At 48.7% G+C, this 70,385-nt stretch overlaps 2 protein-coding genes and 1 long non-coding RNA gene across 3 annotated transcripts; 2 read left to right on the top strand and 1 right to left on the bottom strand.

The window, feature by feature from the left end:
* Window positions 1-21,080: 21,080 nt before the first annotated feature.
* Window positions 21,081-34,933, bottom strand: GLRX3 (glutaredoxin 3). The gene is made up of 11 exons (XM_039554198.1): window positions 34,799-34,933; window positions 31,530-31,638; window positions 29,315-29,389; window positions 28,532-28,733; window positions 26,265-26,437; window positions 26,103-26,164; window positions 24,430-24,487; window positions 23,901-23,953; window positions 23,083-23,122; window positions 22,897-22,989; window positions 21,081-21,333 (listed from the first exon to the last, which is right to left on the bottom strand). The coding sequence occupies exons 1-11, from the start codon at window positions 34,864-34,866 to the stop codon at window positions 21,283-21,285; spliced, it is 984 nt and encodes a 327-aa protein (XP_039410132.1). The 5' UTR covers window positions 34,867-34,933; the 3' UTR covers window positions 21,081-21,282.
* Window positions 34,934-34,979: 46 nt separating this feature from the next.
* On the top strand, window positions 34,980-36,773 carry LOC120410222. The gene is made up of 2 exons (XR_005602208.1): window positions 34,980-35,696; window positions 36,284-36,773. It is a non-coding gene; the product is annotated as an uncharacterized LOC120410222 (long non-coding RNA).
* A 3,840-nt stretch (window positions 36,774-40,613) lies between these two features.
* C6H10orf143 (chromosome 6 C10orf143 homolog) lies at window positions 40,614-46,995 on the top strand. The gene is made up of 4 exons (XM_039554357.1): window positions 40,614-40,688; window positions 43,515-43,655; window positions 43,780-43,845; window positions 45,795-46,995. The coding sequence occupies exons 1-4, from the start codon at window positions 40,620-40,622 to the stop codon at window positions 45,822-45,824; spliced, it is 306 nt and encodes a 101-aa protein (XP_039410291.1). The 5' UTR covers window positions 40,614-40,619; the 3' UTR covers window positions 45,825-46,995.
* Window positions 46,996-70,385: the final 23,390 nt, after the last annotated feature.

Below are 70,385 nucleotides of genomic sequence, written 5' to 3' on the forward strand. Positions count from 1 at the left end.
GAAGATGAGGTCTTTGCTAATGTGCTCAGATGTTGCAGATTTCAAGAGATTTTGGGCCATGTGGCACCTCCGGGCCCCTAAAAAGAGTTTCTCTCATTAAACCTCTGCCTGCAGTGAGCTCTTCCCCTCTTCCCTCTTTTCCACACTGACTTCCAAGAGCTCTTCTGTGCTTTTCCATTCCCATCACTGCCCCAACGGCTTATCCTGGACCAGGGAACCCTTTCCCTAAGCTCCTGCTCCATCTTTTCCAGACAGCAGTTTTATTTTTCACTTGTGCCTCCTGATTTTCCTCTGTATCCCCTTGAAGTCCAGTTGTGCTGCATCCATGGCCTCTGATTTTAAATAATCCCTTCTCCAACTCAATCTAGAGAGGAAGCTCCTGGGAGCAGCCGTTTCCATAGCAGCTCCAGAGCAGAGGGGCTGAAGACAGAGACAAAACTGCTGCTGGAACTTCTTTGGTGTCAATACTCCAGCTCCCACTTTTTTTTCCAGTTCTAAAAAAGGAGAAATTCTGTTGTGATCCCAACACCGATTCCTTCCATGGTCCTTTTCTGAGGGAGATGAATGTGGATGCTCAGCCAGCTCTGCTGCTGTCAGAAAGTCAGGATTAATTACTCCTCTCAGGCAAAACCATGGAGAAGTCCGTCAGCATCGACGCTCCAGCGGCTGCGACACTTGGGTGGGGAGACACTGATGGATGTCCCTGGATATTCTCTGTTTAATGGCTTAAGGAGCAGCAAACACTCAGAATTATGTAGATTTATGATGGATTTTGCCACAAATCCAGGCTGGGTAAAGCAGCTCTGAAATCCCCGAGCCTCCTGGTGCTGCCTGCTCAGCAGCAGCAGCCACTGGGGTGGGACAGGTGAATGGAAATAAACCTCACGCCTGAAAACTGGGTTAAAAGTTAATCAATAGTTACAGGAGAGGGATAAAAATAGAATTAAACCGATCAGTTCAGTGCTTTTGATGATATTGGATCACTCACAGCCCACGGTGCCTCCGAACTGCTCTTCAGCACATCCAAGGATGAGGCTCCTCTGGTGAGGGAATTCCAGCTCTGGGCATCCTTCAGCTCTCCTGGAACTTCCAGGGACACACCTGCATGAGGTTTGAGGATCTCTGATCCCACAAAAATTCCTGATGCTCCCGGAGCAGCACAGGCTCATCCCAGGTGTGGGTGTTACAGGGGGATACCAGCCAGAGTTTGAACAGCCAGATGGGTTTGAACTGCTGCTATTGGAAATTTATTTCCATCGATTTTCCTGAAATTAGAAAATTTAGGAAATTAGGGGAAAAAAAGACTCTGTCCCAGGAAATAAATCTCTTATAGAAAAAAGAAGCAAAAAAAAGTTATCTCTTAATGAAGAGGGAAGTCTTATTATTGCAGCATGTTATGACTTGCAGGTCTCCAGCAGAAACTTCTCCAAGGGAGATAAATATCCCATTAAACCAGCTCTGCATCCCAGAGCTCCTGCATTTTAAAAGCACCCCGAAGGCCAGAACTTGCACAGTTCTCTCTGCAACTCCTGCTCTCCTCTGAAGCTCTGTCTCAAAATGAAAGAGTCTTTCTAGTCAGGGTTGCTGTGGCTTCAACACAGGCTCCAAATTTTGGCAGAAAGGGCCCTGCAAAGGAAATTCTGAGGGGTGGGGGTGGGGGTTTGCGGAGAAAGGGAACATTGGATTTTTTAATGTGAATCCTGTTGTAGTTTCATGTTTATCCTAAAATCACAGAATCCCAGACTGGTTTGGGTGGGAAGGGACCTTAAAGCTCATCCAGTGCCACCCCTGCCATGGGCTGGGACAGCTCCCACCATCCTGGGGTGCTCCAAGCCCTGTCCAGCCTGGCCTGGGACACTCCAGGGACACTTGGACACTTCCCTGCAGTCCTGGACAGCTGCCCTGGACTCGATGCCCCATCAGCATCCCAGAGAAGATAAATGGGACAGCCCAGCCAGGGATGGGCAGTGACACCACAAAAACTCTGCTGTTACCGTCAGAACTCCTTGGATTCTGCAGGAACCCAGATTTTCATCTGCTTTTATCAACCAGGATCCCAGAAGTGCCTCTTGTTTACAGACACTGCTCTTCTTCAAAGAGCTGCAGAGCTTAATTTTGCTTTTCATCCCAAGGCACACAGACAGGGTCCCCAGACATTCATTAGTGGCACCGAGGAGGCTCTTCCAGCACCCAGTGCTGCTGAAGGAGGGTGGGGAATTTATTTTCCAGTCCTTCCCAGGATCCAGGATCACTGGCACCACCTCAGAGATGCTGAGCTGCAGTTCTAAGGATTAAATTCTGGAGATTTGACTCTGCTTTGTTTACTCGTACTTTATAAATTCCACAAGTCATTTGAAATCTTAACATGGTTCACTATTAATCCCTGTTTAAGTTTTTCTGCCACCAGGTGGGAAATTTCTTATCACCAGATGACACCTTTCCCTGCTTTTAAAAAAAAAAAATTCTAGTGTGTTTCCAGGATTAGTTTCTCATGGAGTTTACAGAGGCAGTGTCACACCACACATTTTTGGGAGCACCATGGGTGCCTCTGGCACCGGTGCTGGCCACACACAGAGCAAAGCTTTCCCACCTCATCCTTGTTCAGCCCCAAATCCCAGAATCCCAGACTGGTTTGGGTTGGAGGGACCTCAAAGCCCACCCAGTGCCACCCCTGCCATGGCAGGGACACCTCCCACTGTCCCAGGCTGCTCCCAGCCCCAATGTCCAGCCTGGCCTTGGGCACTGCCAGGGATCCAGGGGCAGCCCCAGCTGCTCTGAGCACCCTGTGCCAGGGCCTGCCCACTTTCCCTAAGTGCCTCTGGGTTTGGGGTGAGGAGCATTTAGACCCCACATCAGCAGCAGAAAAGCTGAGTAACAGAACATCTCAGCCATAATTAACCTTTTAATTAACACATCCACAGCAAATCTGCTGCAAACTTGAAGGCATCTAAAGCACAGCTGCGCTGGTTGGGAGCTGGATGTGATTAGTTTGGAGAACAGAGAGCTCAGCTTCCACTCAACAGATTTGCAGCAATTAAATCTCCACCACTGGCACTTATTTTACATTTCTTATCTCAGGAAATGGTTTTTTTGACCAATCGAGCACCTGCTGCTTCTCTGCTGGCCCTGGAATGAAAGTGCAGAAATGCTGTTTGAGTCATAAAGTTAGAAACCATGATCTGGGTTGAGTATTTCGTGAGAGATTGAGTTCCCCAGATCCCCAGAGCTCAGGGATATTCTAGGGGGCTGGAGCAACTGCAAGGATGGAGACCCCACAAGCTCTCAGTGTCCATCCCTGGATTTGTGAGCCAAAGATCCTTAGAGAAATCCCAGGTGGCTCCAAGCACTGAATGGATTCATCCTCAACAGCAAATTCTGGGATGTGGCAGCTCCCCACAACATCCCAGCCCCACAACAGCTCCACTCCCAACAGATGCTAATCTCCAGTTTTGCATGAAATACCCCAAAGTAGTGAAATCCTGACATTTCTGTGCCTCCATCCTGACTTTTTCCCATCCCTGGAAGCAGGCTCTGCCTTTCCAACCTAAATTAAACCAAGATCTGACAAGTTTTCTTGTTTAAGTAGATGTTTACCCCAAATTTCCTGTCCTCCCTTCACCTCTTCCCCATGACCACCACTGAGCATCCCCTCCATGCACAGACTCTGATGTTCCTCTTTTCCTTCCCTTTTCACTCTAAATCATTCCCTCTGTACTTCCACAACTCAGAAATGACAGGAACCAGATGCTGCTTTCTGGTTTTCCCTTCAATTTTCAAATTACTTCTAAATTGTGACCTTGCCTACCAAGCTTTTGCCTAAAGCAAGGTTTTACTGCTGTGTTATCAACTGCGGAAAATAAACCCCTCACATTAGAAAAAAGAAACAGACCTTTAATTAACTGTAATGATGGTTCTGGGGGCCATTATCACACATTCCAGCTACAATAAAAAGCTTTTAAGAGAGTTGACAGCAAGTTCAGCCCTTATTCCTCCCTCCGTCCCAGCACCCAGACTGAAGGAAGGAGGAAAACTCCCAGCTCTCTCTAAAAGGGAAATTTGGAATAGCTCAGACACTTGAGCAGTTGGTTGTACCACAGAAATGTCCTCCAAGTTCTTCCTGCAGCTTTTATCCACTTTAAAAGGAAAGAATACCCAATTATTATTAATTTAGGTTACATCCCAGAGTTTGGTACCATCTACCTATTCCCACCTCCATTGCTTTTCCAGGCACTGAGCAGCAGGAGTTAAGCACAGGAAAATCCAAATTTCCTCCTGGTGGCAAAGCATTCTCTGAATTTTCTATTCCATCCTCAAGTATGGAAATCAGAATTGGTGCCAGTATTTTTCCAGGCTACAATTCCATGGTAGGAAATGGATTTAAATGCTGCATCTGGGAATTTGGTTTTTGCGCATTTAAAGAATCTGTGGCTTGGAATATTGATGTATTTCTACAGTTTCCCTTGGTTTTCCCAAGTAATAACTGTTCCTCATGTACTTTTCTAATCAACTGATCAAATAATCGCCACAGTCATTCCAGGTGGGAATGGTGGGATCGATCCTGAATTGCCCTGGTGAGCCCCAGATGTCCCAGCAACACCTTCCAGCACAGGGCAGGACGTGTGACATTATTGCTGCCATCCCAGTAAAAAATTCCAGTCTCAACTCTTCTTAATTTGCATCCAAGCCTTCCAAAACAGAGGGAAAGAAATGAGATTTTTAGCACTGCAATTGGGCTCTGACGTCGATAAGGAGCAAACCCCTGCTACTCTGGAAATTAATGTTTTCATTCTCCAGCAGCCCCGGCAGCCCAGCTGGGAAAAATAACAGAGAATGAATCTAAACCACACTGCTTGACCAGAAGGAAAGCCTCTCAGCGTTCTGCAGGAAAGGGCACCCAGGGATAGAGCAGAGAAATGGGTACAGAGGAATTGTGCTTTAATGTGTTAACCAGCGCCACAAAAATCAATGGCAGCAATTGCAGCTCGCAGCCAGCGGAGAGGGGCTGGGCTGGGAGAGGGGCCCGGGTGCCCACGGAGCTCAGCAGGGATCCTTGTGGGCTGGATCTGAGGGGATCCAACAAGATCCAGGATTTCAAAAGAGGGGGAGAAGCCAGAGCTGTGCTGGCTCTTTGATCAACCTCGCTTTTCCAGCAGCTGCTCCACGGCATTTTAAAGGTAAGCACCACACCAGGCCACAAAGGCTTTTTTTGTCAACTTTTCAGCTTCATGCCACCTCGTTTCACCTCTTCTCACAACTGGACATGTCAAGACATTATTTTTCACCTCTTGAACTCAATGATCTCAGAGGTCTTTCCCAACCTAAACCATTCTGTGATTACCTTTTCTTGATTATCCAGTTAGAGGGTTTATAAATATTTCTGTTTGAAATTCAGAAGGGCAAAAGATTTTCTTTCTCTCGGGCGCATTTCATTGGGACACGGAAATTATCATTTGCCTTCGATCATTTCGAGATGTTCTCCACGGGAACCACTGATTGTCCTCCTGCTGGCATAAAATCAGACAATCCCAGACTGGGTTGGGTTGGGAGGGGCCTTAAACCCATCCAGTGCCACGGGCAGGGACACCTTCCACTATTTCAGGGTGCTCCAAGCCCCATCCAGCCTGGCCTTGGGCACTGCCAGGGATGGGGCAGCCACAGAAACAAAGAACAAAACCAAAAAGATGAACTTCCAAAGCAAGAGGTGCCACAGCTCCTGTGCTTTTCACCAGCATCACTCACCAGAGGTTTTCGCTGCACACATCTGGGTACTAAAGCCATGAATCAAATCTAATCAGCTTTATTTCAAAATGAAACAGGTGCTTCCCAGTTTATCCCTTCCTGGCCTCCCACACGATGGACTCTGAGCAGGAGCAGTTGGATTTATTCCATGCTCAGGAATTATTGCCCTGCAAGAACCCCCAGTGTGGAGTGATCCTGTTGGAGCCCACATCCCCAGGCAGCCCCTCCAGCATCTGCCCGGTGCAACACAGCCAGGAGAGGTAAATAACTGGTCGAAAGAGCTCATTTGTCATCCTCACAGCTCCCTTAAAGCCTTTCTAATGTGCAGCAGAGCATTCCTGGGACACCACAGTGCAAAGGAGGGGAGTTTTGTTCAGGCAACTCAATAATCAGTGATTAAAAAGTGGATGTTTGAGGGCACTTAGCAACGTGGGCAAAGCTTTGTGTTAATACAGGATCTGGGCAAAGCTTTGTGGCATTTTCCAGAATTACCGTGGGTTTAACAAGCAGGAAGTTGGACCTTGGATCCATGTGCCAAATCAGGAAATTCCTTGCCAAGCTCTTTGTTGAGGGGAAGTTCACTCTCAGCTGGGGCACAGCACGAGGAGCAAGACACAAATACAGCAAAAGCAGTTCCTCTGCTCGGGGGCAAGATTTGGGCTCTGGGAGACACTTGAAAACTTGTGGATAGTGGGAAAAAAAATAAGAACATGGTAAAATATTCTTTTGCTGCTTTTCTATTCCCTTTCTCCTTTGCTGCTTCGATCTCTGGTTAGTGTGTAGTATTACAAAAAGCCACGAAAACCCCCCATCGACAGCAAAAACAATGAAAAATAGGTTAGAAAGGTAAAAGAGGTGAGGGAAGCGTGAAGGCCACACAGAGAGAATCAGGAAGAAGTGACTCAGCAGTGGCAGTTTCAGGAGGGAAAAGAAAAAGGATCAGCCAGACTCTCTGCACCTCTGATCAGCCTCCCCTTCAGAGAGACTCTGGAACAGCTCCTGCATCAGGAATTCCCTCTGCTCTGGAAGGGAGGGGGCTTCGTCCTTCTGAGCAGGAATGAAAACTAAGTACAGCTGAAATGAAATCTCTGAGACTTTTAGACAAGTGAGCTTTCTCTCCCTGCTCCAGCTTTCCTGGCCTGGCAATGCCAGCAGCGTTCCCTGCATGCCTGAGGTGAATGCCTCCTGCTCCAAGCAAACCATGGAGAGGTCTAGTGTGCAGTATTCCCGGGATTTCTACACTCCTCCATGAGGTCACATGTTTGCCCCCAAACTGAGAAATTCCACCTTTATCAGCTCTGTGAATCAGAGCTCCCATGGATAATCTATTTTGTGCCCACCACACATCTTCCTTCTAAATGAGAAACTGCTCATCAGCCGAGCTCCAAAATCAGATCTGCTGCTCCCAGGGCTGAGGGAAGGAGACAGATCACTCCTAATGGTGCCTTGGATCCTGTTACGAGAGCCCTGGAGATGGGAAATGGATGGAGAGATGTGTAACCAAAGAACACATGGAGGAGTTCACGGAGTTGGAAAGAATTACAGAGAGACTTCAGGATTTATGAGTGTGGGGAGGAGGAGGAAGTCTAAGCCATGAAGCAAAGACACATCAAGTTCAGAGAAATTTAATTTCATTTTCCTGTCTTTGAATGATTGGGAATACCTAAAGAGCCTTTATATGGGTCCCTCCAGCTAAAAACAAAGGATGGGAAGGAAATAGAAAAGAGTTGAAATCTAAACACAGGGGGGGTCAAGCACTGGGGGACAAGAGATCACCTGCCCCACAGGGAGCACCAGTTAAACCAGTGGTACCAGTTACAGGCACAGAGCAAGGCTGGCGCTGACATTTCCAGATTTACTCACCTGCTTATATAAGTGTGAATCCAAGCAAAGAAGATGAACTCAGGCCTCCAAAAGCCAGAAGTAAAACTACTCAGTTTAGTGACAATTCCAACATTCCTGTTGGGTTCAGAACTGACGAGATTGGGATTATTTCCTGATATTTTCCTTTTCAGATACAGCTTGTCCTTTGTTCCAGCGTTTTGCCTGCAGTTGAAACCATCCTCTTGCCTTTGGCTGCTCCTGCAAGGTGAAAAACAAAGGTGAAAAATCCTTTGGATCTCACCTTTGGATCCCAGCTGAGCCTGGAACTGGGAACAGCAGCAGGGGCAGTGCTCAGGGAAGGGTCCCTGCCCAGGGGGGGCCCGGTGGGACCTCGTGGCCAAGGGAGAGCTGCACTTGAAGGCAGCCAGAACTGAGAGCAGAAACAAAGGGAAACACAAAGCTGCCCCTCAAGAATCAGGCCTGGAAAAAAATAGGTGCTTTCAAGCCTGACTAAAAATAGCTTGCTCAAATTTCTTTGTAATGCCTTCAAAGATAGGAAATGACAGGAGAAATGAGAAATCAGCCTGGCTGTGCTCAAACCACAGCCTGGGAGGTCGAGGGGACCGTGGAGATCACCCCAAACAAATCACCAGCACAGCAATATTTCCTGCCACACCTCGGGTGCACAGGTAGTTACTCTTTCCCTTACAATAACACCTCCAGATCTGGACTATAACCACAAACTGATTATTCCCCTCCTCAATCCCCAATCCAGGCACAAGCTGACTCTTTTTTCATGTTCCCCATGGATGATGGGAGCTCTGTTTGCTGTGGCAATTTAACTTCTGCAGTTCTATTTAGAGTTTTAAAACCTGTGCACTTCTTTGAAGCCTCTCCTTTCTTTTATTCACTGTGCTTTGTTGTCCGTTTATTATTGCAGGTTCAGCCTTGGCATATACACCTCTTATTCCTCTATTTCATAAAGTTTGGATTGTATCACTGTATCTAAGAACTTTTCTTCCCTCATGCTTTAGAAAACTGCATTTCAGAGAGCTTACTCAGTATAGGATGTGATACAATCACTCCTGCCAAGACCCCCACTAACCCATGTCCCCAGGGCCACACCTACATGGCTTTTAAATCCCTCCAGGGATGGGGACATCCAACCCTTCCCATGAAGGAATTTGCCCTAATGTCCAACCTAAACCTGCTGTGATAGAAGAATTTCTCTGTGGAAAGGGTGGTGAGGTATTGGAAGGGGATGTTTGGAGTGCCCACCCCTGGCGGTGTCCACGAAATTCGTGGAGGTGGCACTCAGGGCTCTGGGCTGGGGACAAGGTGGGGATGGGGCACAGCTCGGACCTGGTGATCCTGGAATTGTTTTCCAACCTCGATAATTCCATGATTCTGTGATTCTGACACCTCCTGTGTCCTTCCCAGTGAATATTCCCTCACAGCAGCCGTGAATGCTCAGTGACACAAACCCCCTGAGGTCACTGCATCTCCCAGGGCACTCTCACTGAGTCACTGCCCATCCTCCCTCCTCCAAACATCTCCCCATTGTCACTCTGGCACCCCCTCATCCCTGCAGCCCTGTCTCACCCTCCTGCCTTGTGCTCCTCTGCACATTTGCATCCCTGCTAATCAGCGCAGCCTGTTCTCCTCGAGGCTGGCGGGAGATGTACGACATTAATCAGTTGATTGTTATTAACCCAGTTGCATTGTAGCTGTGCATTAATGCTGCTCCAGCCCTAAATTCATGCTCTAATCAGGCATTACAACACACAGCTCATTATGCTGCTTGTGTACTTGGCAATAATCCTGTTATTAAGGGATCGGGGCCTCGGCGTCGGAGCTTTGTGGGATTTCAGCAAACCAGGGGTGGGGAGAGGGGTCTGGGTCAGGATTGGGTATCTAATGGGAAAGGCTGCTCAGGATTTAACACCTCCCCAAAAAATCCCCCCAAACCCCCAACAAACCTCATACAGCACATTCCCAGAGGACAGAAAATCACCGTTCCCTGAGCACTTCCATATCCAGGCCACAGCCAGCACATCCCAGACTGGGTCAGGTTGGAAGGGACCCCAGTGGGTCCAGCCTCCCTCAGAGCACTGGCACAGCATTGTGTCCAGATCCTCTGGAATATTCCCACTGAGGGAGGCTCCGCAGCCTCTCATGGAAGGTGTCCCAGGGCTGTCCCAGGGCTGCAGGATGAGGTGGTCTTGGAGGTTCCTTCCAACCCAAACCCTTCTGGGGTTCTGTGCTGACTGTGGCCTGCAGGACAAAAAAAAAGGAGTTTAAAGGGTGGGGAAACCCACCTCTCCCTGTGCTCTTTCCTTATTCACAGCAGAATTTACGTCTCTATTTATCCATCATTTTAGTGACTTCCCTGAGTTCCTTCACCCTGCAGCAGTCCAGGTCTAGCAGGAATCCCACAGGGAAATATTTCACTTTCCATGCTCACCTGCCCAGGTATTTGTGTGGAATCCCCTCACTTTCCAGGCACTGGAATGCTGCAAACGTGGGACATGAAGCTCACCAATAATTTAAAGCTGGGATGAACCACTGGACCATCAGTTAAAATTAAATCCACTCAATCCTGGCAGAAAATCAATAGTCCACAAAAATAAACAGCACCGTGGGAAGCAGAGCCTTGGACACGGCATTTTCCAGGATTGCCTGGGAGCACAGCCCTGCTCTGAGCATGCCCAGCTGGAAAATACATAATTGTGGTGATTAGCCCATTATTTGCAAAATTTTCGTAAACATGTAAATAATTAATCAGTATCTACAGCATGCCCACATCAGTGTGGTGGTTATTAACATCCATTAATGATTCCAAGACATTCATGGGGATATTTTGCAAATCCTTTTTCCAAGTGCACCAGTTGTTTTTTGTATTTTCGTGGCTTCACAACAACTGTATTTTTTACCAAAAAAAAAAAAAAAAGAAGAAGACAAAGCATATAAAGATAATTTCTCTGTAAAATGCATTTTAATGCATCACTGCACATTTTCTTAAAGTCGTTTTTTTGGGACTAAAGATGTGTGGTAGCAAAGTTATTTGTGATCAGACTCAGCACGGTGCAAAGCCTGATTAGACCTGCAGGTAATAAAACAGAAACGAAAATATTTAAAGCAGACGCTCCCAAACCAGGCTGCTCCCAGAAATGAGCTTTGTGGGATGTCTACAGGAAAGAAAAAAAAATAAAAAACAAATTAAAACTTGGGATGACAGTTTAAATGTATTCTCCCTTCACCCTGTGGTACGAGGGATGAAATCCAACAATACATCCCTGTGCTACAGCTGGAGGTGCCCAAATCTGCCCCCAGCTGTGCAGGCTTGGACCAGGCCCTGCTGAACCACTGAACACGCTCAAATTTCATTTGGGCTGGGCACAAGGATGAACACAAAGTTAATTTGGGCTGAACACCCTGGAAAGGGGCAGGGAATCGCCAGGAGGCCAAACCGGGCAGCGGGAAGAGAGGGATGCCCAGGAAAAACCCACCTGAGCATGAGGAAAAACTTCTTTATTTGTGGGCAGCCTGTGCCAGGGCCTGCCCACCCTCCCAGGGAACAATTCCTTCCCAAAATCCCATCCAGCCCTGCCCTCTGACCTGGCAGCCCTGCACCAATTCATCCCCAAGGCCCTGGGAAAGACAAGTGTCCTGACCTGGGAGAACACAAAGAAAGCCTCCCATGGAAAACTGAGATTTTCCTCTCAGCACTGAGCCCAGCCCAGCCTGACAACTCTATCAGATCCAATTCCTGCTGGAAATCTTATTCCAGAGGTAGAAATCGGGATTTTGCAAAGCTCTTGGGAAGGAAAAATTGGGAGATGCTGGAACTTAAAATGCTGCCCATAAAAGGGGGGAAAATAAGTTTGGAGCTGGGAGATGCTCTAAGCCCAGCCTGGCTTTCTGAGGGAAGCAAGGAAATAAAAAGCTGGATGGAATAAACAGCTTCTGGGCTTGGAACAGGGAATTATTTTGAGGAAAAGCATGGGTAAGGCTGGAAGTTATGTTTTCCTCTGGAAACATCAGGCAGCAGCTGCTGCTGTGGAAGGATGAAGGGTCCAGGAGTGGAGCAGCCTCAGCTTCCCATGGTGGGACTTGTGTGTCACTGCTGTGGAACAGGAGTCTGGGAAAATGGGAAAAGGGAAAATGTGGGGAACTGGGAGAAAGTGGGGGAAAAGGGGATGGAAATAGGGAAATAAAGGTGGGGGAATAAAGGAAGTAAATAATGAGAGAGAAAAGGGGAAAAGGGGGAGGAATGGGGAAATAAAGGAGGGGGAAGGGAGATAAAGGGAGGAAGGGAAAAAGGGGGGGAAGGGGGAAAAAGAAAGGAAAAGAGGAGGGAAAGAGGAAGGAAAGAGGAGGGAAATAATTTCGTATTGATCCAAGGAATTAATAGAAAAGTAGATCTTAAAAATTTGGGAGGGAAAAAATACATCAGTGGTGACTCATCAAATTCAGGGATTAAATTAAAAGGGGACAGGGGCTCTGGTCTGTGTCACTCAGCTCCTGTCCCCAGGGCTGGGTGCCAGAGGTATGGAATTTTTGGTGAAACAGGACTTCAGCCTCCCTGGGGAAATCCAGGCTCCACAGGAACATTTTGTGAAGGGGCTGCAGCCCAGGGGGAGTTGTCAGCACCATGAGGTGAGGTAGGAAAAGGTTGGGATCTGAGCATGAGCAATATCCCGACACACAACTGAGGGTAATGACCCCAAACTCCAGCCCCAGGAAGCGCCTTTATTTCCCAAGGAATTTTTGTATTGTTTTTGTTGTTATTATGAAGCTGCAGCAGGGAAAATAGAGTTCCATCCAAAGCAGGATTTTCATTAAATTCACTGGTGCAATTCCTTTGTAGTGCTTGGAGCTAAACCCAGCAAATAGCCAGGGAGGGAAGGACTTTAAAGACATTAAAGGCATTTCCATGAATTCCAGAATCCTACAATTGCTGGGGTTGGAACACCCCTCCAAAATCATCGAGCCCAACCCTTCCAGAGCACTGCCAAGGCCACATCCAAAGGCTTTTGAATCCCCCAGGGATGGGGATCCCAGCACTGCCCTGGGCAGCTGTGCCAGGGCTGGAAGAGCCTTTCCAGGAGGAAGTTTTCCAGGCTGATCCATGGGCAGGAGGTGGAAGGTCTGCACCCGGATTCTGACAGAATCCCTGGGAATACTGAGGCCTGCGCTGGGTGTCACCGAGCACTCCGCAAGCCCCACGTTTATTACAAGCCCTGTAATTTCCCGGGATATTGTGTTTTCCTCTGGCTACATCCAGGCCTGCTACATGAACCAATTTGTCCCTTGGAGCATTAATTGTTTAACATCAGATCTTAACGAGCTTTCAGCATCAAACCCAGCAGAGTTCTGCCCCCAGCAGAAATATCCTATTTACAGGAAATGCTCAGTGCCAGGAGCCAACTCTGAGGACTGAAATTGTGTTTCCTTCAGCCAGTAATTTCCTGAGCTCTCTGAACACGGGGCACGAGGGGATTTTTGTCATTTTCTGCTGCTTTTTGCTGTGCTTGGCCAAAGCCCTGACATCTCCCGCCTGGGCAGAGACGTGGCCCTGCTCCCTGCACCAACAGCACCTCCAAGCTGGAATTACATCCCAACTGCTCCTCTGCACATGCACCAAAACTCTTTCAGGCATTTCAAGTCATCTAAAATCTGAATTAAACCCTCTGCTTCACCTGGAAGTTCTCCTGGCTGGGCAAGGGCAGGTCACCGCACAGGATTGCAGCCAAGTGTTGGATTGGTGAAACACAGCTCCACATTCCTTAGAGGGGAAAACCAAACAATGCACAGCAACATTTTAAAGGTCTTTTCCAACCCTAAAGACTCCGTGATTCTAACACCTTTTGAGGTGTCAAGCTACTGAAACAGCAGCTTTCATAGAATTCCAAATGGTTTGGGTAGAAGGGACCTCAAAGCCCACCCAGTGCCAGCCCTGCCATGGCAGGGACACCTCCCACTGTCCCAGGCTGCTCCCAGCCCCAATGTCCAGCCTGGCCTTGGGCACTGCCAGGGATCCAGGGGCAGCCCCAGCTGCTCTGGGCACCCTGTGCCAGGGCCTGCCCACCCTCCCAGGGTGGAATTTCTTCCCAATATCCCATCTAAACTTACTCAGTTTGAAGCTCTCCCCCTTTCCATCCAAAAGCCCTGGAAAGCCCAAGGTGACCCAGGAATGGCCACGGCATTGGAGGTCTGGCATAAACCCTGATTTAATCCCAGAGGGAATCAGGATCCTGGTGTCACACGACAGGATGTCCCTGTGTTCCAGCCTCATGCTCCTATTCCACATTTTGCTGCCCCCAAAGGCCTGTTGTGGCTTATTTACACTTTCAAAATGAAGGTGGAGGTTTCACTAATAGAAACCACATCCTTCCCTCCCATCTTGATGTTTCTCTTTCCCTGTTCTCCCTCAGCATTCCAGCTGCTTCCACATGCAGACCCAGATCTTCCCTGGAGCTGGGAAAAACTTTTCAGGTGCAGCTCTTTCATTTGGCAAAAACCATTTGGGGCAGGCAAAGCTGTTTAAAAATTCAAATGAGGTTTTCAAATGGTTTTTAGCTCAGGAATTCAGAAACATTTCCTGAAACACAGAAGTTGGTTCTCAGAGAGACTGGAAATGAATTCCAGATGAAAGTAAAACGAGGAGAAAAAAGACCCCTTTTAACACAAAACATGTTTTGAAAATTACCATTTCAGGGCATGAATTTGTGTTGTATTTGATCTGAAGTTAATGAGGTCGGCTCGGGTATCCAGCTGTCACAGAGTCATGGAATCCCAGGATCATTCAGGCTGGAAAACAATTCCAGGGTCACCGAGTCCAAGCTGTGCCCCATCCCCACCTTGTCCCCAGCCCAGAGCCCTGAGTGCCACCTCCAGGAATTCCCTGGACACCTCCAGGGATGGGCACTCCAAACCTCCCTGGGCAGCTCGGCCAGGCCTGGACAGCCCTTTTTGGATAGAAATTTGCCCCAATATCCACCCTGAGCCTGCCCTGGCCCAGCCTGAGGCCGTTCCCTCTCCTCCTGTCCCTGTTCCCTGGCAGCAGAGCCCGACCCCCCCGGCTGCCCCCTCCTGTCAGGGAGTTTGTGCAGAGCCACAAGGTCCCCCCTGAGCCTCCTTGCTCCAGCCTGAGCCCCTTTCCAGCTCCCTCAGCCGCTCCTGGGGCTCCAGCCCCTCCCCAGCTCCGTTCCCTGCCCTGGACACGCTCCAGCCCCTCCAGGGCTCTCTGGCCATGAGGGGCCAGAGCTGGACACAGCCCTGGGGGCCTCAGCACAGGGACGGGCCCCTGCCCCTGCTCCTGGCACCAGGGGATTTTTGATACAAACCAAAACACTCCTGAACAAAGCCCCCAGTTCTGTCTCTGCACCATCCCCACTGAGCAGCTGCTTTATCACGGCAAGGTGGGGACAGAAGAGATGTCAAGGAGCTGGTGGAGGTTTCTCACCCAGATTTTCACCCTGTCAGCACATCAGCCACAGGGAGCCCAGAATAGCTCAGGGAGCTGCTCTCCCTCAGGAACAGCCACCCCTGCACATGGGCTCCTGCTGTGTTTTCCAGCAGCACCTTTGAAAGATTCCAAAGACCCCAAAAATGCATTCCATGCTCATGCTGCCAGCCTCTGCAGTGCCCATACACCAGCTAAAGACACGGATCTGTTTTAGACAATTCCTGCACTGTTCAGCATCAGGAATATTGCCCAAATCTCTGTTCAATTCTTTCAGGCATCATCCACATTTCACAGAATCCCAGAATGGTTTGGGGTGGAAGGGACCTTAGAGATCATCCCACTCCAGCCCTTGCCATGGCAGGGACACCTCCCACTGCCCCAGGGTTCCAGCATTTGGAGCTCCTGGCACCATCCCCTGGATCTGCATTGGTGGTGTCACTGTAAATAAAGGCAGAATGTTCTTCATGGGCAGAGAAAGTGCAAAGAATATTCCATGACAGAGCATTCCCTGCTGCTCCCCGAGCCTTGGATCCAGGGAAGGAGCCCCTCCCAGGAACAAACAGCGGGAACAAAGCCATCCCACGGAGCCGAGAATGGGCATTCGCTGCTGGGATCACCCCATGCCATACACGTCCCTGTGCCTAAATCACAGAATCCCAGGATCACTGGGGTTGGAAAGGCCCTCCCAGCCCATGGAGTCCAGGCTGTGCCCCATGCCCACCTTGTCCCCAGCCCAGAGCCCTGAGTGCCACCTCCAGGAATTCCCTGGACCCCTCCAGGGATGGGCACTCCACCAGCTGGACAGCAGGGACAGCAAACACGGCTGCAAACACAGCCCAGCCCCGGCAGCGGGAAAAGATCCCAAAAAAGATGCCGAAGGGAGATGGCTCAAGGAGCTCCCTCCCTGCTGGAGGCTGGGGCTGGTTCAGCGCTGCTCCAGCTCCAGCCCATTCCCTGCTCTCCCTGTGCATGGACAGCATTCCCAGCGTCGGGAACACGCCCCGTGTCCCGGCAGAACCGCGGCTGACGCGGCTTTTGGAACAAGGACAATGCCAATTCCCGGAGCTGCCTGTGCCACCCCTGTGCCAGCACCGGGAGCGGTTTAGGGCACAGGGGATCAGTGCCAGCCCTGAGGGACCGCTCTGCCAGCCTGGACATCCTTTACGAGGCCCCTGACAAGCCCTGAGCAGCCCGGACGCGCAGGCAGAGCCACTCGAGGCAAGGAGCGGCAGAGCTCAGGGCCGATCCCATCCCAAACACCCAATCCCAAGGAAAGGCGGAGGTGAGCTCCGGTGCTTTGGGAGAAGTGTCACTGGTCTAAAGTGCCGGAATTCTCCGGGAGCTCAACACCCTCTGGGCAGCCGGAGGGATTTAGAAGACAAAGCGTTTCAGCGTGGCCGATCCTGTCGTTTTCAGCTCGTTTCGATGGAATCCATCAAGCCAAAGCTTCTGAAGCGGTCGGGGCTGCCTGGTGAGCAGGGGCTGCGGGCTGGGGTTGTTCCTCCCTGCAGAGACCATCGGCCCATTCCAGGGACAGATCGGCGGCTTCTCCTGCTCCATCCCTTGCCACAATAACGCGTTTGAACCGCACACAAGCAAAGCACTGAAGGTAGAAAAAAAAACTTTTAAGACGAAAATGTCAATTTTTTTTTCTTCTTCTTAACAGTGAATCTTAAATCTCATCATTTTACAATCCGTCCTGACACGCTGGAGGGTGAAGGATTGAATTCACTTTCAGTTCTCCCACTGAAGAGACCAGAATAAAGGGATTCTATCAAACCCACCCCTCTCCCACCTTCCACTGCCCCAGGCTGCCACAAGCCCCTCCAGCCTGGCCTTGGACACTGCCAGGGATGGGGCAGATCCCTTTCTGCACAGTTTGAAAACCCTGGCAGCCCCTTGGGGCAGAGGATCTCCCTTCCATGGGCCCCCTGCATCCCTCTCCTGGAGTTTCCTGCAAGAACTCCCCTCTCAGTTCTCATCCTCAGTAAAAACAGAGATATTATTCCCCAAAGTTGTTTGATAATTGCATTTTCTCATTATCCTCCCATCATCCTGGATGCCAGCACAGTGTCCAAGTTGTTTACACTCGGTGTAAAATTGGCAGAGAATAATCGAGATGCCGTGGCTCATCCCAGAACGAAGCTGCAATTCCATCTCCTGTGACACCGGTATTCCATAATCTGCTTTTTTGGGTGCTCTCAGAGGCTGAGGATGTGCTCAGAATGGTGACACCACTCTGCTGCTGCAAGGATAACACTGGCAAGGGCTTCCCACCACAGCAGCACCACCACAGCACTGCCAGCACAGCCACAGTATCGCATAATTATCGTATTTTGAACAGTCTTCCCAAGAAAGACGGCTACAAACAGCCAGACATTTGACGGACAGGAAATCCTGTGCATCCCTGCATGTTCCCAAAGCCACGAGCACAACTCTTCCTCTACACATCCTTCATAATCATGGAATGCCAGACTGGCTTGGGTTGGAAGGAACCTTCCAGCTCATCACATTCCACCCCCTGCCACAGGCAGGGAGTCTTAAAAAACCACTTTAAAAATGATGTGTACAATCGAATCTCTCCGTTCAGATGTGGAAGGGAAACCCCAGGTGACTTTTGCCCTCTGCAGGTGTAAGAAATCCTTCCCCACCGTGTTCTCCCACACTGTCTCCGGTGGTGATGGCATTAACACGATTTACACGGCGCTGCTGGAAGCTCCCGGACTCCTCTGCTCCTGCCGTGCACAGAAGGCTCCATCTAGCGTCACGCAGGCACATTCCCGGGGAAAGGGAGGAAAGGGGAGGAAAAGGCAGTTGCTAATAATTGCTATGGGTTTTTAAGCTGCCCTGGAAAAACACCTGGATTTTCCTGCCGTGCTTTGCTGTCCACAGCAAGTCCAAAGCTGGTGAAGACCAGATCTTCTATCCTGGCTTGAGACAAGGGATGGAGGGACAGGACCCAGGGAATGGCTTCCCAGTGCCAGAGGGCAGGGCTGGATGGGAGATAGGGCAGGAATTGTTCCCTGGGAGGGTGGGCAGGCCCTGGCACAGGGTGCCCAGAGCAGCTGGGGCTGCCCTGGATCCCTGGCAGTGCCCAAGGTCAGGCTGGACATTGGGGCTGGGAGCAGCCTGGGACAGTGGGAGGTGTCCCTGCCATGGCAGGGCTGGCACTGGATGGGCTTTGAGGTCCCTCCCACCCAGACCAGTCTGGGATCTTGGGATGGCTCACACACGATCCATGAATTCTGCTGCCATCATTTAATTACCCCAAGATCTGTCACCAACAGTGAACCCAAATGGGAGAGGATTCTGTGCCAGCCTCGGGGTGCAGAGCTGGGCAGCCAGACTGGCACCCCGGCAGTGCCGGGCTCAGCACCCAGCGGAGGGATCGGCCCAGACGCTGAGCAGGCAGAAGTGCCAGGCTGCTTCTGCCAGGGCCCCGAACATCCCCGAGAGCTTGAGTCTTCCTGACAGCTCCAGTCTGCCCAGCAGGAGGATTCCCAGTTTAACCCAAGCCTTTCCAGTGCCAGGAAAGCCTCGGCTCCTGCCCTTCCTTCAGAGGCACCTGGGGCACCCCCGGGGCTTCGGAGCCGCTCCCGGGGAACACTCAGACCAAACAAGAATCAGAGCTGCGATTTGCATTATTGTTATTATTATTATTATTATTCCCAAGCATTTGATCTGAGAAACAGCTGAAAAGTCCGGGTTTGCCTTGTCAACAGCAACCAATGAATTTAAGCTGAAAGTTGAAAAAGAATCCCCAACAAAGCCACATGGGCCAGCTCGCAGTGAGAGCGGGGGGTGCTGAGCCCAGGAGCCCCCTGCCCTGAGACCCCACTCTTGTCCCCCTGTTTTCCACCCATCCCACAGCATTTCCTGCCCCGTGCCCCCCGTTATCCTCCTGTTATCCCACTCTGCAGCATTCCCAGCCTGCATATCCCTCATTATCCCACCCCTCAGCCCCCGTTATCCCCCCGTCATCCTGTCCTGCAGCATTCCCAGCTCTCCCCCGTGCCTCGACGCTATCCCATTATCCCGCTATCCCATTATCCCACTATCCCTGAGCAGCATCCCCAGCCTCGCTATCCCATTATCCCGGAGCAGGATTCCCAGCCCCGTTATTCCGGAGCAGCATCCCAGCCCCGCTATCCCGTTATCCCGGAGCAGCATTCCCAGCCCCGCTATCCCGCTCCGCGGTGCGCAGCGCCGCCCCGTGGCCATCCCGGTACTGCGGCCGGCAGGAAAAACCCCAGGACTGAGGTTTTTCCCCCAATCCTGGACTCTGCACCCAAACCCTGATGTCCAGCACACTCCAGCAAAAAAGGAACACCTTCAGCACCGTGAAAGCTCAGGATCTCACTCACATCTCCTGCAGAACTCCAGCTCCAGTGCCTTTTTTCCCTTTGGAGCAAAACACTTTCCCTGGGATGTGCCCCAGCACAGCCCCTGCCCGCGGTGCCCAAACTGTTCCATTTGCCAGAGCAGCCCAGAGCTCAGCCTGCAGGGCTGGGCCACGGGCAGGGACTGGGAGAGCTCCAAGGATTGGCAGGAGCCAAGGACACCTGGAAAGGCGAGAGGAGAAGCAGCTCCTGCCCTGGAACAGGGACCAAGCACGGAATTCCCACCTCAGCATCCCTCAGCCCACGAATCTCCTCATCACCCCACCAGAGGTGCCAGCAAACCACACCCCACTACCTCTTCCAGCCAAACTGATCTTCCTGCTGCTCCAATCCCTGCCAGAGGCAGTGGGAAAACCTCTTCCTGTAGAAATTTATTCCAGGCTGCTCCAAGCCTCATCCAGCCTGGCCTTGGGCACTGCCAGGGATCCAGGGGCAGCCCCAGCTGCTCTGGGCACCCTGTGCCAGGGCCTGCCCACCCTCCCAGCCAGGAATTTCCTCCCAGTATCCAATATTGGAGTAAATAAAAACATAAATTATCAGGAATCAACTGTTATTCCCTGCTGCTCTGCTGCACGTCTATAAATCCATTAACAGGACTCCATAAACCCCAACCAAATTCCACTACACTGAATTCTGAAGGAAAACTAAATAGCATTTGGTATTTAGGATTTAATTAAAGCTTCTAACTCCTAATTTCACCACAGGGATGCTACGCTTTGCTATAATAAATTATTTTTTTCCTACTGACAACTACCTGAATGCATTTGCAATTCACTTAAGAGGATTAATTAAGGCTTGTTTTCATGACAAGGATATTTTTTTTTAGAGCAATTAAAATTGGGTTTAAAGTTATAATATGTATTTGATAGCAATTACTAAAACTAATCCTAGAAAATTAAATATCCATCACCAGGAATCCTCTGACACATGTAGAACCTGCTTCCCTGCAACCAACCTTTCCCAGGCTGGGATAAGCCTCAGCACCAGTTTTGGTTCAGGCTTTAAGACTTGGATCATATTTAGAATTTAAAGAACAAAGCCCCAGATTTGCTCCCCAAACCTCCTAAAGCTGCTGCCTAAAGGTCTGCACCTCGCTCAGGCCTCTTTTTCCAGGCACACTTGGAAAAGTCAGTCCTGGCCCCTCCTAACAAGGATCAACTCCTTCCAGGAGTTTCTGGCCTTGGAATTAACCCAGACTCAGGTGCTGAAACCATGACTGAACCCAAATAAAATCCCCTGGATCCGGGAGTGAAGGGTCCCTGGATCAGGCCAGAAAACCCTTCCAAGTCCCTGAAGGATCCCTGAGGATTCACCAGCACTGCTGGCTGCACTTGCACCACCACGTAAACATTCCCAAAGCCCTGCTCAGACAGGCTGAACAGCCCAAAGCAGCAATTACTGCACCCACTAACGAGGCTGCCGAGGCCAGAGCTGCAGCTCATTGAAAGCTCCCGAGAGCTGCGCTGGCTGAAGCTTTCAGAAGTGCTTTTCTTGTTCACTAGCCATGAAAACAATTAAGAGGGGCAGGAAATGACGATGCTCCATTAATATTCCCTTAATGAGCCCAAAAAACCCAAGGTGCAATTTAGCCTTAAATAATTCTGGGGTGGACAGGGGTGCAAATAATGAAGTCCCAACACCCAAAATCCTGGAGCACTGAATTTTAATTGACCTTTTTGTGTCTCCAGTGAAACTTCTTTTCATACAGGTAAAATACACAGAATATTGATCATTTCCTGTCTATTTTCACTCCTGATGCTCCTCAGGGCTGAAGCTGTCTGTGGCTCCAGGAGAATCTCTAACTGGATGTTGTTCCAGGGATTTCTCTTCCCACTGATGTCCTTCCCATTAATTCTCTCCCTTCAGCACAGGCAGCAATTCCCCACTTTCCTTCAGCTCCTGAAAGACAGAAACGTGGCAGTTACGGACTTTTTGGGATTATCCAATGGGATTCCACCAGGGAATGCTGGTGGATAAGGGAATACTCCCTGGCAGGCAGGGAATGCATTGATGCCTCACTAGGGGTCCCTCTTGGCCAACACACTGAGGTTTGTTTTGTATTTAAATTCTGGTTTGGGTGCATTTAGTAAAAGGGACAAAATGTTTAAGGGACAAACACACGTGGGAAGCACTGGTTGGTACCAGCCTGGAGCTCCTCCCAGGTGTAACTCCGTATTTCAGGCACCCACCAAACTTTCCAGCACCCAAAAGGCCTCCCCCAAAGGAGAAAACGCCACCCATGGATGGATTTTGTTCCTCCCTCCCATTAAACCCAATAAGACAATAAAATGTCCTCGGGATTCTGAGCAGGAGGTGCCTGCCCAGTGATCCTGGAGACTGAAATTCAAATTACAGGGCTGGTAACTTGTGAAGAACACCCGGAAACACTGGGAAACCAACATGGAATATTCTGCTTTTCCCACATCTCAGGAGAAACAACTCTCTGCATTTTTACGCTGCATTAAAAAATGAAATTTAAACCACATTCACCCTCCCATACAAGTCAGTGTGAATTAAAACAGCCCAAGGATGCAAACAGAGAAATTCCATTTAAATACCAGTGAGAAAAGGATTTTACAGCATCTCACAATGCCCAAGACTCCTCTTCCTGAGCACTGAAAAAGCCCCCACGCTTCTTAAATTATATAGATGAATTTTATTTATTTAACCCCCACACTTCTTAAATAAATAAAATTAATATAAATTAATCTATATAACTTAAGCAATATTAATTTATATAATTGAAGCAATCCCTACACTTGTTAAATCAACAGAATTAATCTATATACTTTAAGTGAAGTTAATCTATAGAAATAAAATTAATCTACATAGTTTAAGTAAAATTAATCTTTATAAATAAAATTAATCCCTATAATCAAAGCTATCCCTACACTTGTTAAATAAATAAAATTAATCTATATAAGTAAAATAATCTATAGAAATAAAATCAATCTATATAACTGAATTAAAGTTAATCTATATAAATAAAATTAATCTATGTAATTGAAGCAATCCTTACACTTCCTAAATAAATCAAATGAATATCTATGATTTAAGTAGCACCAGTATTTTTTAGAATGAAATGAGGTTTATTGATTGAGCCTTCCCAGGAGTCCCAGAGTCTGAGGAATTGGCTCCAAACCATCGAGGCAGGAATGGGCTCAGGAGGATTTGGGAACTCTGGGGCTGCTCCAACAACTCCAATGAGGTTTCCTTTCTCCCAGGAATGTCTGCTGGGAAAAGCCCCACCCACCTGGCTGGGAAAAAGCAACATCAGGAGCGAAATTAAGGAAAAGTGCAAAAAAAGGGGTAAAAATGGGCTTTTCCCAGTCACTGACTGGAGATTTAAAGCTCCTTTCCCCGGAAAAGCATCCAGGGTCAGGATTTGCAGGAATTCTGTGAGAGACAGGCAGAAAAATTCCCAGAAATGGACATTTTATTGCAGATCAATCCAACTCCTACCTTCACAATGTCCAGCCCCCCAACCAGCTCCCCCTTCACGTACAGCTGGGGGTACGTGGGCCAGTTGGAAAAGGATTTGAGGCCTTGTCGCACCTAAAAAAAATCATGGGAATTGGGAATGGGGAATTTCAGCTCTGGAAAAGGCAGCAGGGAAATGAATCCGCAGGGATGGAGAGGTTCTGTTACCTCCTCGTCCTCCAGGATGTCAAATGTCTCGTAATCCACGCTGGGGAAAGGGAAAACATTCATTATTCACCCTGGAGTTGTGAAGAAATGCTCGAAAAACCCCAAATCCCTCAAAATTCGTAAAGAAACGCCTCAAAATTCTCAAAAACCCCACTTTAAAATAGTCAGAAAACACCTCAAAATTCAAAAAACCCCATCAAAGTTCTTAAAAAACCCTCAAAATCCTCAAGAACTCTCAAGAATCCCTCAAAATTCTAATAAAAACCTCACAGGTTGTAAAAGTCAAACCCCCTCAAAATCCTCAAAGAAACTCTCAAAATTCTCACAAAAATTGCTCAAAAGTTTTCAAAAAGCCCTCAAAAATCTCTCAAAGTTAGAGTAAAAGCCCTCCAAATTCTCAAAAAAAATGCTCAAAACCCCTCAAACTCCCACAAAGAGACCCCAAAATTCTTGAAAAATCATTTAAAATTCTTCAAAAAATCCCTTCCAAATTCTCACAAAAAATGCTCCAAAGTTTTCAAAAAGCCCTCAAAAAATCTCAGAATTCTAATAAAACCCCTCAGAATTCTCAAGGTCTCCTCAAAAGTCTCAAAAGAACCCCCTTAAAATTCTTGAAAGAACCCTCAAAATTCTCAAAAAACCCCTCAACAATCTCAAAAAAAACCCCATTAAAATTCTCAGAAAAGCCCTCAACTGCTTCAAATCCTCTTTAAAAATAGAAACTTACGCTTGGGGAACGATGCCACTCATATTTTCTAAACTCTTGGTTTATAAAATGCAGTTTTTAAGCCCAAACTCAGTCAAGCCCAGTTACCTACCCAGTGTTATTCATGATTTCTATGATTTGCTTGCTGAAGCCACATTTTGCCACCTAAAATGTAAAGCACCCATGTTAAAATGTCTCTGCTTTATTTAATCCATGGAATTCCAGCCACACTACAGCAATTCCCAGTTTATTGCTGGATCAGCCACTCCTTCATCTCTTCTTCATCCTTCACCTCCTGCCCTTTACAGATTTAGGGAACAAATGTGCTTTATTTTGAGGCATCACTGCCCTGTATTCACCACGATAATAAACTACAGCTAATAAACAAGTGCAGCAGCTCCCAATTCCGATTAATTAATAATTAATATTTAATAATTAATAATTAACATCCACTGCCAGCTCTTCACAGAAGGACAAAAAACACCCAGCAATTTTTAGATAGTGAATATTCAGCAGTCATAAAAACCAGGGACTGTTCTGTGGTTTATAGAAGCACCAAATAAGAAGTTTCCGGCAGCACTGGTTTGAATTAAGGAGAAACAAGGCAAAAATTCAATATATTCTGTAACACTGCCCATTACCTGTTTGCTTCCCTTCATGAAGAGCATCACAGGAGCTTTGTTTATCAAGGATTTAAGCCTACAGAAAGACATAAAACAGCTTGGTTATCACCCCACACTTTGTTCTGAGAGGAAAACAAAATGCAGAAGTGGAAAGGAAAAATAAAAGTGATAAAACTCCAAGAATTCCAGGCTGGGATGGGTTGGGAGGGACCTTACAGAGAATCCCATTCCCAGCAGGAATCCATCTCCCATGGACTAGGCTGGTTAAAAATGTCATTAAAGCTTCACCAAGCTGGGCCAGAGGTGCTGCTGCTCCTTAAAAACACATTTCATGAACAATTTTAACCTATTAAAACCCTTCAGCAAGCAAAGCGCATTTCCTGTTGCCTTCTCTCCCTAAAAAGATTGTGCCAAGCAAGGAACTCTGTCTAAATGGAGTTGCTGCTTGGGCAAGTTTGCAAACTTCCATCAAGAACTGTCCAAAAAGTGTTTGATTCCTTGAGAAACTCCTTAAAAAGCACAGAAATGGGCTAAAAGGCTTTAAAAAAAGAAGTTTTTAAAGGCCACACTGAGCCAGTCTCATCTTTACCTTCAATTTAATCTCTGCAAAAGGCATTACTTGGGTTTATGCCCTCAGTGAAACAATTTAAATGTGAAGTAACCCAAGCCAGAGGACAAATTTGGAAGGAATTAATAAATCCATAGAATTTGGAGTGCTGGGATTATTATCTATCACCATTTTTTAATGGGATTTATTAAATTATTTCTCCACTGCACTGAGCAGGGAGAAGAACCAGGCAGGGAATCCCTCCAGTGACACCAGAATTGGGACGTCTGTGGCAAATAAAGCTGGTAAAAGCTTAAAAAGATGATTTTCCCAGTTATTTTTAAAGAGTAAGTTCTTAAAAGAACACAAGAAGGAATCTATATTTGTATTTCCATCTATATATATATAGATAACATATATAGAAAAATAGAGATATGTAAATATGTAAATAGATATATTCTTGCTATAAATAAAAATTAAACCACAAATATAGGCAGAGATTCTTGGGCCAGAACAGTTTATATTAAGTGTATAAACCCCAGAAAACATTGAACATGATGCCATGAAGATTTTTGCCTTTTCTTTTATACCCCTGTTATACCTTTTTACAACTTCTGTATTCTCAGTGCTTTTTGCCTACATTCTTGGGCTTGTTTGTCAAGCTGAGAGACTCAACATCTCAGAAGCTTCGTAGCCAGGGATCAGTGTGCCCCAGAGCCCAAGGTCCTCTCCAGAACACGTTCTGTAAACCAAGATAGAACCATCCAGGGGAAGGCTCCTTGGGGAGGGGGGCTCACTTGAGCCTCTCATTGGGGAATCTTTGATAGATCTGCTAATTAGTAACACCTCTAATGTTCTACCCAATGTTGGGGGATACACACACTCGGCGGGGTGCATCTCAATGCATATGACCTGGACGTGTGCACCTAAGGATCCTTAAATAAATACCAAGGTAAAATCCCTTTTCCCCTTCTAACCGTGTACAACTCTTGATTTTAAGACGAGGAAAAGGCATCAGTAACTGCAGGAGTTCTGTACATAAAGAAATTCTGGAGGCACTTCTGATAAAGTGGGAATTTATAGAGCTTTCCCCCTATATGAACAAACACAGAAAAAACCTCAAAAATTGCTGTAATTCACCTACCTGTCCTCCAGCTTCTGGGCCTTTGGGCAGATCGTGTCCAGCTCTCCAGATGCCTCGAGTTCCTGGGGGAATTAGGGAGGAAAAACCAACAAGTGAGATGGAAGAAGCGAGAAGACGACATTTCCGGCAACCCAAAAGGGTGAGAAAAGCCCAGACTGTCACCTTGACGATGTCCAGGCCCCCGATGAGCTCCCCAGCCACGTAGAGCTGAGGGTAGGTGGGCCAGTTGGAGAAGGTTTTGAGCCCCTGCCGGACCTCCTCGTCGGAGAAAACATCGAAGCTGCTGAAGGCGACGCCGTGCTGGCTCAGGATCTCCACCAGCTGCCTGCTGAACCCTGCGCAGCCAAACGGGAGCTCAGCGGGACCGGGACACAGCGGCTCCCTCGCGCCTCTGCTCGCCCGCCCGCCTAGAAACGCCACTGTGCTCCCCAGCAGGCTCCAAAGAGCTCTGCTCGTTATTCTTTCCCTTATCAACGGCCTCAAACAACATAAAAGGGCAAAACCCATTTATTGCTGTTCAGGTATTTATTACTGTTTATTTATTTATTGCTGTTCTCACTAGTTTAGCTTAAAAACTCGACTTTTATAGTATTTTCTACTATTTTACTTTAGGAGCATCCTTCCCTACTTCACCTAAGAGGCAAATTCCTTTTTATTTTTTGAATTTTTTATGTTCTCCTGAGTATTTAATGCTATTTTACTACCCCTGTGACACCTTCACACCATGTTTTGTTTTCCTTTCTGACAGATTTTCATAGCAACACTCTCAGCAGGATATTAAGCACTGAATATTCTGATTTTACAACCAGATTTTATGTGTTTACAAGTGGCCAACCTGAGGAGAAAAGTTTCTCCCTTTTTGTAACTAAGCATCTTTTTCCCCAGGAAAATTGTCACATTATTTGTAAAGAGTTGTAGCTATGAAAATTTTAATATTATTGAATTTAGAGTCATCTTTCTATACCTCCCAGACAACATAATCACATCGTTTGCAGAGAGGATCCAGGAGAATTTGCCCCTAAATCAATATAATAACAAGGTCTTCTATCTTTGCCAGCTTGGCCTGGTTTGCATTCAAACACCTCTGCAATCCTTCCAATTCCCTCAAAGAATTCCACCAAATGCTGTGCAAATGAAAACCTTTACACAAATATTGAATAAAACAGAGAGCGAGGGAGACAATGCTTAAAGGCTTTAATACAGGAATAAAAACCCAAGGTTTAAATGGGGAAAGAATGGAAGTGGCAGCACAGAGCCACGTCTGGTGTCAGCTGTTAGGGTTTGAAATATGGATTTTTACTGCAGTTAACTTAAGGGTGGAACAGCAGCATTTTTAAGTTGCTTTTCCTTCCTTTCCTGCTGCAGTGTGGAGTTCATGTGGAGCCTGGAGAGAAAGAGGATCCTGAAATTCCCCATCACCTGGGAGTTCATCAGCAAACACCTCCAGGCTCAGTGCTGCTGGTTATTCCAGTATCTGAACTCATTCCTGCTGCCAGGAACTGGGGAGGGGGAAAAAACAGCTTTATTTTAGCTGTAGGCAATTCCATGCAAAGCAGGAGGGTGGATTGGGTGGGTTCACTTGGAATAAAGTGTCCCAACACTTCCACAACAAAAGAGCTGGGTGGGATTTCTGCAGGAGTGGCTGGCAAGGAATAATTCAATTGCTGAAAAAATGGCTGAAGTGAGGTCTGGGTGATCAGAGATTCCACAGCAGCAAAAACCCCCTCGATAAATGAGAGTATTGATGAAACAAATAAACAAGAACTACCAAATAAATCCCAGTATGACCAAATAAATGCACTGATACAGCACAACACCTGCAGGAACCACACACAAGTGTCAGCCAGGGCCCAGGCCTTATTCCATGCTCTGCTCAGCTGCCTTTTCCAAGGAAAAAATGCCCAAAACTGCACTGAAACCCCCAAATCCCCCCTGGATGAGGTCCCCTCCACTTGCTGACTGAACTAAGGGCCCCAGCAAGTCTTACTTGCATCAAAATAGATAAAAGTCTAAATTATCTTCACCTTTAAGCATTTCCTCTGTAGCAGAAACACAGGGAATTGTGGAATGCTTTGGGTGGGAAGGGACCTTGAAATGCAATCCCGTTCCACCACGGGCAGGGCCAGCTCCCAGCAGCCCAGGCCGCTTCCAAGCCCTGTCCATGCCACGAACAAACACCGAGCTCCACCAGGAAAGCGCCCCAGTCCAGGGATAACATCACCCATCCCATTTTCCTTGGAAAGCCCCTAATCCATGAGTTCATTCCCACGACTGAACTATTGCAACAGCAGCCCTGCAGCTGCCTTGACCACCATGGCAACGCTTCCATGGGCACCGGGGGAGCACGGCCCTGTGGGGACGCGTCCCCCAAGATGGAGCCAACTGGGAAAACGCTGCCAAAGCGGCCAGAAATTCCAGGAAATCCTCACCACAGCGGGGTTCTTTGGGAGAGCCTTTCATGAAGAGCATGCAGGGGGCAGCGTTGATGAGCTTCCTGAGGCGGGCATGGAGCTCCTCCTTGGCAGAGCCCCCGGAGCCGGGCACGGGGGCAGTGCCGGCCGCGTGCCGCTGGACCTTCTGCGTCAGCTCTGGCGCGTGGGCCCCGTCCAGCCTGTCCACCTTCTGGGAATTCTGCAGGGAAAAGCCCCAGCCTTCAGCCCACAGCCTGCACTGCGCTGCAACCACAGCAAACCCACCCTGGCAGGCCCAGGTTTTCGGGGAGCGTGCCTATTCCCAGGCTCGCAGCCTTTTAACGGCAGCAAATTTGCCTCTGGAAGTACTTATCAGAGAAAATATGATCAATGTCATCATCACAGGCAGATAGCAGCCAAACACAATTGTTATTTCTATTTCCATTATTTCTATTATTACTGTATTTACTTGGGGTTTTTTCCCAACTACAACACAAAGAAACACTGCTGTAAATTCTTCGACCCAAGTACAACTAAAATAAAAACTATGTATGAATCCTGAAACAATTAAGGAAGCCCTGAAATATTTCATGTAAAGTGCAAAAACCACTTCTATCTCCATTTTTAGGTTCCACTGGATAGACTTCAATCAGTTACAGAAGTGTTTCCTCACTGAGAAAGTTCTTAAGGCTCTGGTAGAGTATTACAAAAGTATTAATATTTAGAGTCCACATGGATTCCATTTTCTCTTAAATCCATTTTCTCTTAAATTCATTTCCTCTTAAATCCACTGCCTCTTACCTTAAAGAACAAGAACGTTGGAACAGAACTAATTTCATATTTTTCAGACACTTCAGGCACAGCCTCAGCTTCCAGCTAAAAACCAAACAAAAAAAACCCCCAGATTATTTTCATAATCTTCTTTAAAGTTTCACTGTGGGTGTCAATCCTGTCTGGAATGTTTTCCTCAGCATTTTATACATTTAAACAGGATGTGCTGCTGCTGAAGTTTGGGAGACATTTGCATTTAAATGAGACTCTCTGGGCTGGTGTGGCGCCCACTGAACCTCCACGGTGTCAAAACAGGTTCAGAGGTTTTTATTTTGTTGCACATTTCAAAAGACGCCCGGAGGCTGCGAATAAAATTTTTGGTGCACTACTGACCTAGTAAATTCTCAATCCTATGCAGCTCCTGCTATATTGGAATCCATAAATCACTGCCCCCAGTTATGTCAGCATCACAGAGGTTCCTCTGTGCCCCCAGCAGTCCTGGCTGTTTGCTCCACTGCTCTTTGGGGGGCCCTACATCACCCCTGACACCTGCAGCCTCCTGCAAATTAGGCAGGAAAAAGGAGGTGTTCCTTCAGCTGATGGCTGCTGAACTTGATTTTTAACTCCTGCAAGGCTGCTGAGTGCCCACCTTGGGATTACTGCTCCCAGTTTCAACGTGTAGGGATTTGCTATGAAAATTTATCTTCGTTGGCTCCGATTTTGAGTTGCCCCAGCTACACGGGCTCTTAATGAACCCGCTAATTACAGAGGCAAACCAGGAGCATCAAAACTGAGCCCAAGCCTCCTCCTGTAAATCACCCCTCCAACAGAACCAACTGAGAAACTACAGCTATAAAATGAAAGCTTACATTCAACTGAAATTGAACTGAAAGCTTATTTATAATTGAAAGAGAAGAGGTAACTCCTATTATTGATTCTTTTTCCAGGGGCCAATGATGACTTCCACCTCTAATACTCATTTTCTTTCCCAGTAAAATTTCCTGCTTGGATACTTATGCTCCACCCTGGTGGGGTTCACACAGAACAGATTTAATTTTATATTTCAGGAACTTGCTCTTATTGGCACAGCTTCCCAAAACGTTTTCATATGTTGTGGGATATAAACACACTCATTTCAACCAAACATCTGAGGAGGTAACAGGTTCCTGCCAATTCAAAGACAGGCTGGATATTCTGGAATACAAAAATCCCACAAGGAACTGCCAAAATCAAATATATTCCTCTTGAGGAGCTCCTCCCACCAAAAATATATCAATATAATTCACACAAGGATTTTCAGCAGCTTATTTCCTCCAAGCAAGAACACCAGTTAATACTGGGAGAAGAGTGGGGGGAAGGATGTGCCACTATCTTGGTTTTACAGCCCTGGATGACTTTGGAACCTTGTTATTAAAAAATAAATTACAGCTGAATAATAAAGGTCATAAATAAATAATATATGAATAATAAAAAGGCAACTGAGAGATCTCAGACTTTGTTGGGCTGACTAACAGCTACTAAACTCTAGATAAATTTAAGCATCTTGAATTTCCAGTATGTTGAAAATTAGTCTTTTGAAGCTCTAAGTCATAAAATACCATCAAAATAATTCTGCCCTGTTTTACAAATACCAACTGAGAGGAATCATTAAAAAAAAAAAAAAAACCCACACACAACCTAAAGGCTGTAAGAAATCAATTTAAAATACACACAGCTGGCTGCTCCATTACTCTCGGCCCTCATCATCCCACAAGTGCCTCATTAAGGAGAGAAATTTGGTTTAAAACCAACAGCATGTGGGTGAGTGAATTCTCTTTTCCTTGCCCCTGGATCTCAGCGGGATGGGCAGAGGGTCTCACAAAGCAGAGTGACAACATTGCAGGGGCTGAATTCACCTTCCTCTCACCTTCCTGAAGGGTCATTTTAGTGCCACAGGAAACCTCTTGGAATCCTGAGATCCAGTAACATCTCCAAGGCTGAGCAGCCTGGGACAGTGGAAGGTGCCCCTGCCCACAGCAGGGCTGGCACTGGGTGGGCTTTAGGGTCCCTTCCCACCCAAAGCATTCCAGGATTCCCTGTGTGAGCCCATCCCTGACGGCAGCAGCACCTCTGGGATAACAGATGTGAGGGGGCATTTGAACCGTGGGGCCATACAGGCACTCCAAGAGGAACCTCCCCCCTGTTCTGGGATATTTTCCTTCCCCCCAGGCTGTTCCCTGTCCCCAGGGCGCTGCTGTGCCCTCACCTGGACGAAGGTGACCTGGCTGTGCTCCCGGGCCAGTGCTGCCATCACCTCGTTCATCTGCGCGCACTGCGGAGCCCACGGCGCCCAGAAGTGCACAACCACCAGGGACCTGGGGAGACAACAGCACCGCTGGGTGAGACAACGACACCCCGGGGTGAGACAACGGCACCCCCGGGGTGAGACAACGGCACCCCCGGGGTGAGACAACGGCACCCCGGGGTGAGACAACGGCACCGCTGGGGGAGACAACGGCACCGCTGGGTGAGACAACGGCACCCCCGGGGGAGACAACGGCACCCCCGGGTGAAAACTGCCCCAAGCAAAAATAAAGAGGATCACGGAATCCCTGAGGCTGGGAAAGGCCTCCAGGATCGCGGAGTCCAGCCTGTGCCCCATCCCCATCCTGTCCCCAGCCCACAGCACTGAGTGCCACCTCCAGGCCTTCCCTGGACACCTCCAGGGATGGGGACTCCATAAAAAACCCACCCCCACCACCTTCCTGAGATAAAAGACACCTGATGAGTGTAACCAGGACTCTTCCCTTCCCAGGAAACATTCCAAACCCAGCCAGCACTGCTGAGGCAATGCAACGCAAAACACGTCACACTGGGATGTTACTTTTCTGCTTTCATTAGCTCCAGCTTCTTATCCCAGGTTTTCTGGGATGTGTGGGATTGGCTCTACACAGCATTTAAAGGGGAGGAGTCACAGGTGTGAGCAGAAATCCCATCACACTGTACCAGCTCCCCTGGGATTAAACAGCCTGGGATGACAACAGAGACAAGATATTGGAATTTTCAATTCTGTTTTCCATGTTTGCAGAGGTCAAACCCACCAGAGAATGGGAATAAAGAATTAAAGTTACAACGTACCAATGTTAATTTACTTAGAAAAACAGAGAAATCAAGTCACCCATCGCACAGCAGCCACTTAACGTCCTTTATTCCTAAATAATGGAAGTTCATTGTAAATTACAAATTGTGGACAGCATAACTGGAGCAGTTACTGCCTGTGTGACCTGACCACACACCCTGACTGCTCTCAAATTCATAAAATGGGTTTTCCAATGACATTCTAGAAAATTCTGGCAGAAAAACAACAGAACAACTTTTCTTTCTTCCCCAAGTCCTCAGTTTAACTCAGTGCCCACAGCAGGACACACCTGGCCACTGGGATGGAACTCAGGACAAGCAGAGGATGAATCATCACAGCATCATTTAATCCTCATCCCACCAGAGCCTGGTCCTTCCTTACCAACGTCCAGCTGCAGTACATTTAATTTTTATCTTCATGAAGAACGTATTTTAAATTCATTTCCACCATGGGTTTTGGAGTTGTTTTGTTTTTTGGGGTTTTTTTTAATTCATTCACAGAACAATCCAAATTTTGCAACTGAACTGCCCTCTGAGCACTTCAATTTAGCCTTAAAAATAGCCAGAGGAATTGAAAACATTAAGAAAGGAAAAATTAAAGAGTTAGCAAAATGAAGCATACAAGTAATTCTAAACAAAGCGTTCCCTGCATTCAACCAAGGTTAAAAAAAAAAGCTCCACTATTAAACAGCAGAGGAACAAAAAGGTTAAGACAAATCCCCAATTTCCTCTTTAAATATTAAAATTTACCCTTATTCTACAACACAAACTTACTGATAACTCGATGCAAGAAAACTTAATTTTCTGAAACAAGAAATCCTATGAAATTAAAGTGTAATTAGAAATGCTGTTTCCAAAGGGAGCAGAGGAAGAGTTATCAGAACTATCAACTCATCTCGGGTCCAAGAACATGGATAAAAGAATCAGTTCCTTTAGAGAGAAAGCCAAATCATGTTCTGTGGACAGAGGCAATGAGAAAATTACTGGTGGGGGTTTTTTAAAATCACCTTAAAATACTGTGTTTGTTCCTGAGGCCATTTTCATTTGGCCACGGGAGTTTCCTCTGTAACATGGCTACAGAATAATGCAGCTGAAGGACAATTCCAGGGGGGAAAGTGGAAGTCCTGCAGCAAGTTTGGAAGAAATTTTGTTTCTTTTTCCCAGAACCATCATTTAACAACGTTTCCTTCTGCTGTCTCTAAGAATGTGATGCTGGTGGTTCCACCGCACTTTTAATCAGTAAAACACCTGTAAATCTCTAATTACTGAGGTGGTTACTGCAGCTCCCACAGTTAAACGTGCACATGGAATACTGGAATAAAAACACTGGAATTGTTCCAGGCCAGGTTGGACAGGGCTTGGAGCACCCTGGGATGGTGGAAGGAGTCTCTGGATGAGTTTCAGCTCCCTCCCAGCCTAAACCAGGCTGGGATTACAGAAAAGTAGAGCCCTGTCATTAATCATTAGAGCACAAAACCAGACTAATGAGGAGATGGGCAGGAGATGAATAATCCAGAACCACTTCTGTGTCAATGAACAGCCGAACGCTGCTGCTCCCACTGAAGTGTCCGAGACCGGAGGACGAACAGTCGCAGCTCGCAGGGCAGCTCTGCTTTATAGCATTTTCCAGCCAATTCGCCCTTTCGGCCCCAATCTCCCTGCGGCAGGAGCTGCTGCCGGCGGCACCTCCGGCTGCTGCTCCAGGGGAATCCGGCGCTGGGAAGCCCCCGAGCCGAAGCCGAACCCTTGCGCAGTTCGGGGCTCGCTTCATTCCCATCTGGGGTTTTTTAATCTTCCCCGTGCAGCTTTCACCGAGTGGGCGGCAGCACCGGCCCCTCCCGAGCTGCGCCCCGCGGGACCCGGGAGCGGACCCGGGATGGGAACCGGGGAGGAGGGCACGGAGAGACGGGAACCGGGGAGGGCACCCGGGATGGGAACCGGGGAGGGCACGGAGAGACGGGAACCGGGGAGGGCACCCACGGAGGGGAACCCGGGAGGGCACCCCAGGGATGGGAACAGGGAATGGCACCCACGGAGGGGACACCGGGAGAGCACCGCAAGGATGGGAACAGGGAATGGCACCCACGGAGGGGACACCGGGCCGGCACCGCAGGGATGGGAACAGGGAATGGCACCCACGGAGGGGACACCGGGAATGGCACCCACGGAGGGGACACCGGGAATGGCACCCACGGAGGGGACCTCGGGACGGAAACCCGGGAGGGCACCGCAGGGATGGGAGCCGGGGATGGCACCCACGGAGGGGACCCCCGGATGGCACCGCTGTGACGGCAGCCGGGGATGGCATCCATGGAGCAGACCCGGGGATGGCACCGCAGGGATGGGACCCCCCGGGGAAGGACAAAGGAACGGGACCCCCCCGCCGTCCCCCCTGACCTGTCCGGGCGCTGCAGCAGCTGCTGGAACTGCTCTGCGGAGCCCGCGGCCGCCACCGCGCCCGCCATGGCCCGGCTGAGGGAGGGACGCGGCGCACGCGGTGTCACCGGGAGGCGGTCACGTGGAGCTGCCGGGGTCACGTGCGTCCGCCCCGGTCACGCGCTTTCCGCCCGCGTCACGTGGCCCCGCCGGTGACACGTGCCGCCCGTGTCACGTGGGCCGCGGTGCTCCGGGCCGGGCCGGGCCGGGCCGAGCCTCCGGAACGTGCCCGGTGTGAGTGACCTCCGCCTCACAAAGGCTCTTCTGGCCTCGTCCGTCCTTGCCAGCCAGCGAGAAAGGCGGTTTAATCCAGGTCTAATCACTGAGGTGACCTCTCAGTGGTTTCCAGCTGTTGGAATGGCACATGTGGGATTGCCATGTTCAGGGCGTGTTCCAACGGTCCCGGCCCAAGGGCAGGACAACAAAGCTTGGGAGGAGGATTCCCAGTGATTCCCGCTGATGGTGGGCACAGGGGATGCAGGATGTACAGGCCACAAGGACATACGGCACAACTGCCAGGATAAGGAAGAGCCTGATAAAAAGAACTGGCCAGCTGTGCTGGGTCAGCTCCCACTGGGAAAGAAGAAATCCAGAAGGAGCAGATGGCGACCGAACCCAAGAAACCTGCGACCCAAAAGCAGAGGAGCACTGGGAACCAGCCTGAGAAGCCAGAGAACCATTAACGAGGAGACAGAACGCTAATTAATCAGGGAACTGTGTAGCTTGCAGCCAGTGAACGTTAGCGCCCTGGTTCGGTGAATGTATAAACAGTGACAAGTTTTGGAGTCTGCGCTGGCTTTGGGATCTGCCACCCAGTCCCCACTGTGTGCAGAGCTGGAAATAAATCCCGTAACTCTGGGTGGGGATCGGGCTCCTCCGCACCGGGAAAAGAGCCTGTTTGGGATAACACTGCCAGGGATCCAGGGGCAGCCCCAGCTGCTCTGGGCACCCTGTGCCAGGGCCTGCCCACCCTCCCAGGGAACAATTCCTGCCCAATATTCCATCCAGCCCTGCCCTCTGGCACTGGGAAGCCATTCCCTGGGTCCTGTCCCTCCATGCCTTGTCCCCAGTCCCTCTCCAGCTCTCCTGGAGCCCCTTTAGGCCCTGCAAGGAGCTCTGAGCTCTCCCTGGAGCCTTCTCCTCTCCAGGCTGAACATTCCCAGCTCTCCCAGCCTGGCTCCAGGGCACTTCTGGAGCTTGTCCAGGTCCCCCTGGATGTCATCCTGTCCTTCAGAGTGGTCACTGCACCCCCAGCCTGGTGTCACCTGCCGAGGTGCCAGCGGTGCCTCAGTCCCCTCGTGTGTCCTCAGTGTCACTGGTCCCAGTACAGCCCCTGGGGGACTCCACTGGTCACTGATGTCCATCAGCTCTCGGAGCTATTGACCCTCTGGAACTTCAGGCTGCTGCTCAGGATGACAAATTCCCATTTTCCTTTGTGTTTGCCAGGATATTCCATGGAAAAGAACCCGAGATGTTGTCAAGGTGAAATGAGATCCTCAGCCCCGGAGCTCGCTGCCCATAAATCTGGAACCAGGATTATGCCGGTGCTGGGAATGGCAGTGTGGATAAGAACAGCAAATACTTTATTTTGGTCTGTCCAATAATCCTCCTGATGCAGAAACAGACAAAAAATTAATCCAAAACACTCTGATCTCTGTGCTGTTAAAAAGATGGTCGTGAAACAGCCTGAAATTTTACTGTTCAGATTAATTTCATGTACAGTTTTGACACATTAATCAACGATGTTTCATCTGAATTCTCAAAAAGCAAATTAATGCAAAATAAGATATTAACATCTCCATTTACTGTCTTTTCCTATAGACTAAAACACTTCTGAAGAAAACAAAGAAAAAGATATAAAACTATACATTTCCATAAACACATTCTAGTTGATATAAATTGTGTGAGTGGAGAAAATAAAGTCTAATTCTGTTTTTTTCTCTGACATTTTAACCTGACAGAAACCCAGTGGAATAATCAGAAATTCCAGCCTTTAGGAAAAGCATATTTGGGGTTTTATCCCCTGTTTAGCTGAGTTTTGGAGCTTTTAAAAATTATTGTTCCTCTCTCACAAAGCGAGGAAAAACCGTGGGTTTTTTCCCCCATAAGATATTTGTTTTGAAGAAAATAATTTTGTTTCAATCCTGAATTCTTGTGTTACCAATGAGCCCCACAGTTTATTGCCAATTACCAATTGCCAATTATTACTACCAACTGCCCAGTTTTATTTTATATTCCAGCTCGTTATCAAATAAAATCCCACACGGAACAACATGGGAAACACCTGGCTGGGAGGAACAGACAGCGAGCTGTGCCTTTAGTGAGGGAATTCCACAAAAAAAATCTGTTTTCCAGTGGGAAATCCTTTTGCCTTTGGAGTTCCCCACCAGATTCATCCTTGCTGTGGACATCCCCACTGTATTGAAGCCAGGCTTCCATGGAAAAGGCTGGAATTCCTGCTGCCGCGGATGGATTCGCTCTTGGGTTCGGGATCTTTTTGCTGTGTTTCGGTGCCATTCCTGATGAGTTCCCAACAAATGGAGCTGGATTTTGGCTGTGGAGGAATTCAGCAGAGGGAATCCCAAGGGTCTGGCTCCAGGTATTATGGGATGGAGGGCTGAGCCCCTCCGTGCTGTCGGCCAAGGCTCAGTGCCACGGCTCCGCGCTGGGAATGAGGCGTGGGACAGATGGAACCCCTGGAAATAAATCTCTTCCTTCCGTGGCCGATGTCAACTCCAGCTCTGCCCCATAAATCAAACCCTCAGCCTTGAAAGAGGTTCACGAGACCTTTTCCAGGTTCCTTGGGAAGGGAGAGACGAGCATTGCTGTTCCAAATGGATAGCCCCACGGAGACGTGCGAGAGCTAAATCTGCCTCCCATCCGGCCGTATTTCTGGGATCCCATATGGAGCCTTGGCAGGAGCGTCCCAGGGAAGCTTCAAGGACTCGGGATTGAACAGGCAGTGGGACAAATTAACCTGGCACGTGCCAGGTGATCCCCTGCTCACCTGGAGCTCCAAGGAGGTGGATGTGGAGCCCAGATCGGGGTGAAAAACCCCTGAGGGAAGAGGCTGGGTGGGTGCTGCTGACTGCTCCCAAATCCCACAGCCGTTTTCCAGTGGGTTTGCCAACGAATCCTGTGGTGCCTTTACGTGTGCTAATTCCCACCTTTTAGTGCCCAGCTGGAGGACTGAAAGCACGCTCCCTATGGACACAGGGTTAGTTTGTTACATTCCAGCTGGGAATTCCCTGAAATATCGATGTTTTAACCTAATTCCTGTTCTAGCCAGTCCCTGATCCCACAATTTCATGCGTGGCAGAAAAGTTACTGGTGCTTAGTGCTGTTAATATTATAGACAAAGACAGAACAGGAAAGAGACTGGAATTGCAGTTGGAAGTAGCTGGAAGTTGCTGAGTATTCAGGATATATCCAAGCTCTGTTTTGACTCAGAAATAGTATTTATTGCAGTGTAAAATAAAAAATAATAACTTCAGAATACACCAAGCAAGCTTTTTCTTATGTGGCTATGTCCTTTTTTTATTCTGATATTATTATTCTGATATCAAAGTAGAATTGATATTAAATTAAATAATATAAATATTAATTAAATAATATAAATATTAATTAAATTTAATAACAAAATGAAGAAAATAAATTAATTAAAAAAAAAAAATTAGTGAAGAGCAGTAGGAAAGGGTTCTGGCAGGTCACCAGTTTTCCTGAGCTGTACACATGGAATAGAACAAAATACTGGGGAGTTTTACTGGGAAAACATGGAAATATGGATATTTTCCTCTGGAAAAACAGTAAAATGGACGGCCTGGGTGAAATTCTAAAGACCTCATTCAGCTTTGGCCCCAAAAAAGAGAACAAACAGGTTTGTAATTATAATTAATGTAATGTAATTGTAATAAATGTAATTAATGTTGTAAATCCCAAGGCTGACTCCCAGCGCTCAGCAAGGAGTGCCAGGGAATGTGGGGAAGCTGTGAGGAGTTTGTGGCTCCTAAATCCTTTTATTCAGGGTAAAGAGAACACAGGCAGACAAGTTTTATTCTGTGGGGGTGGCCAAACTCTGGAGCAGGGTGTGGGATCTCTATCCTTGGAAGAGGAGTTTCCCCTTGGGACACAATCCTGCTTCAGCAAGGGCTTGGGCTTGAGCGTCTCAAGAGGTTCCTTCCAACCCAAACAATTCTGAGAAGTTCCTCTCCTTTTAAATCACCTGGATCTCTGTGAAATGAGGGAGTTAACAGCAGAGAAAGGGTGCAGAAAAAGGGGGAAAAGCTGAGAGGAGAATGAGACTTGGGAGTCCTCACTTCCTCAGGATACAACACCAAAGCTAAAAATGGGATTTTGGGGTGGTACAAAGGAATTTCTCTGCAAATCCAGCGCAAAATATGTCAGATAAAAATTAGGAAAGTCCAGTTGATGGCCTGGAGGGCAAAAAGCTCCCTCTGCCAGCCACAGCACATCCCTGTTCCCATCCTGGCGAGAGTCAGGGCTCACCTGGAGAAGACAAAGTGCATCCCTTGAACTGGAAATCTGGAGGCGTATCCACGTCAGCATCAGCCAGGCGCACAGCTGGCACCTGCAGGATGGGAACCCAGTGCTGGCACACTGACATGGATGTGGCACAAAATGCCTGGGGTTTGTAGTGCATCCCGCCGTTCTAACCGGGAATATGCGCTGGGAAGCGTTCCACAGAGCTGTACTGGCAGGACACGTGAGCAGGCTCTGGGGGGGAATTGGAAGGTGGCTTGGAAATAATTAAATAAATCTGATTTGATGTGACTGGATTTGGGTTTGGTTCCAGCTCTGCAGTGACTGGGGATGTTCTGCAAACTGGATTACCCAGATTTTGGTTATTCTGCTATCAGGCATGGCAAGTGCTAAATGAAAAAAGAAAAACCAGAAGAATGTGTGGATTATCTTTTGTGACACACCCTCGGGCCCAGGGAATGTGACAGAGCATCTCCAGAAGTACAACTGGATCCCGAGTGAAGAGTAAGCTCCAGAAGGAATGAATGCCAGGAACAATCCGTGTTCTCCCCTGCAAAAGTGCTTGGTGCAGCAAAGCTGGGAAGACCAGCAGTGTTTTATTAGAGAGGGATGGAGCTTCTTCCCTGTGAAGAAAGGCTGGGATAGTTGGGATTGTTCAGCTTGGAAAAGGATCCGGGGTGACCTCATTGCGACCTTCTAGTGTGTGAAGGAGATGAGAACAGAGCTGGAGAGGGACCGGGGACAAGGGCTGGAGGGACAGGACCCAGGGAATGGCTTCCCAGTGCCAGAGGGCAGGGCTGGATGGGAGATTGGGCAGGAATTGTTCCCTGTGAGGGTGGGCAGGCCCTGGCACAGGGTGCCCAGAGCAGCTGGGGCTGCCCCTGGATCCCTGGCAGTGCCCAAGGCCAGGCTGGACCTTGGGGCTGGGAGCAGCCTGGGACAGTGGGAGGTGTCCCTGCCATGGCAGGGCTGGCACTGGATGGGCTTTAGGGTCCCTTCCAAGTGTGGGTATTCCACGATCCAGGCGGGGCCGGGCTCAGCGCTGCGCGATGGATGCGGAGAGGCTGCGATGCCTCCTCCGTGTGTCCGCGTCCGAACCGGGGCCGGATCCCCAGGCGGATCCAGGGGGCGGCTCCAGGGGCGGTTCCGGGGCGGGTCCCGTTCTAGGGGCGGTGCCGGGGCGGTGCCGGGGCGGCTCCGGGGCGGGTCCCGGTTCTAGGGGCGGTGCCGGGGCGGTCCCGGGGCGGTCCCGGGGCGGTGCCGGGGCGGTGCCGATGCCGCCATGGCCGCGGTGCCCGTGCGGGGCCGGCGCGGGGCGCTCGGGCCGGGGGGAGCCGGGGAGCCGGAATGCGTGAGTCGGGAACGGGAACGGGAACGGGAACGGGGACGGGAACGGGAACGGGAACTGGGCTGGGGCTCCGGCCAGGGCTGGGTCCCCTCGCCCCCCCGGCCGTGTCGCGACTGTCGCGGGTGGTGCCGGCTCGGGAGCGCCGGGAGCGGGCACGGCCGGGGCGGGGATTGAGCTCAACAGGCTTTGAGGTTTTTCTCTTTTTTTTCGCTTTTTTCCATCGTTTTTTTCCCCGCATTTTCTCTCCCCCGTTTTCTTTTTCCCCGTTTTCCTTTTAATTTTTTTATTTCTTTATTCCTTTTCCCTTTTCCTTTTGAATTTTTCGTTTCCCCCCTTTTTCTTTTCTTCTTTTTCCTTCATTCCTTTTTAATTTTTTCTTTTTCCTTTCCTGTTTCCCTTTCCTGTTTCCCTTTTTTTTTCTTTTCCCTTTCTTGTTTCCCTTTTCCCCCCCTTTTTGTTCCTTTTTTCTTTTTCCTTTTTTAATTTTTTTTCCTTTTTTTCTGGCTGAAACCCTCTTTACCAGGCAGCCTCCCTAATTCCATCTATTTCTGCTCTCCTGGCTCCAAGATGACAGAGAGGAATCAGAATCCCAGACTGGTTTGGGTTGGAAAGTTGGATTTTAAGGCATTTGGATTTAGAGGAGAATCAGATTTTCAAGGCCAGAGCTCCCAGTGTGTCTTGATTTGGACTGATCTTCAGGCAGAGTTTCCATGTGGATCTGCATGGATCTCACGCTCCCTCTGCTTTCCCAAACAGAGCCGTCTTTCCAGGGGGAGCAGGGCCCTAAAAGCAAGGAGCAACTCCACAGGGCCATCATTCCATGGGGAATCCAAGGAAAGCTGGGCTGTGTGGAGACCTGTGTTAGACCTGTGGGACAGGGCTGATGGAACCCCAAACAGGAGGTAGCCTGGCTTTAAAAACGGGGTAAAAAAGCAGAAACTACACTGCAAGAACATACTAAACTCAGAGGAAATCTTTAAAACTTTACCAGAAATACCCCAACAAACAACCAGAACTTTTCCTCCAGCTCCTTGCTCTGGCATTTGGGTTGGTTGGTCAGTGGAGCTGGGTTTTGCAGCAGTGTGATTTCATCTGTGAGGTCTTTATCCTGTCAGCATTGGTGAAAAAAAGTGGGATTTTCCAGGATTTCGCAGCTGGACAAGAAAGTGAGAGTGACTTCCCTGCAGGGGGATCTGTTTCCTGCCTGGTGCTGGTCTCCAGCTCATTTCCCGGCTGGATGGAGCAGATCATTCCCTAAGGAAAGCAATCCCTGCTTGCCTTTGGAACAGGAGCCCACTGATCCTTATCAGTCACAGGCTCCCTGCACGATGTTCCCTGCACAGGCAGGGTTGATGCACTGATTGCTTCTTCCCTAAGAGACAATTCCAGAGACTGAACTCTTCCTGGAGCAAGGAGCTCTCCCAGGTTGCCTTGGCATTGGTGTGATGAGTTTGTCTCCTCCATGTGCTGAGTTCCTGACACTGATGCCAAGGACACCAAGCACCTTAAACCCCCCCAAACAGTACCTGGAGTTTCTTTTTAATCAGCCAAATTCCTTTTGATGTGTGGCATCCAGTCATTTTTCCCTGTTCCCCCTCATCTCACGCATCTTCCCGGTTTTCTGCGGCACCACTTTGCCGTTCCCTGGAATGAAGGAGGAGTTCTCCAGCAGCAAAGGCAGGAGGATGTTTTCCCAGGGGAGGCAGTCTCTCCTTGGAGGGCCTCCTCAGACCTTTATCCCATTATTCCCTGCCTTACTACAATACCTATTTCACTTTTGGATTCCCTTCCCATGCTGATATCCTGCCTCCCTTCCTGGTGATCCCATCTCAGCTGTTTCCCACCAAGATTCCTGGTGTATTGATCCATTTTTGGTTCTTCATAACTTATTCCAACTTTAAATTTAGTTTCTGTGCTTCAGTACTCTGTTAGTCCTGTGCCAGCACATCTTTTTCCTGGGAAATCATGTGCTAGAGAAAGAGATGGGATATTGGGATTCCTTAAACAAAAGTTTGTTTGGGAAAAAATGTCCCAGGTGTGTGTGTGTCTCTTTGGGATTCAGACCCTAAACCTGTGTCAGTTTTGTAATTCCCATTATTGTGTTAATTTGCTGCTACAATTCCAAGGAGCCCTGGGATTTGGCTCGTCCTCCCTTCCATGGGCAGTCACAAGCCAGGGATCTTTTTCTGGAGGTTTCCAGTCGTTGTTTTCCATGGATTTGCAGCTTAACCTTCCCAGTTCCCAACGTGGTGCTCAGAGCAGTACTTCTGGGAATCCCTGGTCTTGTGAGGGATCACCCAGCACTGTGAGGACTCAGCCCTTTGGTTCCCAGGACATCCAAACATCGCTTGGTCCTGGGCAGAGCTCAGGGCAGAGCTTCAGGAGTGGGATGTGAGTGGATTATGTAGCACTGGAAAGCTGGGAAGAGGTGCCAGTGTTCAGGGAAAGGTACAAAACCCTTCTCAAAGGATGCTCCCATCCTGCCTGACTTGGCTGCAGGCTTCTCCTTCTGTTTCCTGGATTTAATGACTCCTTCCACACAACTCCCCTGCTCTGCTCCTTTGCTAAGCAGCATCCCAACTCCTGCTCTAATGGAGGCTGAAGGATGCCTTTTCCCAGTGGGAATTTATGGAACTGAGGGGTGTGAGATAAAGAATTCCCTGCTCTCCCAGCGTGAGGTGCAGTGGGAAATCCAAAATCTTGGGGTCCTGCCCTAATACCTCATTGTTCACTTGGTGTTCTTCCCAATGGATGTGAGATCCTTGGGAGGAAAATGCTGAAAATTTGGGCCCTGTGCATCAATGTAAATACTGCTTTTGGTGCTTCCAGAAGCGGGTGTGCAGACTGATGGACACCATCCCACGGGAGGCTGGTACCCAGCTCATGGATTGTGCCATGGATCTGGATTCCAGGCAGAAATTCCTCCCTGACTCTGCTCCCTGGGCTGCAAAGACAAAGCAGAATTCCATGGTAAGTTCCCACTGCCCACGTTTTGTTACAAGATCACTTTTGAAATACATTTTATAATAAAGCTGCAGATAATTGCCCTCTTTTTTTATTTTTTGATGGATTTGTGTCTGGTTTTGTTCCTCAGATTTTGGAAAATCATGGGAGCAAAGGCACTTCCCAGCCATGTCCAAGATGTGTTGCTGGAGAATCTGTAAGTGTGGCAATTTGCTTTTTGGGACAAAAAGGACTGGGACTTGTTCTTCAGAATTAGATCATAAACCATAAAATTAACACCCCCCACAATTGCATTGCTCAGGAATAAAGCATGGAAATTTGTAAAAAAGGAGATGGATTTAGCATTTCAGCAGAGCACAAATTAATGTTTCCAGCAGCAGCTGGAAAATCTGGAGACTCTCAACACATTTTTCACAATTTCCCTCTAAAAAGCAGAATTTGGGAAGTAACTGAAGCAAACAATAACACAACACTTCCTGTACTCCAATTTTAGTTGTCCTTGGTATACTGGATCATAACAAAATACTCAGGAATTGCATTCTATCTCCTATTTTTTTTTCTGTAATTGGATATTTCCTTTTTAAGCAGTAACTACAGCCCAAAAATACTGCTCCTTGCAGAGCCACAGTGAGAAGAGGTGTGAGAAAATGCTGGATGTTCATAGCAAAATCTCTGATTTATGGAACTAAAGGCAAAGTTCCCATCAGGAGCTGTGGCTGAACAGACATTGATTGTGTTAATTAATTTTGGTCATCTTTAAAGTGGGAACCAGAGCCAGGGCTGACTGTGGGAATATGGAAACCACTCTGTGTGGGTCACCAGTTGGAATTTCCCACACATCTCTTCTGCAGAACATCTCAGGGATTAAAACCCAAAAAAGAAAGGAATATTTGGGGATTAAATCCCAAACTGGCACGCGAGGAAGTTCTGTAGCATTCCAGAATTACAGGGACAGCAGAGTCCGTAAAATTCTTCTGTGTCAGCGACCACTTCCTGTGGAGTTATCAAGACTGGGTACAAATATCACCACTCCAAATAATAATGGAATAAAATAACACCATTTCAGCCTGACAGGTTTTTAACGGGTCTGATCATGAACTGGAGATAAAAACTGCAGGAGGTACCATTCACCTCTTCCAGAACATTTATCTGTGGAAGGTCAGGACTGTTTGGGACCTGTTCTTGTCACCTTTAAGTGCTTTTCAGTAGCATCTGGAAGGAACAAGGAAAACAACTGGAATCTCAAAATTAAAGATTTTTCGTACTTTGAGTGCTCAGTGCTTTTAATACAGAAACTCAGGGTAGGACAACAAAAATCTGGAGGCCTTGTAGAGCTTCTCACTAAACTTCTTCCTTAATTAATTTCGGATTGTGGAGTTGAAATGGAAAATGCTTTGCTCAAATCAAGTTTTTCAATTTGTTTTTGATTTTAAATATGTTTCTGCCTGGCTTTCATTGTGGTCTCTTCAGACAAGCAGTTATTTTGGCCAGGAATGTAACAGACAATAAAAAGAAATACATTTGGTAGGAGTTATAATAGTAAATTATCTTCTTAAAATAATAAAAGTATGGAAGAAGGAATAATCAAGTGGTGTTAATTAGAGGGAAACCAGGTTGGATTTGGGGCAGGAAGAATATCACCATCACTGGGGAGATTGTTCTGTTACCTGATAATTTAAGGATTTTTTTGGTTCTGAAAGTACGACTGAGAGTTCTTTAAACAGAGACAGCAAATAGAAAATGAATATAAAACCAGACAAAAATATAAATAAACAATATAAATATAGAAAATAGATATAAACAAATGCAGACTCGAGTTTAAAATAAAAGTGCCACCCAAAGGGTAAATTCCTGTTCTATCCTTAAAACCTTTAAACATTTAATGGGAGAAGAGAAGAAGGTGTTCAAGAATGATGCCAAAGTTGTCTCAGTTGTGTTCTCTAGGGATCTATTTTAACTTCATGTGCAAAACTAATTTCAGTCATGGTCAAATCAGTCTCTTTATATCCAGGTTTTTTAGGTGTCCACTAATCCCTGGAGAAAAAAAAAAAAAGGAATATTTGTGGTGCTACTTAGCAATTTAAAATAAAGTTTGAAAATGAAGACTGAGCTCCTTTGTAGTGACCTGGAATTTTGTCATTGCAGGGCCACTTCAGCCACATCCTGGGCTTCTAGAGCTGCAGAGGAGGCCGAGGAGCAGCTCTGCTTTGCTGCTGCAGTCCTGAGGATGCAGCTGGCTCCTGGATCCTGCACTGCCCTGCCTGGCTCAGCACCGCCACACCGCCCTGCTGCCACTCAGGGCACAATTATCTGCAATTTTACACCTGCTCAAAGTGCTCCTGCTCCTCGGGTAGCTCAGGATTTGTCTAAAAGGGACAAGGAATGGTTGGTTTCATTTTTCGGTAGCTCAGGATTTGTTTAAAAAGGACAAGAAAAGGCTGATTTAATGTTTTAGACTGGTTCAGTTGAGCTGGCCTTGGGCCCAGGCTTCACCTGGGACTGGGCCAGAGGCTGTGTTGTTTCCAAAGGTTTTCCCAACAGTCCTGACTCCCTTGGAATATGCTCCTTTGGAAAGTGCTCCTTGTACAGGGCCACAGGCAGGAATGGGAGGACACAAATTTTAGTTTTTAAGTGGCTTTGCAGCTGTGAAGGCCAGGAAAAATCCCATTGAAGCTTACATTTAAATCCCAAAAAAATCTGTTTAAAAAGGCTTGACCTCATCATCCAGCAGGCTTTTATTGGCACAAATCTAATGACAGGTTAATTAACCTCTTAAAGGTTAATTTTGGGGGTTATCAGGCTGCGAAATCCTCAGGCAAAGGATTTTTGCAGCCCTAGAATCCTTCCCCTGTTGTGTATGGAGTTGCAGTTAGCACTGAGTTGAGCTTTTATAAATCAGCTGGGCTGGAAACAAATTGGAGTTTAATTGTCTGCTCCAGGGAAGGCTTTTAATAGTGATATTTTTTTAAATAGATGTGTTTGTACTTTATTTTGTGATTTTCCAGGATCATAAAGCTGGCACAGGCTGGGACAGTGAATATTCCTTTAAAGCAGATTTGTGTCAAATCTGCAGTGGAACCACAGAATTATTTTTGTATGCCTTGCAGAACTCTGAAATTTTGTTTTCTTGATGAAAAAAGAGATAATCTTTCTATTTCCTACTGCTGGGGTTTGTACACAGAATAAGCAGAGTGATGCTTTATTTACCTGTACATAGAGAGAAAGGCCCCTGGCCTGGTTTTAATTCAGGTTAAAAGGATCTAATTGTTATTTTTAACTTTGTATTTTGTAAATTGTTCCTTACAAAAGCAGAAGCATTAAACACCACTTGGGCTGCAGCATGGAATTGTCTGGTTGTGTTATTCCGTGAATGATTTCTGAGGACACTGAGGAATAAAGGTAAATCAAACCTCTGAGAGGGTAAGAAGGATATTATTTATGTCCTGTAAAATCTTTGTAGTAGGTTTAGTTGCTTAATTTGATGGTAATTACAGGTCCATTTGGCATCTTGACTGCCAAAAAAAGATGGAAAATCAAAATATTGGCATATGTGGGGTTTAAAGGCAACCTGGATCTGACAAGCCAAGACTTACATGTTGAAATGAATACAGTTAATATATTTAAATTTATTTTTGTTTATTTTAAATATTATAATTTATTGAGTAGATTTAAAATCCGTGGTGTTTATGTCTAAATTAGTTGCTTAAAACCTCAGCAGCTCTCCTGGGAGCGTGATGTGATACCCTGTGTTAGCAGATTCATAGTCACACATAAATAACTCTGGGTTTGCCTTGATTACTGCCTCTAATTATCAAATTAACACTCACACTGGGCATCTTCCACTCAGGATCCCTGGTGTCCACACAGAGCTGGACTTGGTGCTGTGAGCAGGACTGGGGATGGAGCTTTGACCAGGGTGACTTTTCCTGAGAATTAAACTGCACAGGCAGAGTTTGGAGCCTTTGGCAGCCCTGTTCCTTCTCTCCCACCTTTCCCAGTGGTGACAAGTGGCTTGGCCAGGGATCCATTGGCTTCCTCAACCCCGGGGACATCAGGACTCAGCCATTTCTCTCCCTTCCTGAGTTGTTCCCAGCTCAAGGAAGCAAGAAAAGCATTGGCCACAATGTTTAAAAACACAGAAAAATAAAAACTCCCAGAAAGACCCAGCAGAGTCACAGAATTGTTGAGGTTGGAAAAGCTCTCTCAGACCATGGAGTCCAACCATTCCCAGCACTGCCCAGGCCATCACTGCCCCACGTCCCCAGGTGCCACAACCACAGGGCTTTGGAATCCCTCCAGGGATGGGGACTCCACCCCTGCCCTGGGCAGCCCTTTCCAGGAAGGAATTTTCCCAATATCCACTCTGAGCCTCTCCCGGCACAGCCTGAGGCTGTTTCTTGTCACAGAATCCCAGAAAGGTTTGGGTTGGAAGAGACCCCAAAACCCATCCAGTGCCACCCCCTGCCATGGGCAGGGACACCTCCCACTGTGCCAGGCTGCTCCCAGCCCCAATGTCCAGCCTGGCCTTGGGCACTGCCAGGGATCCAGGGGCAGCCCCAGCTGCTCTGGGCACCCTGTGCCAGGGCCTGCCCACCCTCCCAGGCAACAATTCCTTCCCAATCTCCCATCCAGCCCTGCCCTCTGGCACTGGGAAGCCATTCCCTGGGTCCTGGCCCTCCATGCCTTGTCCCCAGTCCCTCTCCAGCCTTCTCCCAAGCCTGGAGCTCGTTGTGCTTGGCTCTGATGTTCCAGTCTGTGCTCCTGACCCTGAGTTTCCAAGCCCAGCTCCCAGAGCCGTTCCTCTCCTGGCGCTCCATCCCACGGGACGTGGGATCAGCACATCTTCCATCCATGGGGCTCTTCCTTACCCTTAGGATGGGCTGGATCAGCTCCCATGGCCTCCCTGTGGTGCTGCTGGCTCTGTGGAGGCAGGGGGGGGATGTTTGTGTGTGATTATGGCGTTGTTACTGCAACAATCCCGAAATCGCCGCGTGATATTTGCTTGCAACACAGGGTGTCATTCATGAGTTATACATAAATGGCAGCTTTACATATTTAAAAGGAACACGGACTGCTTCATATCTGAAGTATGGTTCCCAGGGGAGAACACCACCATTTGATCTATTTTTGATTAAAATGTAAAAATTAAAAATTAAATCAAATGGTAGTCGAATTCCTCGGGGAAAACATACTTCAGTTATGAAGTATTCCCCACAGTAACCTTGAGAATCTTACAGCTGTATTGTCTCATCTGTAGGTGGTCTTTTTATGTCTCACATAATTAAAATGAATTGCTGTTAGAGAACCCCTACTACTGCATACAGATTTATGAACCTGGAGGCACCTCCACTCCCAGACAAACAGGGACAGCCCCGGCTCCCTCTGCAGCTGTGCCGTGGCCAGGCAGCTTCTGGGAATCTGGGATTTGCTGGGAGTCTGGGCTTTAGTGGGGAGTGGTCCTTTCCCTGCCTCCAAAGGGTGAGCAGGGAGCAGGCTGTGAGGCCAGGCTGCATCCCCAGGAAAGAGTGGGGTCTGAGGAATGGGATGGGCAGGATCACTGAGGTTGGAAAAGCCCTCCCAGCCCATGGAGTCCAGCCTGTGACTGTTCCATCCCCACCTTGTCCCCAGCCCAGAGCCCTGAGTGCCACCTCCAGGAATTCCCTGGACACCTCCAGGGATGGGCACTCCAAACCTCCCTGGGCAGCCCCTGCCAAGGCCTGAGCACCCTTTCCATGGGGAAATTCCTGCTGCTGCCCACCCTGAGCCTGCCCTGGCCCAGCCTGAGGCCGTTCCCTCTCCTCCTGTCCCTGTTCCCTGCCAGCAGAGCCCGACCCCCCCGGCTGCCCCCTCCTGTCAGGGACTTGTGCAGAGCCACAAGGTCCCCCCTGAGCCTCCTTTGCTCCAGCCTGAGCCCCTTCCCAGCTCCCTCAGCCGTTCCTGGGGCTCCTGCCCCTTCCCAGCTCCGTTCCCTGCCCTGGACATGCTCCAGCCCCTCCAGGGCTCTCCTGGAGTGAGGACCCAGCACTGGACTCAGCCCTCGAGGTCCCTGTGGTGGCACAGGGGACAATCCCTGCCCCGGTCCTGCTGCCACAGGACTCAGTGTCTCAAATATCCAAGGAGCCCTCGCTGCACTAAGCAATGGCTAAATGTCACCAGAACACGATTGTGAAATTGGATTTCCTAGGAAAATGTGCTCTACACAGTCTAATGCAACTTATTTCTAGCAAGCTGCTTTATCAGGCTGCCTTGGAATATGGGAATGTATATTTGATAAGATTAGAGAATCGTGGGGATCAGGAAAAATAAGACTCTAGACTTTGCATTCCCATTTTCACCCAGCTGAAGGACAAGCATGTCATTTATTTTGTGTTTGGTTGTGATTCTCGTAGTCCTGTTAATGCACCCACAGCAGTGGCTTGTGACTGTGCATCCTGCTCAAGCTGTGACTAAAACTTCCCTAACAACATTTCCGTAAAAAAGAAGGGTATGGAAGCGAAATGCTGGGATTTATAGAGAAAAGAAAACAATTCTAGCAATAAAAGTATCAAGTCTAAGAGTTGCACAGTGCCTTGCAGAAGCATTTTGTAATAAGCAGCAGGAGCGTTCAAATTTCAGTGTAATACTTGAAAGAAAATGTCTCTGATCTTTGAGTTTCTTTGGAGAGGGGAGTTTTTAATGTATAATCAGACTAAAATCCTCCTGTAATTGCACAGTGAGAGGCCTGTGAAGTTTCGGGAAGGCTGCAGATGGAACACAGACCTACAGAAGCAGGAAGGTTTTTCCTGATCTATGGAGCAGCGCTGTGAAATCAGCCTGAGGTTTCCCCAGGTGCACATTCCACGTGGGATCTCTCTCCACCAGCTGTGTTGTCACCTCGTGCTGGCCACTGATGGTTCTGGGCAGGCACCATGGTCACTGATTAATCACATCGTATCAGGACTTGAACACACACTTCCTGTTGTACTTCCCTCCCCTTTCCACTTGTTCCAAATCCAGCCGTGCTCAAAACTCCATCCAGCTCCTTGGGAAGCTTTTCCCCCTCAAACCATCAACATTTCCCTCTTAATTACACGGAATCCCAGACTGGTTTGGGTGGAAGGGACCTCAAAGCCCATCCAGTGCCACCCCTGCCATGGCAGGGACACCTCCCACTGTCCCAGGCTGCTCCCAGCCCCAATGTCCAGCCTGGCCTTGGGCACTGCCAGGGATCCAGGGGCAGCCCCAGCTTGAATCCTAATTTGTGAATTAGCCCTTAATTAATAACCAGACGTCAACACACCTCTCCCTTTGTCAGTGGTGCCCTAAGCCAGGCTTGTCCATGCCCTGGGAATAACAAGACGCAGGTGGAATGTGACTATTCCATTACAACCCCTCAGCAGGGCAGAGCACAGCTAAAATCACACAGCTGAAATCCTCCCTGAGCCTCCCAGATCCCCCCCCAAGTCCTCCCTCTGCTCATGAACACCTTCCTGAGCACCAGCCTTCACCCCCACCACCCTCATCTTCACAGGCACAAGGAGAGGGGCAGGAATCCATCTCCAATCCCTCAGCACTCACTACACACACAGGGCGCCGGTTTGTTTGAGTCTTGAACGTAAAAAAGCCTTTAAATAAAAGTTAAGTTCTCTGAACTCAACACCTCCAGCTGGAAAATCCCAGCAAGTGCCAGATGCTTCAGTTCCTGATTCAGTAGCTCAGCAAGGAAAGGGCCTGGGAAGCTTTTAAAATATGCATTTCTGAGCAAAGCTGAGAAGGAAGAGAATTCTGAGTAATTTTTAAAAGAGTCTGTAAGGAAAGGGAAATAGCTGGCTTGAGTTCTTTGGTGAAGAGAGGCTATTTCACTGAAGATTGGGTAATTTAGGGTAGTTAGTAAATAACTTTCCGAGTTTTCTGTCTGGATTTATGGCCGGGGTTACATCACTTGTGCTGAGCACCCTGTTGAAGTCGTTCCAGTTCTGGTAAAAGCTGAGTAACAAAATCCTGCCCTGTCCAGGTTTTGCTTTCTCAGTCCCTGTGAGCAGCAAATCACCTCCCCAGACCAGGGCAGTTACTTTAGGGAAGGGGAGGGAAGTTTTCCTCTGTCATTCCTCGACCCCAGTGCTGCTGTCTGTGCTGAAGAGCAGCAGGGTGGGTCGGGTTTAGTGCCAGCTCTTACAGCAAGGAATTTGGGGGTCTTATTGCTCCTACTTGGGATGAGGGAATGCTCCTGGAGCAGCCTTTGGATTAAGGACTTGATTTCCCTGGGGGGATCCTCCTGAGCCCTTGGTGCCCACTCAGGGTCTTGTCTGCACACCATGCTTGGAATAAAATCCTTGAATGGTTTGGGTGGAAAGGACCTCAAGGCTCATCCCGATCCACCCCTGCCATGGGCAGGGACACCTCCCACTGTCCCAGGCTGCTCCAAGCTCCAAGCCTGGCCTTGGGCACTGCCAGAGATCCAGGGGCAGCCAAGTTTGTGTGCTGAAAATTCCTCCTTGGTGTGAGGGGTGGGAAATTGCTGCACCCAGAAATGGACAATGGGCTTTAAATAAAGCTCTGCTGGGTGAGAGGCTTGTTTTGAAAGGAGCAGAACAATGAGTTCATACAGTGGCAATTGTTCAGGGCACTGCCACAAATACAGCACCAGAGTGGAAAGGAATCAATATTTCCATGGGTTTATGCTGAAAATTGAAAATGTCTGGTTTTGCTATCACTACATCTTCAGTAATTCAGGTGTAGCAAAGTCTGAGCCTGAAGGGAAAGCCAGACAGCAAAGGTTGTGTGGAATTTATGGCCTTCAGCTGCAGGAGGGCAGGGATAGATGGATATTGGGAAGGAATTGTTCCCTGGGAGGGTGGGCAGGCCCTGGCACAGGGTGCCCAGAGCAGCTGGGGCTGCCCCTGGATCCCTGGCAGTGCCCAAGGTCAGGCTGGACATTGGGGCTGGGAGCAGCCTGGGACAGTGGGAGGTGTCCCTGCCATGGCAGGGGGGTGAAGTGGATAATTCTTAAGGTCCCTCCCCACCCAAACCGTTCTGGGACTTTACGAATTTCAGACTAACTGGGCCCAAGAAAAGGATCCATGTGGAGCTCCCCTCACGCTGTGATTGGGACTGACTCAAACACAAAACTTGGTTTCCTTCTAGGATAACACTGGCAGGTAAAGGGAGCTCTGTGGCTTTTCAGGTTTTGAGGAGCAGATGATTCAACAGCAGGATGAATAAATAATGAAGGAAAGTGAGATTATAAATTGTACTTCCTCATTTGAAAGGCCTCGTCTCCTGATTCATCATTATAAATGCGTTACAAACTTCGGGTCATTTACAAAATAATAGAACACTTTAAGATTACCCTTAGCTTTATGTAAATGTAATTTTAATATTCTATCTTCATTAATTATCTAATCTTGGGAGCAAATAAACTCCTGACACAATTCTGTAGCTATTTTGCCAGCAGGATTTCCTTTGAAGTCGGAGGCGGTTGTAAGAGGAAGTGGATGACAGGACTGAGCCTCACCGGCACTTTTAGAAGAAAAGAAACTTAAACAGTAGCTGAAAATCCAGACTTCCTATGGGCACAGAGCTATTCCTGCACTGCCACATATTCATTAGTGCCAGAAAAGTGGCATTTTATTCCCGCTGCTCCTGTTCCAGAAGTGTGGAAGGGGTTTGCTCCCACCTCCTCACGGTCCTGCTCTCCTCCCTTTGCTCTCAGAGAAGAGCCTGGCCCTGAATGAAGACCCAGCGGGGTTCAGGGAGCTGCAGCTGAACCTGGTGTATCTCTGTAGCTCTAGTTTCTCTCTAAAGCAGGTTTATACCTCATCATTTTGGCAGGTGGTGCTGGGTAAGCTCTGCGGAGCAGCATGAGCAGGGCAGCATCACCACAGACATCACAGAATCCCGGAATGGTTTGGCTTGGAAGGGACTTTAAAGCCCATCCACTTCCAACCCCTGCCACGGACAGGGACACCTCCCACTGTCCCAGGCTGCTCCCAGCCCTGTCCATCCAAGCATTGATGCTATGGTGACAGCCTGGACCCAGAGAAGCCTGTGCAGGCTCCCACTGGTGTCCCTCCTCAGTGTCCCATCCCTATGGTAATGCAGGCAAATCAGCCTGGATGTTTTCCACCTTACTTTGAATTTCACCCAGCTCTACGCATATGAAAGCTCATATTAAAAGGAATTCATTAATAACTTATACTGAGTTTCTTCAGAGCAGAAAGAGCAAAATCGGTCCATGGGATAGGAAAGCGCCGGGTTCAGAATCCCCGCCCGGGGCCCAGGCAGCAGTGGGGCTGTAACTGCTCCCCTCAGAGCTCCTCAGCTGAGACAACAATTTCCAAGTGTGAGCTCTGGCATTCCACAACCGCAGGGTACTCGTTCCATCCCCCAGCTCCCTGGCTGCTCTGTGCAAGGTAGGGATGGATATTCCAGCTTATCACTGTCGTTGATAATCCCATCCATGTCTTTCGATTATTTTAGTAATTACTTCTCATAAAAAGACTACTGAGTATGATTACAAATATGGCTTTGTTTTGATTGCCTGGTTTCCCGGCGAATAGCAGATGCCTGAATTCCTTGACTTTGTTTAACAATATAAATAATGTTCGCTGTGCTTTCCCGATGCCTGGCGCTGACCCCAGGAGTATAAACTTAATAACACAACACTCTAATAAACTCATCCGCAAACTGCTCAAAGTTCGCAAATTAAACCTTATTTGCATACAAAAAACACATCAAAAGAATATTAAGGGCCGAATTCTGTTCTTTTGATGATCTGCGGGCACCACTTGCACATCGCTGCTGCCGTCCCTGTGGCCAGCGGGGCGGGCAGGACCCGCGGCTCAGCCCATCCATCACCCGCCGTGCCCGGGGCTGGCAGGGCTGGGCAGGGGCTCCCCGGAGCTGCCTGCCCCCCAGATTCCCCACTGCTGCCTGTACCCGTCCCTGTGTGCCACACCGTGTGCCCTTGCTCCGTTCTTCCGTCCCCAGTGCCAGTCTGAGCGCTCCTGACTGGGAAGATGTGCGATGGCAGGAAGGAAATAACACTCTTTAAGGAATACACAGCTGGCCCAGAGCTGGTTGAGATGACCACTCCTGTCAGCCTCCGGAGTGTCCTGGAGCAGTGTCCAGGGGGTCACTCCGCCTGAGCCCACGAGGCACCACAGGGCTCCTGCTCCGCCGGCTGGAGAAGGCGGAGGGTGGATCCCGGGGCGGCTGGACGCGCATTCCCAGGCCGATTCCCGACGCCAGGCTGGTGCTCCACAACGAGTAACTCATCCCTGCCACCACAGGAAGGAGCTCCAGCACTGCTCGTGGAGCACGGCTCGGCTCTCCGGCTACCTGGGCTCCAATCTGCCCGTCCAGCTCTCTCTCTCCCTCCGCTGTGCCGATCCCCTCCCCGCAGCCCGGCGCTCCGCGGAGCCGAGCTCCCTGCTGCCCTCGCCGCGAGGGGATGGATGGGCGGGATGCAGCTCAGGGAGGAACCTTGGCTGCTTCAAACCCTGCTCCTGCTGGGAACGCGGGGCTGGCACGGCTGCCCGCGAGTGTCTCAGCGTATCGCACTTCCAGGTCTTGCAGTTCTGAGCGACTCCAAAGAAGACATAATGTTCTGTTTTATCCGCGGGGAGAGCTCCCGGAGTAACCTTTGCAGCGGCAGCAGCGAAAGATCGGCTCAGGTATTGATCAGCCCTTCAGAAATCCAGGGAGCGCTCCTGGCACCTGCTCCATCCACGCCTGGGGTGGTGCCGTGTGGATGAATCCTCAGTGGACAGCGCCAGCTGGGGGAGGAATTCCCTGTATCCACGGGAAAGGGAGCCGAGGGCCCGCTGGGGCAGCAGCAGCTGGATTGGAATCAGCTCCATGGGTTCCTTTGGCCACAGCAGTAACTCAGCTTCCCCTTCGTCAGTGGGAATATCCACGGGCAAATCATCCACGGAGCCCAGCCCAGCGGGCCAGGGGCCCCAAAACCCACCCAAAGCCCTCGTGGCAGCAGCTTGGCCAGAAGGACTTCTCCGGAGTGGAAGGGGATAAATTAACAATTCGTGGCTGCTCCGAGGGGTCTCCCTGTGCTTCCCCTCCCTGTTGCTCATGGTTTCACTGAATCCCAGAGTCCCAGGCTGGTTTGGGTGGGAAGGGACCTCAAAGCTCATCCAGTGCCACCCCTGCCATGGGCAGGGCCACCTCCCACTGTCCCAGGCTGCTCCAAGCCCTGCCCAAGCTGGATTTGGACACCTGTCTTTGCCCAAAGATGTGAGAGGATGAGATCTGCTAATTCTACGCAGCAGAAGGTCAGGGGGAGGCCCTGGGGCTGCCAGGTGGCTCAGGGGCTCCCACCCATTCCCAAATCCCTCTCCCTGAGCACACCCAAAGGCTGCCCCAGCCTCATGCCCCGCTGCCAAATATATTTAAGCATCTTTTTTCAGGTCTGTGTTGAACAAGAAGTGTTATCTCCAGGAAAAAGTGTCCCTTGGCTGCCTTCCAGTCACCTCCTGCCATAGCCTGATACCAGGAATTATAAAACACAGGCAACAGAAAAGGAATAAAAATACAGCAGATAAGTGGATTTTGGATAAAAATTAAATTAAATTAAATTATGTTCAGAAAATACACGAGTGGAAAACATGTAGTCTTCGGCCCTAATGTGTTACAAAGAGCATTTTGGTTCCAGGACACCCCCAAAGGAGAGAGACCTTTATTTAGGCAACTGAAAAAGCCCAAATGCAAAGCAAATTTAAAAATCAATTACTTAAACCAACGTTTCTCACTTTTTTGATTTAAATCATGATTAAAAGCAGTTCCTTGGCTGATTTCAATCAAACCACACAGTCTCTCTCTGCTGATCTCAAGCTGTTAAATAAGAAACAGAAAATCATCAATAACCCATCTGTGTCACAGATGAGGAGCAGCCCCGTGGGGACTGTTGCTCCCTGGTTCTCATATGGCAATCCCTGGATTTTTGAGGGATGGCAGGAGCCCAGAGGAACCCTCAAAAAGGAGTTTGTCCCCTCAGGTGTGTGAGAGGAGCCAGAAGTGAGGGCTCCCACAGCTGGATGGTAACCAGGTATTTACATTCCCCAAAAAAGAGACTAAAACACCCTTAAGAGGCACAGACAGCAATTATATTTCACAAGAATTTGTTTTCCTGAGGATGCTATCCCTGCTGTGGGAAAATTCACCCAGGAATGAGGGACAGGGATGGGGACACTGCACCTGCAGATAATGGGGATCAGCAGGTCAGGAAATAATTCAGGAAAAACCCTCTAAGATCATCGAGTCAAACCATTCCCAGCACTGCCAGGATGATAAAAGAAGCAGGGAAAAACTTGTCAGGGAGAGGAGGAAGAGCAGGAGAGCCCAGGGAGGGTGGGTGGGTGCCAGGGCTCGCTCGGAGCCGTCACGGAGCCGTTTCCCATGTTGGGGAAATTCCCTTCAGGCTGCAGCTCCCCAGTTGTCTAATTGTCCTTGATGTATTTTCTGTCCCCCAGGAACGCCATCCAGACCTCGCAGCTCCAGATGTCTGAATATTATGCAGGAAGCTGGTAAACAAATTCCTCCTATTTTTCCTGCTAGCAATTAGGAACGTAGGAAGAACACATTGCTGAGCAGGCGAGGGATCCACCACAGATATTTCATATGCATTTATGGCCACTTAACGCCTCTGGAAGGGTGATAAACACCGAGTATTGTAAATCTGTTTGATCGCCCCTTGTTGCTACAAAATCCGGAAAAAGTCAAAATAAGGGGAAAAAAAAACCCCAAACCAAATGTTGAAAGAAGAGTTAAAACTGGGACAAATTAGTGATTACAACTCCTTCCACATTATCTATCAAGCTCTTGGGTGACAGAGCAGCTCTGCCACTTCCCCCCTAGCAGCTTTTTTAAGTGATTTCAACTTTTTACCCCAACTTTAGCTCGGGAGCAGGTCCCTGCCTGGCTCCCGTGCCTTCCCTCTCCATTAATTTCTCTGCCTGCTCCAGCAATCCTGCCCTAGGAGGGATGGCTTAGGTGGCTTCCGGAGTCTTTGGCAGCATTAATTGTTATGATTTTAGAGCCCCACGGGGTGCAGACTTTGAAAAGGAGAATTTGTTCTGAAGATTGGGAGGGAAATGAAAAAACCCAGCGCCGTGGTCGTGCAAAACCAGCACAGGGACAGAGCTGGGAAACCTGGAAAGGGAATTTCAGGGTTCCAGCTCACAGGGTGAATGAAGGGATGGTGCTCCTGGAAAGCACAAGCCACACGGGCACACGCTGGAATTCTACAAGTTGCAGAAGTTGGGGTGCAATTAAATGCATGTTGCTGTGGAAAGGAGCTTTATCTGGGCCAGCTGCTCTGATGTAATCAGTGCCATGGTTTTCTGGGAGAATTAAGTTTGTCTCTGTTTCAAACCAAGGACTGAGCTGCGATCTCTTTTCATGGCTAAAAACCCCGCTGCAGCATCTTCCCAGATAAAACAGCTGTGCCAGAGTGCATTTCCCATCTTTTCAGGCTGGATTTTGGTCTTAGGACAGATCAATTGCTCTGAAGTAGAGGGAAAATCTTGAAGGAGATGGAGGCAGCTCCTTTGCAGCTTCAGGGGGTTTGGCTTGTGGCACCTCAGTGGCCACCAGGGCACCTGTCTGAGAGTGCCAGTGGCCACCCAATGGCTCTGTCTGAGCATTCCCCCCACAGCCACCAGCTCCCGAGTCCTTGGCTCTGTCCCTGCTGTCCCTCATCCAGCACAGCACACGAGGGAGCACTGCCCACCCCCTCTGGAGTCCCCCTGAGCTGCTGCCGTGCCCAGCCCCAGGGGCACCTGTGCGGGTGTGGCATCCACGCCCACCTGCCCCAGCATCCCAGGAACCCCAAGGCCTCCCCTGCCAGGAGCTGCAGAGGCGCTGCAGGTGCTGCAGGGCCCTTGCTGACCATGGAGATGATGCCATCACCCTCATCACCTCAGGGGATCTGACCTTCACTCTAAATCATGTCGTGCCCTGGTTTTGTGCATTTTCGTTCTCATAGCTAAAGAAATTCTCCTTTTTGACGCTTTTGCCCAAGCAACGAGTCCCAAGAACCAAGAACCGAGGCCACTGCAGCGTCAGCTCCAGCTCCATGGCTTTCCTGATCCCTTTGTGATGGTTTATCCATCCTTTACATGTGTCATGGCCACAGTCCAAAGGCAAGTGCTGCATTTTGCAAAGCATATTTTCATCCCATTTTACATTTTTTCCCCTAAACAAAGGTGTTGGTGAGGCCCAGGCTGGCCCAGAGCATCCTGGCCTGGCCATGTTTGTTTTGGAGCCAGGCAGAAAGGCTTTGGTGCCACCTCTGCTTAAGGAAAGGATGCAGGAAACCCGAGCCAGGGCTTTTCAAGCCTTCTCAAATGAAGGTTTAAAATAGCCCCAGGACCTGGTGATCCCATGGTCGGTGACCACAGCAGCTGAGCTGCTCTTCTCAGACCAGAAGTGAGAGAGGAGCACGAGAATGAAGTCACTGAGCCAACTGATGTCTCCATCAAAGAGCACTCACAGGGTGCTCAGAACCTCCCGGTGTCCCCAAACCCCGGCTCTGCAAAGGGTATCTCAAAATCCGTTCCAAATTCATTATCCTTAAGCAGAAATAAACTGCAGCAGTGCAAAATAAGTGTCCATTTGCTGCTTTCATCCCCTCTCCTCTGGCTCAGGTGTGTGCGGAGCACAGACCTGTTGGAGGACTCAGATCGCTCCCGCTCCTCGCTGCGATGAAGGAATTAAATACAAAATCTTCTGTAGGAAGCAATTGTGAAGTGTGGAAGTTTCTAGTCAGGCAAATAAATTGGATTTAAGTATATTACAGTCATAATCTTTTTCTGCCTCTCTCCAGACAGCCTTTGTACATGGAGAAATGAGAATGTATTCTCAGACAAATCTTGACCTGAGGGAGAAGGCTGCGGGAATCTGGATTTTCAATAACATAAGACAATAAAGCTCAGACTTCTAACCTGCCGCAATATGGTAAAAGTATAAAGAGCTTAGCAACTAATAAAAGAAAAGGGTCTTCCAACTCATATTTGAAGATCTAGACCCCCAAAAGGACACTTCATAAAGATCATAATGGGTTAGTCAGTATCTAACAGATACCATGTACCTTGTTGACCAATTGTCTGACAGTTGTCTTCTGCAGGCCTGGATATTAATAAGCCTTGTGTTGATTTCCTTGGGGTATTTTGTCTTCGTAATTGTACATCTCCTTGTTGTGACACTGCAGCCTGCTATGTATTTATTTAATGCCATTCCTGTAGAAAAAAAAAAATATCAGTGTATGTATGCCATTGTTTCCCTCAGATGAGATGCACACACTGCAAATTTCCTCCCCCTCCGAGGTAGGAGAATCAAAGCCAGGCAGAGGGAGAGCTCCTGGACTTGGGGCAAAGAGGAAATCCAGATGTGTTTTCCCCTCAGGTGTGAATGTGTCTTACTCCCTGCGTTACACAGGGAATACAAAGGGATTCAATTATCACCGCATTTTGATTTCTAATAATAACAAAAACTCCTTCTAGAAGGGATTCCATTAAATAATGTTTTGACGGATAACGCTGGTGTAAAGTAGCTGTCAGTCAGGCAGCGAGATCAAGGGGAAACAGATGCACGAGGCAGATCACAGGGAGGCTTAGGGAGTGAAAATGAAGCCTGGTACAAACTCCTCTCACTAACAAAACAAAGGCTGGCTGGGGCCTCATCCTGCTCCCAGCATTTGCTGGGCAACTGCTGAGTAAAATGCAAATATTTGGAGATTGCCTTCGAGAGAAGAGTTGCAGCTCTCGGCAGCTCCTCAGGTACAGGGTGTTTAAAGCACTCCGTGTTTGTCACACCGGGCACAGGGAGGAGAGGTGGCCTCCAGGCTCCCTGCTGGGGTTTTGGGCAACCCATCCCTCTTCCCTGCACCAGTCTCACCCCAGCTCATGGCCAGGACACCCTCACTGCCTGCAAGTCTGAAAATCCCAGATTTACCCAAGTACTGCGTTTCTCTGAACAAAACTCAGCCCCTGTTCGCTGCCTGGCCCCTCTTCCACGGCTTGGAGAAGCCCTGCCCTGCTCTGCAGGGAAATGGGAACTTCAGCCCATCATTCCATCATGGAATCCCAGACTGGTTTGGGTGGGAAGGGACCCCAAGGCCCACCCAGTGCCACCCCTGCCATGGCAGGGACACCTCCCACTGTCCCAGGCCGCTCCCAGCCCCAATGTCCAGCCTGGCCTGGAACTTCAGGCATCTTCACTATCTTCACCTAAAAGTTTATCCTGTGATTAAGAATTTTCCTTTTGCTCCAAGTCCTGCACATAATTCCACACAAATGCTTTGTCACAAGCCCCTTTCCTCCACTAACTCACCCTGGCTGTGCTGATCCGAATTTTCAGCCACCACGAGCCCCTCAGGGCCATTCCTGATGCTGCTGCCCTTCTCCTGAGGCTTTCCAAGTTCTACCTCCAATGTGGGATTCAAGAGATAAATGGAACAACAGAGTGGAGGCAGCCTGCACTGGGAAAGACACGGGAGAGCACTAAGGGGAATATTAAAATTAAGAGTATTTTGATTTATAGCTGCATCCAAAGTCACAGCAGAGTGTGATGTGAGCCTGATGCAGATGGGGCTGCTCCAATCCTGAGCCTGGCACATCTCAGGATAACATAAATTGTGGGAAATAAGAGAAATAAGAGATGTGTTTCAAGGCATTTGCTTAGGGGCCAGATTAAATTACGACTAATTACAGTCTTTAAAAATAAATCTCCAAACTTTCCATGCAAGATCTGAACGAGCTCATTGAAAACTTTGAACTATATTTAGAAGTCATTCAGCTTTTAAAAAATAGATTTTATTTTTTTCCATTGCTGGTCTTCTCCTGGAAACTGAGCCCAAAGTTTAATATGGGATTAAGAAAGAAAATACCCAGGCAGAAGATTCACTGCTTTTCCTTCTGGAAGGACTTGGGTCAGACATGGCAAATTCCAGCTCCTTCTCCCAAAACAACCCCTCCACCCCAGGGTGCTGTTCCAGGGTTAAGAGATGTCTTAACCTACTCTAAGGAAACCTTCAATTAAAGTGTTTTAACTTAAATTTTTCAAGTTTCTAGGTAAAATTTCATCTGGGGAGGAAAAATAACAAAACCAGTAAAAGTTTCTTGGAGGAAGAAATGAAGTGAGGAAGGGATCTGATCCACCCTCTCCATATTCCTCCAGCACCTTCCCCACCAGTGCTATGGGTAAAAATACAAATACAAATAGGAGGAAATTAGGGGGGTTTATTTTGCAGTGCTGCACTCATGGGAAAGTGCTGAAAATTATGGGATAAGGCAGAGGAATTATCCAGCCAGAGAATCCCAACAAAAACTGCTTCATGACTGTGCAAGAATCTCAAGGAAAATGGGAAATGCTCCTTTTTAAATGGATTATTAATACACAGTGAACTAAAGCTCAAGGCATTGCCAGTGCTTGAGGAAGGGTCAATAAAACCGCATTTTTTGGATACCTGATGTCAGGAATCTTTTCCTTTAAGCATCCAGGATTAGTGGCAGGAGGATGCTCTGCCCTGGAACCCCAGCAAGGACAGCACATGGCCTTGGGCTCCAGGGAGCTGCTTTTTCATTTGGCTTTTTTTTAAGCCCCCAGACAGAGTTACAAGATAAGAGAAGTGGAACTAAACTTAACGAGCAGCTAATTTTATCCTTTGTTTTGCCTGATAAACATCAGCTCGAAAAGTCAGAGCTGAAAACTGCAGCCACCCTTGGGAAGGAAATAACACGGTATATTTATAGTAAATATTCCTATTTTAGTCATTTTACACCAAACTCTGGCTGAAAAGTTTGGCTTCGTTCCCCCACTTCACCTGAAATTGTTTAAATAAATAAATTTCCATCAACACATTTTGCTGAAAAAACACTAAAAGGGGTTTATTTTGCCCCCAAAACTCATTTGGACACAAGAGCTCCTGAGCAGCCACCCCTCTCTGGGAAGCAGGGCTGGGCACACACAGGTTTTCCAGAATAAATGTATTGAAACATGTATTTTAATGCCACAAAAGTGCTGGAAATGAACAAAATTCTGCACAAGAATTTCACTCGTGGAGCCTGGGATATGATCAAACCTCCTGTGATGGAACTAAGCAGAATTTGGGGAAAATGTCCCATCCCTGGCAGTGCCCAAGGCCAGGCTGGACATTGGGGCTGGGAGCAGCCTGGCACAGTGGGAGGTGTCCCTGCCATGGCAGGGCTGGCACTGGATGGGCTTTAAGGTCCTTCCCAGCCCAAACCAGTCTGGGATTCTAAAAAAATGCTGAATCCTCATCCCTTCCAACCCACCAGCAACTCCATGCAAAGCAGCAACAAGCACACTCCAACGCCCAATATTTATCATTTATAAATTTATATTTATATTTATCATTTATTACAATATTTATCACTGTATTTATCCTTTATATTAGGCACTGTGCTGCAGCAGGAGCACTGCTCCTGCAGCCTGTCCATCATCTCTGCCGTTGTTTCATTGACCTACAACTTTCACATCTCTATTTTCAACCTGAGATTTAACCTGGGACCCAAACCCAGGGTTCGCTGTCCCTCTGAGGATGCCAAACCCCACAGAGGTGCTGCAGTGGCAAATGAACTGTCACATCCCCTTTTCCTTCTGCATCCCAGCACCAAAGTTGCAGCTGGAACCAAGTGCAGGGATTTGTGGTCCAGCAGCTAAAAACCCTTGCTGGAGGAGACAGAGGGAAGCAGCCTAATGTGCTCTTGCCATGTGGTAATTTTCCAGATAAATGGACAGTTGCTTCAGCAGCTTCCCTGTTGAAGGTCAATGATCCATATAATACGGGCAATTACGGAAGTATTTCCATTGCAGACTCGGTGACAAATTTTCAGTGCAAGACAACAGAGAAACTGGAGCAGCAGCACCAGGATGAGGGGACAAGGCTTGGGATCCCACAGCCCAGCTCCTGTCCGGGGTTTGCTGGGGGAATCAGCTCATTCTCCCCAGCTCACCTGGTAATTCTGTCCCCATTTGCTCCCATTTGGGCATTCCTTAATCCTCTCTTAATACTGAAACCAAGCTACCGCCTCCTGGCTTTCACACACCCACCTTTCCTGCCTTCCTGGTCAAAGTTCAGCACTTGGCTATTTTACAAAGATTCTCTAGGGCTGAAGGAAAGGGAAACGATATCAAATAAGGGAGAACTCCTCAGCAATTTGAAAACTTGTGCTCCCAGCAGAGGCACAAACACAACCACTTTTAATTGCACTCCGAAGCAGGGCAGAAGGCATTTCTGGGGAGTGTGTACTGCTGATGTTCTGACCAGCTGCACCCAGAGCTGGCTGGAATCACGGCTCGTGGTTTAGTCATTGGATGAACATTCCCAGCAAAACGTGGATTGGAATAAATAATTGTTTTGTGTAATGAGCTGTGCATGAGGGCTCTGGTGACATGACCAGCGGGAACAGCAGGAAGTGGTGCCAGGGGAGGTTTAGGTTGGATATCAGGGAAAGGTTCTTCCCGCAGAGGGTGCTGGGCACTGCCCAGGCTCCCCAGGGAATGGGCACGGCCCCGAGGCTGCCAGAGCTCCAGGAGCGTTGGGACAGCGCTGCCAGGGGTGCCCAGGCTGGGGTTGTTGGGGTGTCTGGGCAGGGCCAGGGGCTGGACTCAATCCTTGTGGATCCCTTCCCACTCAGGACACTCTGTGGTTCCATGAAATGACCACTGGCACCGTGGCATGGGTTGTTTCAGCATCCCTTGCACTCACAAAAAGCACAGACCTCCCTGCCCAGCGTCACAAACCCGCCAGGAGCAATCAATACCAAACCTCGGAAAAGATTTCCGAGCAGCACCAGCAGCTCCAGCTCAGAGCTTGTAAAGCAAAGAGGTTCCTGCAGCTTCAGCACCTGCTTCTAAACCACCTCCACGCACCAAAATGTAAAACACACGGGTGCCCTCAGCCAGGCAGGGGCTGCACGAGTTTAACGATAAACACATAAGACCCTGAAAGACTTTTGTGATTTCTGAGGGGAATACATTAAACCTGTGGTAGTGCTTCCCTTGTGGATTGTACTTCTGTTTCAGTTTCAGTTTACTGCAGCTTTTACCCATCATGTAAGAGACAGAACTGCCATTTCATTCCACCAAAATGAACGGGAAACATCCGTAAAGAGCAGCCTTAATGGTGGAGGAATTCACCAGGGACAGCCTTTGGAGTTGTTCAAGAACCTATTTCAAAATTTAAGCAGATTTTGCTAAAAAAGGAAAGAGAGAAGAAAGACAGTTGAAATGCAGGATTTTAACCTTCATGTAGGAAATGAAAGGATGTTTGCAGGGCTACCAGCGGCAGAGCCATCCCTCCTCCCTCCCCACCAGCAGGAACACTCTGAAGGAGCCAGGACAGAGGCTGGCTTGTGCAAATAAGTGATTTTGGATGGGAATAATTAATACAGGGGGTGGGTTTGGACATCATGTGAGGTCAGTGGCTCATTTAGGAAACGTGTTGATAACCCACAGCCATGGAAGAACTGGATGGCTCTTGAATCACAGACTGGTTTGGGTTGGAAAGGACCTTTAGGACCATCCTGTCCAACCCCCTGCCACAAACAGGGACACTTCCCACTAGACCAGGTTGTCCAGATCTCACAGGATTCCCACCAGCTTGTGTTTCTCAAGATCAGTAGGGCTGGGACAGTCCAAGGGCTGAGCACCTCAGCTTCCTCCACCCTCAGGTCCCTCCTGCCCGCCAGCCCCAGATTTAAGCGTGCAGGAAAGAGTTCTCCCTACATCACCCCAAATAATTAATGAGTTACATATTTTTAGACATCAGCAGGAATTTCCCCATGGAAAGGGTGCTCAGGCCTTGGCAGGGGCTGCCCAGGGAGGTTTGGAGTGCCCATCCCTGGAGGTGTCCAAGGAATTCCTGGAGGTGGCACTCAGTGACAAGGTGGGGATCAGTCACAGCTTGGACTCGATGGTCTGGGAGGGCTTTTCCAACCTCGGGGCTTCTGGAATTCTACCCAGCTGCCTTCTTGGAAGTATCACTGGGCTCCTGAGGCTCTTCCATAACATACAGTTAAATATGTGATGTCTAATCCAGCAGAATCAGGAAGCTGGATGTTTGGCAGACCTGTCATCAGAAGAACACTTGGAATTGCATTAATTCCCAAGCTTAACATGTTTTAGAATCACTGATTGACCACTGACCTCTCACTGCTGTGCAGAGCAGCTACAGCCAGCAAGTCCTGCATGTGTGCTCCAAACTTTTCAGGAAGCCACATCCCAGACAAAGACACGGAAAGGATAAATTCAGTGTCTTTAAGGTGAGCTGAGGCTGCTCATGGAGCTCAGCACCCTGGGTTTCCCTGTCCTGAGCAGCAGCTTTTTGGACAAACACTCTGTACACAAAAACTCCTCCCCTAAAGCATCCTCAGACCTCTTTGCCCTTGTAAAGATTCTGTAACTCCATGCTGGTTCAGAAATTGCAGAAAAGTTGCCTCTGTTGTGATTAATTGTCCCCACAGTTTCTTGTGAAAATTTTCGAAGTTCCAGCTGGTCACACAGGGTTTGGTTCACAAAAGTGTCACACATTATTAGATTTTCTGATGAAACGGGCTCTTTTGTGATTCAGAAAGCCTCTGCTCCTCCAGACAACTGGCATCCTCTTTGTTATTCACCCCAGAGAGGAGGCAGCCAAACTGGAGTGCACTCGGATGGAAAGAGGCATTCCCAATCAGAAATGCAGATGGAGCATCGCTTGTGCAGTGTAAACAAAACAGCACCGACGTTTGGGAATCAGCTGAAAGGACTGGCAGGGGTTGGGTGGGGTTTGCTGCCCTCATCATCACCCCGAGAGCGAAAGCTCAGCGCTGCCCCACCCACAGGATGTGATGCCAGGGAAGATCCGGGCTCTGAATCCTGCTCTGGTTTGGATCTTGTCATGTTTAACTGGTGATAAATGCAGGTTAAGGGAAGCAGAAACATCACTGAGGCTGGAAAAGATCTCCAGGATCCCCAAGTCCAACCTGTGCCCCATCCCCACCTTGTCCCCAGCCCAGAGCACTGAGTGCCACCTCCAGGCCTTCCTTGGAAACCTCCAGGGGTGGGGACTCCACCACCCTTCCAATGCCTGACCACCCTTTCCGTGAGAAATTCCTGCTGATGTCCAACGTGACCCTCCCCTGGTGCATCCTGAGGCCATGAACAGGAGGGAGGATGCAGCACTGCCCACACCTCTACTGCTCCTGCACAGAATCATGGAGGGGTTGGGCTGCAAGGGACTCTGGAAATCATCTGCTCCAAGCCCTGCCAAAGCAGGTTCACCACGAGCAGGCTGCACAGGATCAAACCCAGGCGGGTTCTGATCATCCCCAGGGAAGGAGACTCCACAACCTCTGTACCAGGACTTGTCTTCGCAGCCCTCCACTGAGCCCTCTCCAGTTGTTCCTTTTCTGTCTTGACCTGGGACATGGAAACAAAAACCCAAGCCCACAATGAAGCCATAACACAAGATCCTGAAGTCTTCTGGAGGAACACCCACACGTGCAGACAGGGATGATCCAAGTGATGGAGTCCTCGTGCCAAGACACTCAGGAGGGCCTCACACCAGCAGCTGGACGGGAGCTGAGCTCAGCCAGGGGGAAGGGCAGCTCAGGGAACTGCGTGGGTGAGAAGGGACCTCAAAGCTCATCTTGTTCCTACACAAGGGGCCAGAAGAGCCCCACGTGGATGGGGCTGGCAGATGCCAATGGAGTCCCACCCAAACCTGCCTGTGCCAACCCACCAAGCTGTGGAGCTAAAATAATTCATTCCACAACATCAGGCTGCTGGAAATGGTTGGAGATGTTAAGCTGTGCATGAACTGGGGCACACAGTCCTAACCTTATACTCCAGCCATGGTTTCTGACCTCTCACCAGTCAGGAAAAAATTGTGTTTCCATGAAGGATCCAGCCCAGTAAAAACTGGAGTGTTGAGGATTACAAGGAAAGAAAGCAAACAGAAACACTGCAGTTGTGTAGATCCAAGGTGTATCTGCCTGCTGGACACCACCTGCAATTCCAGCTCCTTCCGGTCTCAAAGTCAAGATAAAAAAAGCCAAAAAAAAGGTTTAAAAAGTGCGAAAGAGCTTTCATGGATAGAAGAGTCATCATGTTCAGGGGACGTTTCTTCAGGATGGACTGCTGAAGTTCAGGGGAGAATGATCCACATGGGGTTAGCACCTCAGAAATTCCCAATGCAACACCTCATGTCTCACACCACTCAGGTTGTTTATCCACAGCAACACAAGATTTGAGGGTAAAAACTACATTTTCCACTATTTCCACCTGCCAAGGGATCCCTGTCCAAAGCACAAGCGCTTACTGGTGTCTAAACTTCCAGAAGCACAATTGTTCCTGAGGATACTAATAAATAATCCAAGTCTCCTCATCTCCTGCTGCCTGTTTTCCACCCCCCCCCTCACTTTGCATTATGCAAAACAGCAAAATATTATCATCCTTATAGCATCCTCCTTGAAAGGCAGGCGCTTCAAATATCATAAAGGAGTATTGTCATAATGAGGTTAATGACAATAGGGTTTCCAATATCAAAGAGCCAACACGCAGCTGCTTTATAGTGTGGAGTGATACAGCACAGAGCTCCGTAATGAGGGGAGAGAGTTTTTGGGTTACGCATTTTAATGAGTTGGTAATAAGCAAACGGCGACGGGAGCGGTGATTTGCATTTCACAGCCATTCCGATGGAACTCTCCGAGAGCACTCCCTGCATGGAGGGGGAGCACGAGCCCAACTTCAGGAGGATTTACACTGGGAACGTGCACAGGAGATTATGGGCGTTTAGAGACAAAAGTGCTCGGGAATTCGCTCGGGGAGGGAAAGCTGAGGGGAGGAATGCAATACCTGGGCCTGCTGACCTGTGGAATAAGTAGGAAAAACCACCACGTGTTTCATATCCCTTACTCCTCGCTTGTGTCTCAGTTTGCACCTTGGAGTAGTGAAGCACATCAGGGAGGGTGGGCAGGCCCTGGCACAGGGTGCCCAGAGCAGCTGGGGCTGCCCCTGGATCCCTGGCAGTGCCCAAGGTCAGGCTGGACATTGGGGCTGGGAGCAGCCTGGGACAGTGGGAGGTGTCCCTGCCATGGCAGGGCTGGCACTGGATGGGTTCTAAGGTCCCTTCCCACCCAAACCAGTCTGGGATTCTGGGATCTGGTGGAGCAGAAGTTGGGCTGCCGAGGGCTGAGGCCTGTGGTGAGCTCGCAGCATCCCCTGCTCGTTGCAGCTCACTCAATCCAGAGCTGTACCTTAAGAACAATGCATTCCTCCATTAATGTTCCTTATGGGAGACATAATCAGCTTCATTAGGAGTCATTATTATGGGAAAACCCTGGAAAAAGTATCATGTACAGGGAGGCAGCATGATCAATTAAAAACCTAGAATACGCGACTAATATTGACAGATGTTTACAGGAACCACCGTGGGAGGTCTGGCAGCTCCCACAGGCACAGCCCACCCTGTGCCCAACAGCCTTTTTGGGGGCAGCCAGGGCCACCACAGAGCTGGCACAGCAAGGTGTGCCCTAAAAGTGAGCAGCACAAATAGGGGTGCCACCACCAGAAGGTCACAGTGAGCACGTCCAGAGATGTCCCAGCACAGGAGATGCTGTGTCCCCATCCCTGCACCCTCACTGCCACCCCTCCAGCCACAGAGCTCTCACAGCAAACTGTGCAGGAAGATTTGTCTGAAGCCAAAAAAAAGTTAACTGTTGCAGTCAAAAGCAAAACATTTTGAACTGATAATCACGATTTTGTGATGGGTTCATTTGGGTGATTCAAAGCCTCAAACCAACAACCAACAGTGCCCTTTGCTGTCCCTGCAGCCCAAATTTGTTATGGAACAGCACAGAATGGGCAGGATGGGGTGGATGCACCTTTCAAAGCCACACAACTTCTGCCAGCAAAGGCCACGCCCAGCAGAGGTGCCCAGGAGAGCCCCTGGGACAGTCTCTGCCCAGCAGCAGGACAGGCACAGCCCTGGCCAATGCCAAGAGCCCCTGGAAGGGTGCAGCATGCCCAGGGCTTGGGGCCTTTGTGACTGGGAGCAGCTTTTTGATGCTCCAGGTCAAACACAGCCCAAGCTCCAGTGGCACCACCCCCTTTCCTGGGACTGAGCATCCTCGCCCATAAGGCCCAGGAAATTACAGCCTCTGCTTGGTGAGATGATATTTTTAAGCCTCTACAAACAAGGGCTTGATCTTCCTAAGCAGTTTGGATCCTCTCTGCCACACACACTCACAGCAGCAGCTGACTGGGCTTGGGGGCTGTATCTGGCACAGCAGAGCAGGAATTGGGATGGGCAGGAATTCAGGCTGTGGTAGCCACTAAAAGCTTTTCCCATGGCATCTCTGGGGGTGAGAGCTGAGAGCTGTAATTCAGCAGGACTAATACATCAGCGCTGTGCAGTCGATAGCATTGATTTTGGTGGGACCAGCGTTTCGCTCAGTTGCAAAGAGTTGTTCCAGGAAGAGCTGGGTAACGGGGAGAGCTCCAGGAATGCCGGAGCCAAGAGCTCCCAGGGAAGGCTTTCCCATGGGGAACCCAGTGGTGCCAAAATTACAGGGACCAGGGAGAAGCGTTGCTCCTTTTTAAGCACACCCCATCATTAGCCCCACAGCAATTCTCCCTACAGTCCCGAGGAAAAAAGGCACAGGGACCACAGAGGTCACCTCAGTGCCCAGTTTAACACCCACAGCTGGAAGAAAGGCCTTGCACTGGGAGCAGCTGATT

Source organism: Corvus cornix, chromosome 6 (genome assembly GCF_000738735.6).
Source record: "Corvus cornix cornix isolate S_Up_H32 chromosome 6, ASM73873v5, whole genome shotgun sequence".
Classification (NCBI taxonomy): Eukaryota; Metazoa; Chordata; class Aves; order Passeriformes; family Corvidae; genus Corvus; species Corvus cornix.

Excerpts from the sequence above, each read along its gene's own strand:
- GLRX3 (XM_039554198.1), bottom strand. The coding sequence starts at position 34,866 with ATGGCGGGCGCGGTGGCGGCCGCGGGCTCCGCAGAGCAGTTCCAGCAG. Across the intron at positions 26,165-26,264 it reads GGGGCCTGGACATCGTCAAG|GAACTCGAGGCATCTGGAGA; the intron begins GTGACAGTCTGG and ends TAATTCCCCCAG. Across the intron at positions 21,334-22,896 it reads GGGGGCTGGACATTGTGAAG|GAGCTGAAGGAAAGTGGGGA; the intron begins GTAGGAGTTGGA and ends TCTGTCTTTCAG.
- C6H10orf143 (XM_039554357.1), top strand. The coding sequence starts at position 40,620 with ATGGCCGCGGTGCCCGTGCGGGGCCGGCGCGGGGCGCTCGGGCCGGGG. Across the intron at positions 40,689-43,514 it reads GAGCCGGGGAGCCGGAATGC|AAGCGGGTGTGCAGACTGAT; the intron begins GTGAGTCGGGAA and ends TGGTGCTTCCAG. Across the intron at positions 43,656-43,779 it reads AGACAAAGCAGAATTCCATG|ATTTTGGAAAATCATGGGAG; the intron begins GTAAGTTCCCAC and ends TTTGTTCCTCAG.